Source organism: Chionomys nivalis, chromosome 3, assembly GCF_950005125.1.
Source record: "Chionomys nivalis chromosome 3, mChiNiv1.1, whole genome shotgun sequence".
Taxonomy (NCBI): Eukaryota; Metazoa; Chordata; class Mammalia; order Rodentia; family Cricetidae; genus Chionomys; species Chionomys nivalis.
In genome coordinates, this window is record NC_080088.1 from 7,531,831 (window position 1) to 7,591,443 (window position 59,613).

Below are 59,613 nucleotides of genomic sequence, written 5' to 3' on the forward strand. Positions count from 1 at the left end.
ATTTTAAAACTCTTTTAAAAAATCATTCAACAAAGGAATAAAGTTTAAACATCCTTTGCTTCCAAACTTTGTATCTTAAATTACCCAAGGAAAACTCTATTGTTACTTTTCTTTCAAAGTCTGGTGGTTGGACCTTTAACTTGAGTACAGAAGAGAAGAAAAAGCCTAAGACTCATAGGTCTAGCTGGAGAGACTAGAACTGTAAGTGTCTGACTGTGAGCGAGAGACCTAAAACCCTCATTGTTCTGGAAACAGGCAGGAAGCGCGTAAAGGCTTGGCAGTCTTTCCTGTCGCTCATCTCTAAACAAGGTGATCAGTATCTCACTTTCTACTTTGGCAACCTCACCCAGGAATCTGGCCAGCGGTTTGAGGGAAGTTCTCCTGGGGTCAGTTCCATAGACCTGGCTCATGACAGGATGCGGGAGGGTTTCACAGCAATCGCTATTACAATCCCTCAACCTAGAAGGAGGGCAAGGTTTTGTCAGGATCTTCAGTGCCTGTGAGAACTGTCTTGTTGTTGGTGCTCTGAATCCACAGGTTCATCATCTGTAGATTCAACCAGCCTCAGATAGGAAACAGTCATCAAAAATTTTGACATCAATACTGAACATGTATTCTCTAAATAACACAGCAAAATGACATTAATATAGCATTTGTATTGCAATTTAGTATACTTTTAAGTATACAGGAGACTATAGATACATGTTATATGCAAATACTGTCGTTTTCTATAAATGGCTTATGTAAAAAGTCTGCAGACTGTGAAGCAGGGCATTAGAACTACCACTGGCTATCATGGGGCATCTGAATATGTACTAACTCCCTGTTTCAGGCTCTGAAAGGGTGTGTGTCAGGAGGTGTGAGTGTTCAGGGGCTCTGACACGGGGCTTGTGAACCCCATTCTAAACAAGTGTGCTTAACCCTCATCAGATTCATTGGTAAGTTCTGAGGCTAGCTCACACCTAGGCTAGACTTACTGGTGACGTTACAGAAGCTTGAGGGAAACCTCATTTAATTTTGCCCAATACATATGGCTTTTAAGATGATGCAAAGCCCAACACAGAGGACAGTGACCTCAAATGCTTACCTTCTCACACCCACACAGAAACTCACCATGGCCTCCCGTCGTGGCTGAGCCGCAGGATGAAATTCTTGTTAAAGGACATGGTGCACTTTGATTTTTGTGTGTTCATTTTGTTTTTAGGGACTGGGTATGTAGTCCTGCTTGTCCTGGGACTCACTATGTAGACCAGACTCTCCTTTAACTCCCAGAGATCTGACTGCCTCTGTTTCACGAGAGCTGGGGTTGAAGACATGTGCCACCATGCACGGAAGGATTTGTTGTTGCTGTGTTGCCCTGGCTGGTTTGCTCTTCCTTGCCTCAGCCTCTGGAGTCACTGAGAGAGCAGGTATGTGAACCCCTGACTGGCCTGCTTACTGATTTGATGACATTCCACAGTTCTGGAATACCAAAAGCAAAAAGAAGCAAAGACCAAGTGGGTATACCTCTGGCTTAGCTGTGGCGGGAGATCACTGGGATGATACACTCACACCCTGTCCATCAGGTTCTTCGATAATGGAGAACAGGTGTCTGGAAGAGGAGCCGGGCTTTGTCACAGCAGGAGCCTGACGTCCACAGCACGTGTGGGTCGAATCCATGCCTAAGGACTGGTTCTTTCTGGAACCCCAGCAGGCTCTGCCCTTTGCCTGTTGAGCTGGAGGTCGCCTACACTTTCTGGTGTGTAGTCAGAGCGTTCTCACTGCCTTTTTCTTTCCTGTCTCTTTCTGGGATCTTTTCCCAGGACCCCAATGAGTATGGTCAGCTCCCTCTCTTTAGGTCCTTAACTGAATGCTACCTGCAAAGCCTGTCTTGCCATTGGCTATGGTGTGAATGGGAAATGCCCCCCCTCCCGACATGCTCATGTGTTTGAACATTTGGCCCCCGGCTGGTGTGCTGTTTGGAGACACTATAGAACATTCAGGAGAGGGGGCATAGCTGTGAACACAGGTCACTATTCTGTAAGCTTATATATCACCTGTACCGGGGATTGGGACAGAGGCATCTTTAGGGACCGCTATTCAGTCTGCCTGTCATTGTGGTGGGAATAGGCGATCAGAAATTGAGTATTCTGGAACTGGTGAGATGACTCAGTGGTTAAAATTGCTTGCCACCAAGCCTAATAAACCGAGTTCAATGCTCAGGCCCTCGTGGTGGAAGAGAGAACCAGCTCTACCAAGTTGTTCTCTGACCTCCCCTCACTCACTGTTGCAGGCGGACACCCCATCCTCATACTCAAACCAACTAAAGGTAACTAAAAATAATGTGTTTTACTAGCAACTGTACTCCTGCAGTTCCCTTAAATAGCTCACATGTCTGAAGTGATAGATATGGAAACGGGCAATGAATTCCTTCAGTCCCCAGGTCAGCTCACCAATAGTTTCAGAACTCCCTCTTCCTACACTGGTTGTGACTATGAATTCAGTTGTTACAGAAACCTGTGCGGCAAAGAGGGGAACTTTGCACTGAGCCTGTTCTTGAGTCAAACAGTTAGGACAAGATGCAGCGAGCACACCAGTTACTTCTGACTTTGAAGTGGCCTCTGGGTACGTACGTCTCGACAGGACGTGGTGATAGAGTCCCGATACCACAGGGGTTTCGGCCCTGGGAAACTGCAGTGTGTGGACAGAGCTGAGTACCGTGGCTGTTACAATGCACTCGTACACAGCAGTGACAGTGCTTATGAACAGGTCTGATACATTTGGTTTGCTCTGTTTCTAACCCGTGTGGTGGGATTATCATCCGGCACCACACTCAAAGACATGGGACTCAGAACGACTGTCAGGCTGGCCCAGCCACATACACTGAGATGAATGTCAACAGTCATGAAGAGACTTTACATTGAGTTCGGTAATGACCCAAATTGTATCCTTGAAGCTAGTTTTGCTAAAATCTCAGTATCTGAGACATAAATTTTTACTTTTCTTTTTTCATACCGATAAGTGTATGAGGTGATAACAGATAGTTTACTTTTAAATTTCAAATTATGCAAAACGTTTAAATCAACTAACATGCTGATGGCATCACTGACGGGTGTTTGGGTCCTGCCCCACTGTGACCTCTGTAAGCTTCAGTGAAAGTATACACACACTCTTCACCCACAGAGTGGTGACATCACTGCTCTTGGAGCACTGGAAAAGCCACACAAATTCAGAGGCTCATCCCTTGTGCTGCTGTGGAATGGAAGAAGAACATTGAGAAAACAGCAGGAGGAGGTCCAAGTTCACTGAACTTTCTGCCTATGAGCTTTGAAATATTAAGCAACAAGGACCTCATTCCCCTCTAGTCCCCTCTCACACCGCGTATCTCTCACCTGCCCCTGCAGTGCATTCCTGGAACACACCCAAGAAAAGTCCTAAAAACTCAAGAGGCTTTCCAAGATCCTATACTAAAGCTCTTGCAGTGTCCCTGTGAGCATCTCGCCCACTGTGGTGTGAGTTTTTCCTGGGGAAACCCAGCAGGACATCAGTGACAGACAAAGGGCCATCTCACCTGAGGCCAGCTGGCTGGGCCAGTGAACCTGCTTGCTTGCTCACAGTCGTCATCACAAAGACACCAGCCTGGCTTCAAATGAGATAAAAGTTTATTCTGGAGCCAAATATGAGTGACCATGACCTGAAAACACAGATTTAGGTTACCCATAATTCCATATTCCAATATGGTAACAGTTTGATGATGCTTTATAGTAACAGAATAGAGATGTTTCCTAAAGTGCACTGTTCCTGGAAATGTGAAGGTCTGTGAAGACTGTGTGGTACCTTCTTTCTTCTTGCTTCCCATGATTAGAGTGGATTAATTAGTCTGGTATTGACCAATGCCCTCTAAACATTGCTTTGACATGTCCTTTGAGAGTGTAACCATCAGCACCCATTGGTGCTATATCTGTTCTGAGATTTGCACCTGTGCACAAATGTCCAAACCCCCTAGGTTACAGCACTGCCCTGTGTACAAATGTCCAAACCCCCTAGGTTACAGCACTGCCCTGTGTACAAATGTCCAACCCCCTGAGGTTACAGCACTGCCCTTACATCACAGCCCAGTGACATTTGAGGAGGAGTGTGCTCCTCCCCAAGTCATTCTGAGACTCAAGCTTTTCTTGGTAGTTTTGACATCTCCTAGGGCTCTTGAGTATTCCTCAGAATTTCTTCTCTGTTCCATTGGTTGGAAGTCAATCGCATAGCACCGTACCATTAAAGGAAACTTAGACACAAAGTCAAGTGTGCCAGGAGGGGAAGAAGAGCTGGGGCACTGTTGGGCAGAGGGCGTTTCTGATACACCCGTACCAAAAGGCAGATAAGTGGCGGGATGACAGATAGTGTCAGCAGACCCAAAACTTTCCATCAGAACGATGGAAACTACGTCCACTCTTGAGATCCGAGACTTTAAAGCAGGAGTGAGGTTTTAAAGCAGAGCACTACTGAGGCTTAGCTGAAGAACTCTCAGTAGCAACTAATATGAGACAAACTGGGTGACGGCAAAGACTTCTGAAGTAAGAAGATACGGACATCATTTGCTTCAGTCCAATTCCACAGAGACTTCTTCCCAGTCTAGGTCACACCCAGCATTTACAGCAGGCTTTTCCTTGACTCGAAGAGGACCGCCTTAAATTGGCTAAGTTACATTTATAAGAAGAAACTATGTCTGAGTGAGGAGAGCTTCTGGACCATGCACCCCAAACACACTTGGAATGTCATAACTAATGATGATGTGCTGAGTTCTGTAAACTTAGTGGACAGAGGACAGAAGCATGACTGGAGAAATGCGGTGATCCCCTTCGAATCATCGCAGCAATGAAAAATCAGAGGGACTGAAAAGCTGAATTCAGAAGTGTATTTAATTTGAAGTCAGAGGGGATTTTTATTTAAAAATGGAAAATTAACTAGGGAAATGACCCTGTAAAGAAAATGGATGCAGTGCAAGAGGTTGATAAGGGCTCCAGGAAGAAACAAACAGTTTCAGATTTACGCCTAAGCTGTTTTACTCAGGATAAAGGCAGAAAACAGGTAGGGCCCAGCACCCCAAGAAATGCATTTTAAAGCCAGTATTCGTGGAGCTAGAAAAGAAGTCTATTACAAATGTAGTACCCAAAGTGCCACTGCAAAAATATTAGGAGATTCTCTGGAGGTCATGCAATAAAGAGGATACTAAATATATTCCACAAAGTATATTAGTTTGTTTTCTATTACTATAAGGAAATATCTGAGGCTGAGAGGTTAATAAAGAAAAAGTTTCTTTACCTTACAGTTTTGAAGGCTAAAAACACAAACAGCACTGCGCCAGTAACTGGCATCCCCCACGGTAACCGGCATCCCCCGTGGTAATAGGCACCACATTGGAAGCATGTGGGAGAGATAAACTGTGGTGAGAAAGAAAACCAGAACTCAAAGGGGGATCAGTTGTTTTTCTAACAGCATTATCACCAGGACCAATCAGAATCCAACAAGATTGCATCGTTATCTGGGAGCAATGCCCTCAGTGCCTAATGATCTCCCAGTCAGCTGCACCTCTAAAAGGCCCCACTACCTCCACCACCAACACACTGGAGACCCACTGAGACATGAACTCTTGGCAACAAACCGCAGAATGGAGTGTGTCCCTACACCATTGGCACACACTTAATCAATGCTTGCTGAGAGCTTTAGGGGCAGCTGGTCGGTTTACACACGAGTTCTGAGGGCACACAGGGCCTAGTACCTTGCCCTTCTCTGGTGCTGCTCTTTGCAGCCTGCATTCTACCCCTCCCCCAAGTCTCTGCCTCCCCGTCCCTTCTCCTCCTCCTGGCCTCCAGGGTGGAGCGCCTGTCCCAGGGAGATGCTTTTCATCTCTATCTATTGGGAAAGTTGAGAGAAGTGGGGTGGGGCAAGGTCTCTTCAACTTATGACTTTGAAGGCTAAAATTACAAATTCCTCTCGAGTTTGCTCAGCTAGAAGGAAACCTGTCTCTGCCAAGACCCTCTTGTCTGTAGAAGGTATGAGCTTGTCTGAGAATCAAGACTTAAGCTTGAGTACCTACCGTTTTGACCAGCAAGATCAAGGTATGCTTAAAATGCTTCCATGACTCTTCAGACATGTAAGTCAGGTTTGGTTTTGCTCTGAACTGGCTTCCTGTGGCTGACATGGCTGAGCAGCACTTTTCCACCCAATCAGCAGAACCGGCTGAGCTAGATGCAAAGCCAAAGGGGAGCCCCTTTCGTCAGGGATGAGGTTCCTCTCCCACTAGAAAACACAGTAGACTGCCACAATCCCTAAGTGACTGTCTGTCCAGCGGATTGAGCATGTACGTAACTACACCTTGGTTTGAAGATGCCAAATAAGCTTCACTGAGGAGGTGACATTTGGGGAATGGACTATTTCTTCTTTTCTTTTTTAAAAAGAAGCATGCTATGCTTAATACCGCATCTACATACTCCCCATAAACCTAAGAGAAGTCACTTTAAATGGCTGTGTTTTCCTAATCTAATTATGTTCCTTTGATAAGACATGGTATGTATTAATTATACACAGTATACATTAATTAATTTATGGCATTCACACACACACATGCACGTGCACATTTTTACATGCCTCCCTTGTCTCTCTCTACTCCCTCTGACTCTGAGGAGGGGAATACTTCTAAAGTGATGAAAAAGGGGAAAAAAAACCATAATATTAGCATAGAATGACAAGAATCTCGAAAATCTCAGAAGAAAGAGGAGACAGAGACTGTGGTAGTAGGAGTGGCAGTGGGGAGGGAGCGCTCAGAGGTCCTATTGGGCTGGAACCCTCTGTCCCACCTTGACACGACATCTTTTTCTCAGTATTCCACCTCCTCTTGGCTCCACCATGGAGCAATTGTTCCTCTGCCACAGCAGGTCCCTCGTGTGCTACCACACAATACAGGCAAAGTAATGTAGCTGTGCCCCTTGTGTTTATAGCATGGGCGCAAATCAGTGAGCATGCAGCGAAGCTAGGGGATACACAGTCTACGTAACAAACATGCAGAGAGAAATCCATGGCAAACCGAAGGAGAAAAATGTCGAAATGGAATGGAGTGGCTAGCAGGCCATTTGCCCCAATCTGCACACCCTTAGTGAAGCTTCCAGCAACTGTCTCCTCATCCGGGCCTTTGGACTCCCTGGTTCAGCAGGCAAGGACTAGCTAAGTGCTCACCAGGCCCTGACCATGGTGAAGAGAGTCTCATCTCCTTGGAAACATCCGACATCCATCTTCCAGCAAACAACCATGCTCTTCCCTTCCTGTTCCTTCTCTTCCCTGCATGCCCTGCACAGTACCTGCACCCGATGGATGACAGCCACGTCCTCCCAGGCTGTGACTGATGCACAGACATACTCTCACCACCGCTGTCCCTGTCACTGTCTCTTTTAGGCAGGGATTTTCACAGTATTCCTAGTGTTGTGAACGTAGGGTTACTGGGACATTGAGTCCCAGAAACCTGATAGAATCTGGGACAACTGACTGTCTAAAATGGTCTTGTCGTTGATAAAGTCCCTCCTGTCCCTCACAAAGTGGGGTAGTCAGTCACCTACGTCTTCTGACGACGATTACCCAGGCGAGGCTCTTGTTCAGGGAGCACACTGGCTCCTCAAGTTTCTCAGAGAACTTTTACTCATACTTTTTAATAAACTCTTTAAAAATCTCCTATGCCTGCTTCAAATTAGCACAAGACACTACAGAAAGCTTGTCCAGTCCTCCAGTAAAGCCGGTCCATCTCTCCGCTGCATCTGTGTACCTGGCAGCCTGCGGAGAGACACCAGGTTAGAAGGGGAGAGAGCACTACACACCAGGAACTGCTTATTGGAGCCCAGTATAGGCATGGCCCCAAGGAAGGGATCTTCTTCAGAATACAGGAATCCTTCCTTAGCTGTGTGTGCACATTCTCAGACCCTGACGATACCTGATTGAACAAACAGCACTAAACCCTATGCACACTGTATTTTCCCTAAACAGACTCATGACAAAATCTAATTTATAAGTTAAGATCACAGTGGGATTAAGAAAAATTGTACCATATGTAAGAAAGTTGCACAAACATGCTCTCATCTACTGTTACACAGTGCTCACCATCTCCCCGATGATGGCTTCTCTCTGACGTAGCTGAATTTCCAGCATGTGATGGCAATTACGGAATAAAACATGGGTTTCTCAGATACTAACATGGTATTCACAATTGATGTGGGATACCCTTCGGTATGCTGTAAATATGTTTTATTCTTTGATTAAAAAAGAAGCTGATTTTGCCAATAGCCAGGCAGAATAGAGCCAAGAGGGAAATCCAAGCAAAGATAAAGGGAAAAAGAAGGTGGTGATGGAGGAAGGTCATTGGCTAATAAAGAAACTGCCTTGGCCCATTTGATTGGCCAGCCTTTAGGTGGGTGGAGTAAACAGAACAGAATGCTGGGAAGAAGGGAAGTGAGGTAAGATGTTTGGAGATAAAAAACTGCACCCATGTTCCCATATATTGTTTATAAATGTTCTTTTACTTTTAAAAGGGGAGATGATATAGTTATGAATAATTTGCATTGCTATAGATTTTAAGGCCAATTTTGTTACAGGTATATGTATTTCTGACCTTGATTAAGGTATTGTGATTGTGTAGTTCATTTAAAAATGTAATGTATATAGGTTGTTAATGGATAATTATCAATAATAGTCAAGCTTGTAGTCATGTTAGTTAGATTTTCTAGATGTACATAGATATATTTTAGATAGGCATTCTTCATATCTTTCAAAGATTATAAAATATGGCATTTTAAATGTTTTAATAACTTAGGGTTTTTCTGACAATGAGATGCGTCTGCTCCTGGCAGCACCAATCTACTTCAAGAGGAAGATGGGCATCGAAGAGGCACCTTATGGAGTTGGATAGCCATTTGGGCAAGAAACTGCTCTTGCCTGGACTATTGTATAAACTGGACACAGAGAACCCGCAGAGAGAGGACTACTAAACTTGCCTAAAGGTGAGATGATCTTTCGGGGTTCCTGATTCATGAAAGAGTCTGCGAGGCATTCTGCAGGATACAGCAGATAGTGACTGAACTGCCTTTGAAATTTCCTGTTTCATGGAAATGTCTCTGGATACCACGGGTCTGTAGGCCAAAGATGGATGCCCCAACGGTACAGAGAAACTTTGGGTGACTGTCCAGGCAGCAAGATGTCTCTGTCATTTCTAGAGTTTGGAAGTTGCTTATTTCTTGTTTGCTTAGGTAATATTGTATCTTTCTGGAGTCTTTTATAGAGTTAAAAAATAGTTAGTTATAGTTATAGTTTTCCTTAGTTATGATAAAAGATAAAATAGATGTAAATATTGTAACTGTAATTCTTGCTTGATAACTGTTTTGTTATATGTAATTTTGCTATGTTAAAGTAAAAGCCTTTCCTTTTTGTTTAAACAAAAAAAAGGGGAAATGATGGAGGAAGGTCATTGGCTAATAAAGAAACTGCCTTGGTCCATTTGATTGGCCAGCCTTTAGGTGGGTAGAGTAAACAGAACAGAATGCGGAGAGGAAGAGGAAGTGAGCTCAGATGCAGAGCAGCTCCTCTCAGAGCCAGACACGATGAAGCTCCGACCCAGGATGGACGTAGGCTAGAATCTTTCTGGTAAGCGCACCTTGGGGTGCTACACAGATTATTAGAAATGGGCTAAATTAATACATGAGAATTAGCCTAGAAGAGGCTGGATATAATGGGCCAGACAGTGTTTAAAAGAATACAGTTTGTGTGTTGTTATTTCGGGGCATAAGCTAGCCAAGCAGCCGGGAGCTGGGTGGCAGGAATGCAGCCCGCAGCTCCCTTCAACAAAGATGCCTCAGAAAGACGCCATGCCGCTCCTCTCTGAGCCAGACGCAATGCAGCCAGCCGCCAGGTCAGACATGCTGAATCTTTCCCGGTAAGCGCACCTAGTGGTGCTATGCAGATTATTAGAAATGGGCTAAATTATTACGTGAGAATTAACCTAGAAGAGGCTAGATATAATGGGTCAGGCAGTGTTTAAAAGAATACAGTTTGTGTGTTGTTATTTCGGGGCATAAGCTAGCCAGACAGCCAGGAGCCGGGCGGCAGGAACGCAGCCCGCAGCTCCTTCAACAAGGTGGAGTCTGGGCAATGTTAGCAGCTGCTGGAGAAGCAAGAAGTGAGGTAAGAAAGTCACGGGCCTCGTGGTAAAATATAGAATAACAGAAATGGGTTAATTTAAGTTGTAAGAGCTAGTTGATAATAAGCCTGAGCTAATAGACCAAACAGTTTGTAATTACTATTAAGCCCCAGGAGTGGTTATTGGGAACTAGCGGCCAGGAGAGAAACTTCTAGCTATACACAATAGTCTGATAACAGAGACAAGCCACTGCAGGGTACATTGTACTTCTATGACAGGCAAAGGGATGGTTCATGTTCTAGGTGGTACGGGGCAGGACTACATTCTTCGCATTCCTCAGAGCAACTCAAAGTTGGAAACTTCTGTCTTACAAGTGAAACTACAGATAGGAACCACTGTGCCCTTTCGGCTTCTTTTCCTCTTCATTTTGTGACATGGTCTGGAATTTCGGGTCACAAATGATAGATTTCAGAGGTGTGGGGACCTAACTTCCTCTAAATGACAAATTCACTCAGACTGATGCTTTCCAGATAGTTGTTAAGATAGATGCATTGAGGAATTGGGATTTTAAAGGTGCATTTATGGAGATTGGGAAGGTGGCATGTCAGGGATTGGGTGGAACCTTAGCACTAATGAAGGCCTTGGGTTCCTAAGAGAGGGTACATAAGTGAAAAAACAACAGACAATCACACACTTAACCTCTAACTTTTGGACAAAGCTCTGTTCCAGAACAGAACTAGGGGAGGTTCTTTTCTGGTCCCCTTTCATAGAACATGGCTCCTCTCGTCCCCCCTTTCACAGAGCACGTCTCCTCTGGTCCCCCTTTCACAGAGCACGTCTCCTCTGGTCCCCTTTCACAGAACACATCTCCTCTGGTCCCCCCTTTCACAGAACACATCTCCTCTGGTCCCCCCCTTTCACAGAGCATGTCTCCTCTGGTCCCCCACTCATTTACTCTGCTTTTGTTCAAGCATATTTGATCCTTCCACACCCTGACCCATCTCTATCACCTGCCCTCCCATTCTTTCTGCTCTTGCTCCAGAAATCAGAACTTTGATTACTGTCAATAAAATTGCTAAGCTACATTAAGGATAGCTTGGGAATCTAACAATCACTTCTAACAGTGCTCAAATTATAAAGACTTAATTTTAAAATGTAATTTTGGCCCTGAGTTCATCTAGTAGTTTAAGATGAGCAAGTTAAGATATCCTATATAAGACAGTTAAAACAAACTCATATTATACATTGTGGTAAAAGGAACCAAGCAACTAAAAAGTAAATTACTTGATGGAGGAAGGTCATTGGTTAAAAAATAAAGAAACTGCTTGGCCCTCATAGGTTAGAACATAGGTGGGTGGAATAAACAGAACAGAATGCTGGGAGGAAGAGGAAGTGAGCTCAGATGCAGGGCAGCTCCTCTCAGGGGCAGATGCGATGAAGCTCCGACCCAGGATGGACGTAGGCTAGAATCTTCCCGGTAAGCGCACCTTGGGGTGCTACACAGATTATTAGAAATGGGCTAGTCCAGGTGCAAGAGTTAGCCGAGAAGAGGCTAGATATAATGGGCCAAGCAGTGTTTAAAAGAATACAGTTTGTGTGTTGTTATTTCGGGGCATAAGCTAGCCAGGCGACCAGGAGCTGGGGCGGCAGGAACACAGCCCGCAGCTCCCCACAACAATTACTTCAACATTACACAAAGAAAAGTTTCTCTCATAGAGACCCAATTTACCATCAATGTACAATATTTTTAATACCCATGTCAGGAGGATAGAAAGATGGTTCAAAGCTTAAGACCAGGTTCTGTTCTTCCAGAGGTCACGAGTTCAGTCCCCAGCATCTGCGCTGGCTTGCTCACAGTCATCTGTAGCTCCAACTTCAGAGGAATTTTTCTAGCTGCCACAGGAACTCATAGACACACAGACAAATGAATGAGGACCAAAATTAAATTTTTTTTCTTTTTTTTCAAAATTAAAAATTTAAAGCTCATGCTAGTTATGATACAAATGTCTAAACTTAAACTAAAACAAAGTTGAAACATTACTGAATTCATGACACCATAGTGATAGAAGTAATTTCATTATAAAATCACAGATTAGTCACATTTATCTTACTTTTTTCCATCTTAACCTTAAGGTAACTCAACTTGAAATTTCTACATTTTCCTAATTGGCAGGGGAGTTGGTCAATCAGACTAATTAACATGGGCCCATAATATCAGCATTTAAATTAGGCCAAACAAAGCCTAAACTATGGATTTTAATAGAACTTGTCATGGCCTCATTACTGATGTAGATCAGAGGCAACATTTAAAGTGAGGAAAAGACAAGGAGTTGGGAAAAAGAGAAGGCAAGAAAGATGTAAGAAAAACAATAAATTATATATATTTAGCACCATTACTGAATATATTACAAATTGAATTTTGATGGAAACTTATAAATAATGTGTAAAAAAAGTGAAGTTAGAAATATATGTGCCCACAAATGCCTTCCATCTGGTAGCTGATTCTGGCTCAAGAGCCTTTCACATATGATTTATACAATTCTTCTGAGAAAGTGTGGGCCACGTGGCTTGGGGCTAGCAGTTTGTCACCTGCAGCACTGGTAAGAGTTTAGCTCTGGTTTTAAAGAAGGAGAAAGACACACATCTTCCTCACACACGCATGGCGTACTAGACACTGTGCTGGCATGCAGGTTCTGAAGCACACAATCTATGCATAATAATTGATATTATCCTTTATTTTAAGCTCTGTGCACAATCCTCAAAGAATGTTTTATTTGATTTTTGCCAAATTCTTGTATCTAACGGTTAGAAATGGTGAGAAAATAAGGTTCTCATATAGATGCAAAATTTACCTTAAATTTGTATCAATAAACCAAGATCTATACTGTAGTGATGAGGCGACCAGGCCTGCTTTTCGTCCCGCCCGGCTCCTACATGGCTAGCTTAACACCCGGAATAACAACACACGAATTGTATTCATTTAAACACTGCCTGGCCCATTAGTTCCAGTCCCTTATTGACTAACTATCACATATTAATCTAACCCATTTCTAATATCTGTATTGCCACTTGACTCTGGCTTACCAGCATGAGTCTAACCAGCGTCCATCTTGGAGAGGAGAGTCATGCCTGACTCTGCTTTCTTTCTCCCACAATTCTGTTCTATCTTCCCCACCTACCTATGTTCTGACCTATCAGGCCAAGCAGTTTTCTTTATTAATTAACCAATGAAAGCAACAGATAGATAGAAGACCCTCATATGTCATTTCCCCTTTTTCTGTTTAAACAAAAAAAGGAAGGCTTTAACTTTAACATAGCAAAATTACATATAACAAAACAGTTATCAAGCAAGAATTACAGTCACAATATTTATATCTATTTTATCTTTATCATAATAATGGAAAATTTTAACAATAACTAACCATTCTTCAACTCCATCAAAGACTCCAGAAGGATATAATATTACCTAGGCAAACAAGAAATAAGCAACTTCCAAACTCTAGAAATGACAGAGACATCTCAGTGACTATACAGTCACCCAAAGTTCTTTTTTTAAAGATTTATTTATTTATTAAGTATACAGTGGTCTGCCTGCACATATCCCTGCAGGCCAGAAGAGGGCACCATATCTCATTACAGATGGTTGTGAGCCACCATGTGGTTGCTGGGAATTGAACTCAGAACCTTTAGAAGTGCAGCCAGTGCTCTTAGCCTCTGAGCCATCTCTCCAGCCCACCCCACCCCCAAGTTGTACCGTTGGGGCATCCATCTTCAGCCTATAGGCCCATAGTTTCCAGCAGACATTTCCATGAAGCAGGAAAATTCAAAGACAGTTCAGTCACTTATTGTTGTGTCCTGCAGAATGTTTCGCAGACCCTTTCATGAGTCAGGAACCCCGAAAGACCATCTCACCTTTAGGCAAGTTCAGCAGTCCTCTCTGCAGGTTCTTTGTGTCCAGTTTATGCAACAGTCCAGGCAAGAGCAGTTTCTTGCCCAAATGGCTATCAAACTCCATAAGGAACATCTTCGATGCCCATCTTCCTCTTGAAGTAGATTGGTGCTGCCAGGAGCAGACATGTCTCATTGTCATGAAAAACCCTAATTAAAACATTTTAAATGCCATATTCCGTAGTCTTTGAAAGATATGAAGAATGCCTATTTAGCTGAAATATATCTCTATATATCTAGAAAAATCTAACATGACTACAAGCTTGACTATTATTGATGATTATCCATTAACAACCTATATTTCCTAATTATACATTACATTTTTAATTGAACTACGCAATCACAATACCTTAATCAAGATTAGAAATATGCATATACATAAAACAAAATTGACCTTAAACTTGTATCAATAAGTCAAGATTTAGCCGGGCGGTGGTGGCGCACGCCTTTAATCCCAGCACTCGGGAGGCAGAGGCAGGCAGATCTCTGTGAGTTTGAGGCCAGCCTGGTCTACAAGAGCTAATTCCAGGACAGGAACCAAAAGCTACGGAGAAACCCTCTCTCGAAAAATCCAAAAAAAAAAAAAAATCAAGATTTATACCAATGCAAATTATTCATCTCTATATCATATCCCCCTTTAAATGTAAAAGATCATTTATAAATAATATTTGGGAATATGGATGCAGTTTTTTCTCTCCAAACTGCTTTGTGCTGAATGGGAGTGCTATTATTTAGGTCTTTCATGGTATAACCTGTGTGCTAGGTTCCTCTCAGTCAGCAGTTGGTCAAAGTAATTTTTTGAGGGTGTTCACAGCAACCTTTCAGGAGGGCGTGGTCTATCATACCATATCGGGATAGAAGCAATCCACAGGGTCTCATCCTCTGTGAAAACAAAAACTTTTCCAAAGTATCATAACCTTAGATCCAAATTTTGAGGTCAAGGTATTTTCAAAATATTTGTAACATGAGGGCCGGGCTTGCTTGTTGGGGTTTCCCTCCTGCCCAGTACCCCACAGCCGGCAAGCCCCAAAGAAAATCACACAGAGATCTCCATAAGTTATAAAACTGATTGGCCCATTAGCTCAGGCTACTTATTAGCTCTTGTAGCTTATATTAACCCATTATTCTTATCTATGTTAGCCACATGGCTCGGCACAATTCTTCTTCTGTGATCTGGGAAGAACTGTGGAGGGAGCTTCCTGCTTCCCAGAATACTCCTGTTCTCATCGCCCTCCTTCTACTTCCTGTCTGGTTTTCCCGCCTATACTTCCTGCCTGGCCAATCAGCGTTTTATTAAAATACATGATTAACAATACAGATAATTCTCCCACACCACTCCCCCCCCCTTTTTTTTAAACAAAGGAAAATATCCATAGTCCATTTATTGGGAATGTGGGCATAGTTTTCCAAGCTACTTCCAGCTGGTTGGGGGCACTGATAATCTTATGGGGACCTAAAGAAAATTTAAAGTTATGATCAAGTCCTGATTGGAGAATCCTATGAGGCTTGATCATCTTAGGCAGCAGTCTTGAACCTGTTCTGGATGAAGAACTCAGACATCTGGGCCATCTGTTCCTGCAGGAGATTTCTCAGGTGGTCTTCCTTAATCAAACTGGATTTTTTTTTAACTCAGAATGAATCCACAGCCTCTCATTTTCTGTGGAAACAAAAGTGAAATCTCTTCTCCAAAGTAACATATCTTTTGACTACAGTTTTGAAGACAAAGTATTTTCAAAATACCTATCTTGGATTAATTCAGCAGCATTTATAAACAAATATCTTTTAGCAGCTGTTGCTCCTTCCTCAGCATTCAAACAATTCAAAGAGAGTATAATAGCATACAGTATCAAGATTCTCTGTGTATTTTCCATCTTTATGTGGCCTTACTTTAACCTGTATTTATTTTCTTTTTTGTTTTAACTTTTGGCTTTTTGAGACAGGTTCTCTGTGTATCTTTGTCCTGGAATTCCCTCTGTAGACCAGGCTATCCTTGAACTCACAGAGAACCATCTGTCTCTGCCTTCCCAGTGCTGGGATTAAAGGCGTGTGCTACCACACCTTGAAGTCACATAGGTCAATTTACCTCTGCTTTCCAAGTGTAGGGATTAAAGGTGTGTACCACCACACCCAACTACTCTCTTTCTTTTTTTACTTTAATAACTTTAACTTTTTTCAAGCCTGCATATATTTTTAAACACACTGTAAAACATTTAGTTTTTTTTCTTTGAATCTCTCTTTACTGTATATCTCTCTTTTTCTGACTACATGAGTCTTTAAGGAGAGGGTTAAAGCCGTGGCTTTGATGGTTGGATCCAGCCCATTCCTCAGCTTTCCAGCCTCATGGCGGAGGTACCGGCTCCATTTTTATTGCCACAACTCTATGGCGTTTCAAGGTCCTCACTAGCAAACAAGCTGCAGCATTCTGCTCACAGACCACACTCAGTCGAACTGCCTGCCTGAAAGAGTCAGAGTTTGCTCTGGCAGGACAGCCCAGAAAGCCGGCATTTTAAAACAGCGCAGCTTTTTTCCTGCTAGGACTGAAAACCGAAAAGCATGCAGTCAGCTTTTCATCAACACCGTTTAAGTGTTTTGTGGCAGGCCCTCTTAAGAGAGCTGCAGGGTTTTGCAGCTAAAGCTGAGTCAGGAAGCCTCTCTTAAATGAGAGCGCTTGCTTGCCTCTAGCAAGCAGAGCAGACCTGAGAAATTGCTGCCACCAAGAAAACATGCTTTACTCTATTCTTTCCTAAATATTCTCAGGCTTTCTGTGGATGCAGTTATCCATGTGGACGCCATTCGCAGTGATGAGGTGAGCAGGCCTGCTTTTCGTCCCACCTGGTTCCCTTTATTAATTAACCAATGAAAGCAACAGATAGATAGAAGATCACTATACCAATGCAAATCTCTACAGCATGAGACACTGGCCTGGATAAAGTACTGTCAATGCTCATTTTGTAGGACACATTCAGAAGAAGTACTTCAGGAGATGGGCACTCTGGAGTTACTGTTAACTGTCATGTGGAACAATGTTCTGTCTTCATTCCGGAAATCCTTAAACACTAACAATAAAGATACTTAATGGCCATTGGTACCTGTGTTAATTTTTTTTTAATGACAAAGGCACCCCTCTCTAGATCTTTAAAATCTAGATTGGGCCATTATTAATTGCTTAATGAAAAAATATCATTTCACTGAATTAGAATCAGTGGCTAAATTTTAATAGAGTTTAAAGCAAGTAATTTAGAATTGAGGGGGGAGTGGTGTTAGGGACTGAATTTAGGACCTCACACAGGCCAATTTCACACACTGCACCTAGGAATTTTTCAGTCTTCTTTGTTAGGGCTGCCTTGTGCTGTGAATGAAGGCACTTGTCTCTGCACAAGTTGCTTGCAACAGTTGTATATCTCAAAGCAGTTTTAGCTGAACAAAAGGTATAGCTGAAATACTATTAAGTGAGCAAACTTTTTTTTTATAAAAATTTTTTATAATTGAAGAGATAAAAAATAATATAAAAATCTAAAGACTGACTTATTTTGTAAGAATTTTTTGGTTCTAAGGTTGGTGTGTTTGTTGTTTGGGACAGAGTCTCGTGATTTAGTCCTAGTTCGGTTAGAATTTACTATCTGGAGTAGACTTGCCTGCTTCTGCTGGGGTTCTAAGTTTTTTTTTTTAATTTGATAATGTGGGAAGGTCATTTTTCAATCTGTTGTTTCATTGGTTAATCAATAAAGAAAACTGCTTGGTCTGATAGGTCAGAAAATTAGGTGGGTGGAGTAGACAGAACAGAATGCTGGGAAGAAGGGAAGTGAGCTCAGATGCCATGCCACTCCTCTCCAGGGCAGACACAATGAAGCTCCAGCCCAAGATGGATGTACACTAGAATCTTCCTGGTAAGACACCACCTTGTGGTGCCACACAGATTATTAGACATGGGTTAAAGCAAGATATGAGAGTTAGCCAGTAAGAGACTAGAGCTAATGGGCCAAGCAGTGTTTAAATGAATACAATCTGTGTGTTGTTATTACGGGTGTAAAGCTAGCCATGCAGGAGCCGGGCGGGATGAAAAGCAGGCCTGCCCGCAGCTCCTTCTACAATTTGATACATTCTAAATAAATTCACAAAACAAAATGAAATGTTAACAACAACCACAAAACAAAAAGGAACTTATTAATAAGGGTTCCAGGGCACCCACAGTCTATCCAAGTCACGGAGTCTGAGAGCAGGGACCCTGTCTCGGTACCTGATTTGCTACACTAGCTAGTCTTTCTGGATCCTGAGTTTCCATGGTGTATAGGGTTCTGGAGAGTCACAGAACTTACAGAATGAATGATTGTCTCAATCTCTCTCTTTCTACACACACACACACACACACACACACACACACACACAATTTATTGAAATGACTTACTGCTGCAGTCCAACAAAGGCTAGCTGTGAATGTAAAGTCCAGGAATCCAGCAGTTGCTCAGTCCTACAAGGCTGGATGTCTCAGCTGGTTTTCTGTATGCTGGAATCCAAAGAAGCAGGCTCCAGTGCCGTGAAGGAATGGATGTGCTGTCAAGGCGAGAGCAAGCAGGCAAAGAGCAAAGCTTCCTTCTTCCATGTCCTCACATAGACTTTCATCAGAGCTGTGGTCCATAGTAAAGATGTCTTCCTGCCTCGTGATCCTGATCAAAGGTATGAATCCTCTGACCTCAAAGGTCTGGACTAGAACTGGATTCACCCACTTCAAACCAAACAGACAATCTCTCAAGGCTGCCCTCGGTTTCTGGATTGTTGTTCATTCCAGAAATAGTCAAGCTGACAACCAAGAAGCATCACACATGGTAATTACAGATGTCCTATGGCTTCTGAGTTCACTGCAGTCCCCACCACTGACTGGGACTGCACATGGGATTTCACAGGGGAATCCTGGGGAAAACTGACGGGTCTGCTCCGGGCCAGTCAGGGCAATGTGGCCAGTCTTTCTGCCATCTGCATTATTTCTCTTTGGAGGGGGAAGCTCCCAGAGGTGAAGGGAATCAGTCTATTAACTATCTACATTAAGGGAGCCATTTTAGGGTTGACAAGAGACTTGGCTCTTGAGGTGATTCCAGGTGTCCACGGGGATGTCCCCAGCTAGGTCCTTGGGCAGCAGAGCAGAGGGTGCCTGAACTGTCCTTGCCCCACTATCACACTGATGTTTATCTCGAATATCACCATAGAATCTTCATCCGGCGACAGATGGAGATAGAAACAGAGACCCTCATCAGAGCAACGAACTGAGTCCCCAAGGTCCAGTTGAAGAGCAGAAGGAGGGAGAAGATGAGCAAGGAAGTCTGGACCACAAGGGGTTGGTCCACCCACTGAGACAGTGTGCCTGTTCTAATGGGAGCTCACCAAATCCAGCTGGACTGGGACTGAATGAGCATGTGATCAAACCAAACGCTCTGAATGTGGCTGACAATGGGAGCTGACTGAGAAGCCATTGATAAAGGCACTGGGACTTGTTTCTACTGCATGTACTGGCTGGCGTTTTGGGACCCTAATCTATTTGGATGCAAAGCTTCCTAGGCCTGGATGTGGGGGGGGGGGCCTTGGACTTCCCACAGGACAGGGAGGGAGGAGGGTGAGTGGGGGAGTGGTAAGGGAATGGGAGGAGGGGAGGAAGTGTAAATTTTTGAATGGAAAAAAAATCTAATAAAAAGAATAAAAACTGAAAAAAATAAAAAATCTTTTAAAAAAGAACTTGTTAATTTCAGTAGCTTATAACAAATACATTAGTAGGATGTCTTGGTATTAAAAATGTCTAAGATATAGTAATTATTTAATCAACATAAAGTAAAACATTGTCACCAGGCAAACAGAATGTGTGCCAGATGCCTACCAAGTCAGATGTTCTAGTTCCTATGAGGACAGCATTGAATGAGTGTAATTTCTTGTGGAGCTGGAGAGATGGTTTGGGGGTTAAGAGGACTTACTGCTTTTGTAGAGGACTAGAATTTGATTCTTAGCACCCATACTGGGTGGCTCACACTCCCCTGTAACTCCAGCTCCCGGAGATCTGATGCCCTCTACTAGACTCCAAATGCCCTCCACTAATGTGCACGACCCACCACATAGAGAGACATAGCTGAAAAATAATAAAAATAAGTCTTAAAAGTCTCCTATCCCCCCAAAACTTACATTTTAAATTAATAAAAAATGCTTTCAGTGAAGTAAGATCTGAAGACATTTAATTAAATACAATTGACTACATTTCTTTTTATTCTAGATTAGAATTATTAAGATTTCCACAGTTATACTTAAAAAAAAGAAAATCTTCTGGTTCATCAGTTTCTCGAATATTAGAGTTTACCTGTCAAATAAAAATAAAAACCACATAAAAGTATGGAAGGACTCATAGCTTTTGCTACATTTGTTTGCCAAGTAAGAGCATGAAAACACACACAGCAGCAGCAGCATTGATAGGAAAAAAGGAGATATAAATACACAATCTTATAGGACTATTTTGTTCACCAATGAACAATATGCTCCTTTACAGAAACAGGAGTATTTTTTAAGAGATTCAAAGATTTACATTTGGTAAAATCTGGTCTCCAACTCCAGGAGCTAAGATTGAGTCAGCCAGTCAAACTGACTTGACTATTTTGTCAGGATTTCTGAGTCAATTAATTTATGTGAAGTTGTGATTTAGAGGGGGAAACAACAAATCGACATTATTTTAAAGAAAACAGTTGATGTAGCAATTGTATAGTAGTTGTAAATGATGATTTAGTTATGTAGCGTTAATAAACACATTAGTTGACTGAATACTCAATGCACCCAGGGCTTTTTCAAATAATTCCTTTCTGGTGTTTGATCTAGCAGCCGGCAGGCAATTAATCCAATCAGCTACTTGGTTTTCAGAACTTACTGCCCACTAGGTCTGTAAAGACTGGTAGAGGGGACTTAGGCCGACTCAGGCAGCAAGGTGACACTCAGTGCTTAACTCTGCCCGTTTTACCACCTTAATAGGTAGAACAGCAAACTTACAAACATCTTCTTTAATATTTAAAACGGCAGGTGTTTTCCCTTCTATTCACATCCAATTGGCAGTTTTACGATATGTCTTTTTAAAGCTTCAGGATAATAGTGCAACACAGTCTGCGCTTTTCTTGAAGTTCCGGGGAATCAAACAGGCCCTTGCCAACGGTAGGCAAGTGTCCTCACCCATATCCTGTGTCTAGGCCTTACCTTTGCTGCCTTTATTTTACTGCAAATCTGTCTCAGGGTGCAGGTGTCTGGAGGCTGACCAGGCACAATTTGAACCTTGTTATTGAAAATGGGGGTTCAGTTTCACCAAGGATGCTGTGACCAGAACTTTACCAATGCTGCCAAGCCAGAACATGAGAACCCAGAGCAATCGGAGTGGAGTAGAAGTCATGTGATAACAATTTTTCCCGATCACTGAGGAAATGGGTTGGAAAGGACGCTTGTAACCGCACATCTGGGTCCTAAGAAGGCAGACCTCAAGTCTGTCCAGAGAACAGGAGAAGAGAACCAAACTATAGGAGACAGAAATTCCTGGTAGATGCAGGCGGGACCTTCTACCTCACTGTGGAACTTAAATCTCATTGAAAATTGGAGGGCATGGTATAGGCCAAAAGATACAGCCATGTTTGCTTGTACAAGTACAAACCATACAAGTTCTACACAGGGCAAGAAAGCTAGAATTAGCAAAAATAAAAAGTGCTGCCAGGAGCCGTAGCAAGTTCTAATCTGGGATAACCTTTAGATGTAACGACTTGTCAAAGCTCTCCAGGGTAGTGCTGCGTATTACAGGACGAGGAGGGAGATTTCTACTCTCAGAAATTTCAGTAACCGTGTGAACTAAATAGAGCCACAGAATGATGGGGAGGACGCTAGCATGCGCAGACACACGTGTCCCGCAGCACGTGAGACTCAGACAAGGAGACGAGGCTCTAGAACACAGTTGACTACAGAGAGAAATAGGAATAAAGGTTTGCGGGGAGATAGGTGTGATAAAATTTTTGTGGGGAGGAGGCAACAGTATGGTGAAGAATAGGCACCTTGCCACACAGGTAAGTCATGTTGGAGTAGCCATCTGAAGGACAGGTGACAGGTGACGGGAACCCATCTGCCACGGCACCCCTCAGCCTCTCCACTGCTGTCAGCATTTCCCAGTTGATAAGACTCCCAGGGAGGGGACTCATACAATTGTGGGAACTTTGGGGAACTCTATCTTCAGGCTGAAAGGGGAACTTCAGAGAAAGCCTCTCTTTGCATTTCTTTTAACGAGGACAGTGAGGTGATGTTTTTCAGACATACCTGGCTCTCTTTTAAAACACCCCACAACCCAAGCCCCACAGTTTGAGGTTTGGGATTTTTTTCTTTTCTTTTCTTGCTTCATTTTTCTTTTTTAAGACATGTTTTCAGCCCAGAAGTGCTGACACACGCCTTTAACCCCAGAACCTGGGAGGCAGAGACACGCAGATCTCTGAGAGTTGGAGGCCAACCTGATCTACAGAGCGAGTTCCAGGACAGACAGGGCGACACACACTCACATAATACTCTCAAAAACAAACAAACAAAAGACAGGTTTTCATGTATCTCAGGTTGGCCTTCAACTGGAGGATAAATGACTATGAATTTTTGATTTTCCTTCCTCCACTTCCCAGTACTTGGGATTACTTCCAAATAAGTATACATATTTTAATGATTTTGTTTTATTATGTATGTATGTTTGCCTTCATGCTTGTATGTGAACTATGTGTGTGCCTGTCACTCCAGGAGACCAGGAAGAGTTTAGAATCCCCAGAACTGGAGTTATTCACAGCTGTAAGGTGCCATGTTAACCAAACCCAGGTCTTCCACAAAAGCAGCAAAGAGCTCTCAACTGATGAGTTATCTCTTTGGCTCCTAGCGTGCATGTTTTAAACCAGTCTCCCCTAAACACAGATGGTGTGTAACCGAAGTGCTTTTAGCCTGCATGCAGGATGACATACACTGCTGGGCACCACATGCACGCAGAGACCAGAAGAAGGCATCAGAGTCCCTTGGGACTGGACTTAAAGGATTGTGCACGCTCCCGCGGGTGCTACCTAGGATTCGAACAGGCGAGAACTCCAGCGGGTTCTCAGCCTCTGTTGGGACCAATTGAGTCCTGGCCTTCAGCTGCTCTTCCCTGTCTAGAGCCTTCTAATTGAAGTTACTAGAAACTGTGCCTAGCCTAGAGGATCAGAGGATGGGATTTTCACCTGTTGGCCATTGACTGCAGTGTATTTAAGCCTACATGCTGCTATTAAAGAAGGGCTTTTGGTACCAGTGTCAGAAGGTCTGTGTGTCGGTCTGTCTCTGCGTGTGTATTCTCAACCTCCAGCCCCTTGCAGGAAGCTCACGAACTGGGTTCTAGCACTTAGAGCCCGTAGTGCGCAGCACGGCTCTAAACTGCAGAGACGCTTCTCTTGCCCTGTTTTATGGGTTCTGAAACCTGTAAATGAATCACAGACACTCCCACCAGGATGTCTGTGATTGAGGGAAGATAAGACTCAAGCTTGGTGGCAGAAAGGAAAGGTGTTAGCTCAACTTCGGGCCTCAAGGCTTCCATGGTTTGTATTTTTTCTCTGTGACAGTGGGGGGGGGAGTCAAATTTTCCTTCCATTTTGTCTTAGGGTTTTTATTGCTGTGGACACCATGACCATGGCAACTCTTATAAAGGAAAACATTTAATTGAGGTGGCTGGCTTACAGTTTCAGAGGTTCAGCCCATTACTATCACGGTGTCATACAGACAGTCATGGTGCTGGAGAGGAAGCTGGGAATCCTATGTCTTACAGGCAACGGGAAGTCAACTGAGACCCTGGTGGTATGTTGAGCATAGGGAATCTTAAAGCCTACCCATATGCTAGAGGACAGACTTCCTCCAAGGCCATACCCACTCAAAAAAAGCTCTACCTAATACTGCCACTCCCTATGAGATTATGGGGGTCAATTACATTCAAACTACCACACATTTGTTTCCAAAATTCACTATGCTTTTGAGAAAAAAAAAAAACAAACAGTTGTACTATTAATAGTTAACTTTTTTTTTTGAATCAACGTTGCTCGCTTGGGAATGGCTGTGGTAACAGGAAAGCAGGAAGGGGTATCATCTCTGGGGCTTTTGGGGGAGGGAGTTGTTGGTTTGTTTTCAAGACAGGTTTCCTCTGTGTAGCCCTGGTTGTCCTGGATCACGCTGTGTAGAAAGGCTGGCCTCGAACTCGGACATCTACTTGCTTCTGCATCCCGAGTGCCAAGATTAAAGGCATGTGCCACCACTGCCAGCCTCTCTCTCTCTCTCTCTTATTTCTTTTTCTTCGGTCCCCCTCCCCTTTCTTTTTTTCTTCGAGATAGGGTCTCTCTACCACTTTAACCTCTGGGATGAGACACTTGGGCACCTTTTTTTTTTTTATCTGTGGGGCTCGCCCCAGGGGGATTTTATACTATGTCTTTGGAAGTGTTACGTTGGCATAAACTGCAGAAACGGGAAGTATGAATAGATTTACTGATGATATAGTAGCATCACCTCTCGTTATTAGGAGGAACAGTAACCACGGGAACGCACTTTCCCCTCCCAAACCCAAGTTAGCTGGCTCCTCCCCTCTCTTCGCCCCGCCCGGGCCTCAGGCCTCTGTTTACCCTGCTCGTGCCGCGGGGGAGGTTTCCACAGGCGCAGGCTTCGCGTAAGCGCGGAAGACGCATTGCAGCAACATCCTGGGAGGCGACAGACTATACTCTCTCCTCTCATCTCGATGATCCTCTTTGTGACCTGTGGAACAACCCGGGAGCCGGCGGGTTCCGTGCCCACAGTCCTCCGGGCCGCCAGAGGGCAGTGCGGAGAAACCCCGCCCGGCTGGGCCGGGGCGCGAGGAGGACGCATGCGCACTCGGCGGTGCGTGGTTGCAGACGAGCGCCGCGCCGACCCGGCCGGAGTTGCGGCGAGTGCGCGTGCGCCGTCACGGTCTCTGCGCTCTCTCGTCCTCCCGGTCTGCGAGCGGGTGCGGAGGCGCGGTGCCGGGCGGCGGGATGTTCCGAAAGGCCCGGCGGGTGAACGTGCGCAAGCGGAACGACTCGGAGGAGGAGGAGCGGGAGCGCGATGAGGAGCAGGAGCCGCCGCCGTTGTTGCCGCCACCGGCCTCGGGCGAAGAGCCGGGCCCCGGCGGTGGCGAACGGGCCCCCACGGGGGAGTCGCTGCTCGGCCCGGGCCCGCCTCCGCCGCCCTCCGCTCACGCCCCGGGCCTCGGCGCTGAGACCGGGGGCGGCATCCCCGGCGGCGCGGAGCCCGGCAACGGGCTGAAGCAGCGCAAGAGGCCTCGTGAGAACAAAGAGGTGCCCAGGGCCAGCCTGCTGAGCTTCCAGGACGAGGAGGAAGGTAAGCCCCCGCCCGGCCCACGCGGGTCCCCGAGCCCGGGCTCGCCCTGCCGCCGCGGCGCCCCTTTTTCCGCCCCCGGCCTTCTGCTCGGCCTGGGGGCGCGTTCCCGCGCTGCCGCCAGCCGAGGCGACTCCGGCCAGTGCGTGCCCTCCTCCAGGCTGTCAGATCCGCTCAGCCACCGTGAGTGCAGGTGAAGAAGGCCCGGTGCTCCCCGGCCCGCCTCCTCTGTGCCTCGCGAGTTTCAGACTCCACGAGCCCCTCGCCGGGCTCCTGCCCCTAGTGCTCTGCAGGCCTCTGGACCTGCGGCTGGATGGCCCCTCGGTTTCGGCATCCTTGACCAAGAAGGTCGGGTTGTTGCAGACGTGGACCAAGCTGGGGCTGGGGACAGAGGTGGAGCTCCAGCCCTGGTTCCGAGTGACCTTGAGCCAATCAGTCCCACGTCGTTTGGTTTGTCTTGGTCTCTCGGTTGAAGTAAATGGGCGGAGCAGATGGCCGCGCTAGCTCCTGGCTCTTGGAGCAAGAAGAGAGATCAGGCCGCAGGGGGCTTACGTTTCTGAGTGTTAATTTTCCCTTCATCTCAATATGAAAATTATGAAAAATGAGATGAATTTCGAGTCTTGAGTCATGACTCTGAAATGCTTCCGTGTTTTTAGAAAGATGCATGCCTTGTCTTTGGCCTCCGGGCTGTTCTGTTTGAACCGGAGGTGCAGGCCGACTTTGATGGTAAATCGGCGATTTGGTGAAGTTTTTGTTATTGACTTGGATTTTCAAATAAAAAATGAGGAATAAATGACTCAAACCCAGTTTTGCAAAATGATGTACTTAGCATATTTTTAAGAGCTACTCAGACTCGGGAGACCCTTGTAATTTGGAGTATATTATTTCAGCTTCTTTGATGTAATATTTTAAGGAAACATTCTAAATTTTTTTCTGACTGGGATAGATGAAATAAGCCAAAAATTAACAGATTTTTGTGAAGTTCCTCGGGCTACCCATTAAAATTTTCAAATTTTCATTTAGTTTCTGGGACTGATACCAGTTTTTTTGGTTTTTTTTTTGAGATGGGGCCTCTATAGTTCTGGCTGCCCTGGAACTCACATTGTAGACCGGGCTGGCCTGTAACTTCGAGATCCCTCTGCCTCTGCCTCCCTAGCTCTGGGATTAAAGGCATGCACCACTAAGATTGGCAATATCAGTTTTTGAGGCTATGATAGATTGAAATAAATTTTAAATGCCTTAGTGATTTTTGCATGTGAAAATGTATTTGGGAGAACTCAAACGTGTGAAAACATGGGGAAAGGAAAATTTCTGAGTTTGTTTGCTTCAGACTTCATTTCATTTCTTTTTTTAAGAAAACGAAGAAGTTTTTAAAGTAAAGAAATCAAGTTACAGCAAAAAGATAGTTAAATTACTTAAGAAAGAGTACAAAGAAGATCTTGAAAAATCAAAGATCAAGACAGAACTCAGCACAGCAGTTGACAGTAAGTACTGAATAACTGTCTTTCCCACAGAGCTTTGCGGTCTGTATGGTGAGTGTGTTCTGCTGCCCAGTGTCTCCGTGAAGTTGCAGTGCTGTTCCGTCTTTGCTTTCGCACCCTTTGTTAACTAGGCTGTTGGCTCCTGTATCCTTGCTAGTGTAGAGGCTGCTGTATGGAGAAGAGAAAGATTGCTCGTTTCAGCCCTAGAGGCAGCCTTAGCGCTATTAAAAGTTCCTGTACTACTATTTTACAGAGACAGTCTTTGGATTCATTTGGTAGCATTTCCATTGTAGATGTAACTCTTAGAGGACTTCCCATAGGGTAACTTAATACCAGCTCTCAGCAGCCGTGTCTGACACAAGACCAGGTACATCTTCCTCTCTACACCCAGTTTGTTTGAATCTGCTTTCCCTTACCTCCCATTCTCTCTCGCTGGAGGCAGACATTCTACCAATAAGCCTGGTCCAAAGCTTAAAATGCTTCAAGCAGTTCTTTTGTATGATTGTGTGTAGTTATTATAATCTAAGTTACTCTTGTGCAGATGTTTCAGAGAAATCTTTATTCTGTAGAATTAAAGGAAGTGTTTCTTAGGTTTTCAGCTACAGGTATGCCATGAATAAGAGTGCTGTTGTATGTCAAATACACAGTGGAGTTGTGGAGATATTGTGTAGCATGTATGTAACATTACCCAGCAGAAGTGTTAGCAAAGTGAGTAGGCTAAAGAATGACCTCGGACTGTGTTTCTTGAAGGAGGACAGGGATCTGGGTAGTTGGTGACTAGGATTCCCCAGCTAGAAGACAGGATCCCAGTACCAGCAAGGATGAAGAGCAAGTCCATTTGACAAGCCATTTGGGAAGTGTGTAGTTTGGGGTCTGCGTGTGAAGGCCGCGTTATTGCCGGATGGCAAAGGGTGTGGAGCTCCAGAAGTTGGTAGCCACGATACAACTCTGGGTAGTGGTAGCCTGGAGAAGCTCAGCAGGCTTCGCACGAGGAGAGATGGAGGCCTGGGACAGTTGGGACTCAGTGGCCAGCTCTGACGCAGTCATAGTGCCACTAGTAAGCTGAGTGAGAGTGATACCTGGCTCTGGGCGATTGTCAGTGGGTTCAAAGTGGTTGCTGTTGCTGGGTGGCGGTGGTGGCACACACCTTTAATCCCAGCACTTAGGAGGCAGAGGCAGGGGGATCTCTTGAGTTTGAGGCCAACCTGGTCTATAGAATGAGTTCTAAGATAGCCAGGACTATACTGTAGAAGGTGCTGTGGGCCGCTTCCCGCCTCCCAGCTCCTGGCCATTGGCTAGCTTTACCCAAAATAATTACACGGAAACTGTATTCTTTTAAACACTGCCTGGCCCATTAGTTTTAGCCTCTTATTGACTAATTCTCACATCTTGCTTTAACCCATATTTAGTAATCTGTGTAGCACCACGAGGTGGTGGCTTACTGGGAAGGATCTTAACCTGCATCCATCTCGGAGAGGAGAACTATGGCGTCTGCCTCACTTCCCTTCTTCCCAGCATTCTGTTCTGTCTACTCCACCCACCTATGTTCTGACCTATCAAGCCAAGCAGTTTCTTTATTAGTTAACCAATGAAAGCAACACCTTGACAGATGACCCACCTATATCACTACGCAGAAAAACCTTGTCTTGGAAAACCAAAACCAAAAAACAAACAAAAATGTAGTGGTTGCTGTGGGTGTGGGAGGTGTGGAAACTGGCTTATTTGAGAACTATTCCTAGGGAAAATAGGTATACTTTCTGTATGCTTTTGCTGCTAGAAGAAGCACCCAAATTAAAGCTTTGTGCCAGAGAAAGTGAGAACTGTTGTAGATTATGTTCTGGTACAGGGAAGGCGGGTTGGGGGAGAGTATTTTTAGGAGAACTTACTATTCTCGCACTTGGAAACTGCTGCATGTTCCCCCATAGTTGTTGAGAGCCATCTTGTGTGGTGGAGTAGTGCTTAGAAGATCACAAAGGGGAAAATAAGGCCTGGTGGTGTGTGTACCACTACTGCTGGGCTCTGAATTGAAGCAGATACGAAGTTTTTAATGCCATGTTTTGTGATCTTTGGTCTTCTACCCTCTCCAAGTTCTGCTACTTACTCATTGGGGAATTTTGTGTTCTCTTTGGAGGTAGAGTCTGTGTTGGTATGTGTCATTGCTGTTCCTGAGATGACAGTCCTGGAAGCTTTTGTTCACTCATCATCTAGAACTCCTTGTTCCTCTAAGTACTTAGGTAGATAAAGATGAATTGAATTAACTTCAGGCAAAAGCAGCATCCCCCCCGCCCCAGCTTGCCTCAAACATACATAGGCAAGGGTAACCTGGAGTTTTGTTCCTCTGCTTCCCCTTTCAAATGTGGGCCGGAGTCCTAGGTATCAAACCTAGGGCTTCCTGCACACAAATAATAACTGAGCCCTACCCTCAGCTTCATAGGTGGAGGCCTAAACAGTGTTAATTTAGCATTGCTGGGGAGAGAGGATTGCTAAAAGGAAAGCATAGCCTCTAACAGAAGTGCTGTCTCTGTGCTTTGCCCGTGTAATGTTTTCAGTCACGATGTAGTACATACGAGCTTCATGGGATCTTGAAATGTACAGACGAATTTTAACTGTTGTTTGGAGATGGTATCTACTTTAACAAATTTTATTTGTTAAACTTTATTTGCCGTTTATTTTTCTGCTCTCCCTATCTGAATTTGTCCTTCATAGAACTCAGTGTATACACAGAAGTTTTTTTTTTTTTTTTTGGGTTTTTCGAGACAGGGTTTCCCTGTGGTTTTGGAGCCTGTCCTGGAACTAGCTCTTGTAGACCAGGCTGGTCTCGAACTCAGAGATCTGCCTGCCTCTGCCTCCCAAGTGCTGGGATTAAAGGCGTGCGCCACCACCACCCGGCCACATAAGTTTGAAGTGTAGTACTGCAAAAAAAAAAAAAAAAATACATAGGTGTATTTACTAAACTAGTTCTCCCCTCCCATATATATGCATACACAAAAGCTGTATACATACTATAAATATAGTAACTTTTAGCTGAGAACCAACTGGGGGTTGATGTACCCATTAGATGCCTGTTTTTAAAAAAAGAAAAGGGAGCCGGGCGGTGGTGGCGCACGCCTTTAATCCCAGCACTTGGGAGGCAGAGGCAGGCGGATCTCTGTGAGTTCGAGACCAGCCTGGTCTACAAGAGCTAGTTCCAGGATAGGCTCCAAAACCACAGAGAAACCCTGTCTCGAAAAACCAAAAAAAAAAAAAAAAAAAGAAAAGGGAAAACCCCTCAGGAAATAGCAAATGTTGATAATACAAAGAAATTGGAATATTTATGCGCTGTTGGTGAGGAAGGTAAACAACAAATATAGTTGATTTGATTTAAAAGTACTTGGTCAGAATTAATAGCTGAGATAGTTGCTGCCAGGAGCTAGACAGAGGAATATGAATAAAGTAGAAGATTCAGGAGCGCCACGTGTAACCCATGCTGAAAAGAAGCAAAACCAAGTTCCTGAAGCGGGATTTGTGTACCCATATTCATGGCATTCACAGCAGCAGCACATGGAACAGCAGTCCGTCCGCAGACAACTAGTGTGTGTGTAGACGGGCAGTGGGACACTGAAGCTTGGGAGGCAGAGTCTGACACAGACTATCATTGAATAAATCTGGGGACAGTCTACCAAAGCAGCTAATTGCCAATGGATGCAGTGTGATTTCAGTTACAGACGATAAAACAGTCAAAGATCAAGCCTGCCAGTGGTGGCACACTCCTTTAATCCCAGCACTGGGGAGGCAGAAACAGGCGGATCTCTGTGAGTTCGAGGCCAGTGTAGCCTATAAGAGCTAGCTAATTCCTGGACAACCAGGGCTCTTACACAGAGAAACCCATTCTCGAGCCCCCCACCCCCCCCCAAAAAAGTCAAAGACCACTGTTAGAAAGAAGGCTTCCAGGGACTAGACTATGCACCTAAACTGGTGTTGACACATAGGTGTGTGTTTTCAGTTTAACAGTGTGTGAAGGGTAATGGATATAAAATTATTAGTGATGGTTATACAGTGCTGTGAGTGTGCTTAATACTGAACTATACACTTTGAAAATTTTTTAAATTAAAATTATTTGGAATGTATGTGCAATGCATGCTACAAGGTGCATGTGGAAGTCAGAGGATAACTTTCAGGAAGTCAGCTCTCTCCTTCCATATGGGTAGGGAGGACGAACCTCAGCTCATCAGACTCGAGATCACCTGGATCTGCTGAGCCATCTTCATATGATATTTTCAAGTTAGGTGTTATTTACCACAGCAATAAATTGCCAAGGTGACACACAAACACTTACAATCTATAGAATCTTACATGATTTGAGTGCGTCAGATCTGATTTTAGTCAGAGAAGCCATTGGACTTGGAGGAGAAGGGAATAGACAAATCAGAGTTGAAGATGGCTCAGTGGATAAAGGGGCTTGTTGCCAAGCGTGGCCAGCATTAGTTCAGTCCCTAGAAACCCACAGTAGAAGGAGAAAATTGACTCCTGCTGGTTGTCCTTTGACCTCTATATGTAAACGGAAACATTTGCCCACACACATAAAAATTTGTTGTAATACGAGCGGCAGGGCTGCATCCCCGGCACCCGGCCGCCCGCATGGCTAGCTTATGCCCCGAAATAATTACACGGAAACTGTATTTTTTTAATCACTGCCTGGCCCATTAGTTCCAGCCTCTTATTGGCTAGCTCTTACATATTGTTCTAACCCATTTCTAATATTCTGTGTAGCCCCACGAGCTGGCTTACCAGGGAGGATCTTAACCTGCGTCTGTCTGGAGTGGGAGAATCATGGCGACTCCTGACTCGGCTTCTTTCTCCCAGCATTCTGTTCTGTCTACTCCGCCTACCTAATTTTCTGTCCTATCAAAGGGGCCAAGGCAGTTTCTTTATTACTTAACCAATGAAACAACAGATAGAAAGATGACCCACCTCCATCAAAAAATGAATATCAAAATAAATTTTTAATAAAAAGAAAATGATACTTCATCTAACTATGTGATTGAAGTCTTGGGTGTCAGGCTGCACTTAGCATGCTTTAAAAGGGCCCTTCCAAGTCCAGAAGAGCAAGCTTGTGGAGAGCATCTTTTTAGAGTAAAGTATTGCACTGCTCTTTAATCCGTACTCATTGCTCTTAGAGTGAGCATTATCAAGGTCAGTAGTTCAAGGTAAAAACACTGGGATTTTCTTGAATTTTGCCTGGAACAAGTGGTAGAGATTACGTTAGTTCTAAGTGTTAGAAACCAGGACAGTTTATCACAAAGATGATGCCCTTGTTGGAATGTAGTCTTAAATCAGCCTTCAGCTTAGGCTCTGTCTATACTCCACAGCTTCCTCCCTACTTTCCATGTCATTATTCTTAGTGTCATGTAGTTTCTACTTGTTTCTGTCTCAATTCTGGGCTTTCAGAACTATCAGGTTTTCTTTTTTTTTTTTTTTTTTTTTTTTTTTTGGTTTTTCTATACTTCGTGACATAGTCTTTAACGTTGAGTTGTGACAGTTGGGTCAGGTTTGTACAGTGTAAGTATAATTGTCGGAGTCTCTTCTAGATGAAAAATCATTTATAAAGTCACTCTTAACCATCAAAAACAGAAAACTGTCTTGAATGGGTGTCGTCGTGTTCAGGGAGGAACTGGTGTAGTGGAAAATGGAATGAAGTGTGAGCAGGCACTGGAGGGAAGGCTCAGCAGCTAAGAGCTCTGACTGCTCTTGCAGAGGCCCTGGGTTCAGTTTCTAGCACCTACATGGGGCGCCTTAAAACGGCTTATAACTTCATCTCCAGGGGATTCAGTGCCCTGGCCTCTGAGGGCACCTGCACCCGTGTGTACATCCCTACATTCACACACACACCTGCACCCGTGTGTACATCCACACACACACCTGCACCCGTGTGTACATCCACACACAACACACACACCCGCACCCGTGTGTACATCCACACACAACACACACCCGCACTCGTGTGTACATCCATCCACACACACAACACACACCTGCACCCTTGTGTACATCCACACACACACCTGCACATAAGAATAATAAAATTAAATTCTAAAACCATTACCAGTGAGTTTTAGAGAAAGATACTACAAATTTTGATAAATTTCTCAAAGAATTAACTAAAATTATATTGTATCCCTATCCCTGTTTTCTCTATATTGTATTACCCCTACCCACACGCCTATTGTGCTATTTTATATTCATGCCTGAAGTTTTTAAGTACTAGAAATAATGTAAGTTTTAGTGGATTTGAGCTCATGATTTAATAAAAAGTGCATTGATAGTTTATGAGCTTTTGTTTCCAATAAAATTCAATTGCTGTTTTTTAAAATTCAGATGACCAGCCTCTAGACAAAGCATGCCATGCTAAGGACACAAATGAAGAAGATGGAGTTGTCATGGGTGAGCATGGTGAAGATGAAATGGACATGGAGAGTGAGAAGGAGGAGGAGAAGCCCAAGGCTGGCGGCACCTTCTCAAATGCTTTATCGTCTTTGAACGCTCTCCGTCCAGGTGTGTGTTTAGTATCTCTTAGCTCAGCCTCAGGATAGCTGTGATAGGAGGAGAGTTAAGGAAATGTGTTTCTGATTAGAACACTTTTTAAAGGCAGGCTCTTTTTTTGTAAATGTAGAAACTAAAGAAAACTGAAGTTTTCCCAAGTTTATTATTACTTAAAACACACTTTAAAAATTTTGTGTATATGTGTGTATCTGTGTATGGATCTGTTCATGCTGAGTACGGACAGGTACCTGAGGAAGTGCCTAAGGAGGCTGGAGAGTGGTTGTTAGCCACCTGTTGTGGGGGACAGGAACCAAACTGGGCTTCTGGAGAGTAGCCATCTCTCCAGCCCCTCAAGGGAAACAAGTGAACTTAATAAATGCCATATGATCCTAAAACTTTTCTTTATCTCAGTTGGTTTCTTTCCCACCCCTCCATTAGATAAAGACTCTTTTTATAACTTCTACAAAACCCACAACTAATTGCTATTACTTTAATAAGTTGCAAAAAATTTGGAAATATAGAAAAAGACAAGATCTCCAGAGTAAATTGGGAGCATGGAGACCTTGGGGGAGGATTGAAGGAGGGAGGGGAGTGGAGAAAAATGTAGAGCTCAGTAAAAATCAATAAAAAAAACTTAAAAGGCCAAGAGAAGGTACAAAAGATTCTTTTATTACAATAAATTTTTGAAAAGAAGTCTTTTTCCCTCAAAGAAGTATGATTTCCCTTTATATCTAAATAAAAAAAAATCCAGGTTTAAAAAAATGGGGAAATAATTTGCAAATCTGTACACGAGCTAATCAGTTTTAAAATTAAAATTAGTGCTTCAAGTAGCCAAATGTAAATTGTGAAGAAATACCACCTGAGTTTATAATAAGATCCTCTGCTGGCCTGGGGAAACTGACTGAGCCCGTTCACCAGCTCACCAGTCGGACTGCATGTGGGCTTTAGGAAGAGACACCAGGAGGAGTGTTAGCCTTGGCGCTGACGCTGACAAGACTGTTGGGTTTACTCTTCCTACCCAGGTACTGCTGTGTTTTATGTTTCTTGACCTTTGTTTCCAGGAGAAATCCCAGATGCAGCTTTCATCCATGCTGCAAGGAAAAAGCGCCAGATGGCCCGGGAACTGGGGGATTTCACCCCTCATGATAATGAGCCTGGGAAAGGCCGCCTTGTCAGAGAGGATGAGAATGATGCCAGTGATGATGAAGATGATGATGAGAAACGCCGGATAGTTTTCTCTGTGAAAGAGAAGTCACAGAGACAGAAGATCGCCGAAGAAATAGGTAACTTGAGGAAATTGATAGCAAGCATGCTGCTTTGCCTTTAAACCTGGCCTGAGACTGTCACAGTTGCCTTTAACTGCCTTGCCTTAGAGGATTGTTCTTGCTCGAGCACAAGTATCTTCCATAGCTGATAACTTTTCAGCATTTCTTGGGTAACCAATATTGTCTTAAGTGCTTGTGCATAAATTTATATAATTTAAAAATTATATTTATATAAATATAAATTTATGTAAGTATTCTTAAGCTTTTGGTTTTGTGTTTCCCTTTGTAGAGTTGCTTTTGAGATTAAAAGAAATGAAGAAACCAGTGATTGTAAGCATAACATTAAATACTGCTTTCCCTTTAAAGAAAGTTGCTGTCATTGGAACACAGGCCAAGTGTCAAATAGATGAAAATGGGTGTGTCAGCACTTACGCTGAGTTCTTGTGAACAGGACAGGATCTTTTCCTTCTTGCTGTTGGATGTTGATCTCTCTTGTTACGGTTGCAGGCATTGAGGGAAGTGACGATGATGCTTTAGTAACTGGAGAACAAGACGAAGAACTCAGCCGGTGGGAGCAGGAGCAGATTAGAAAAGGAATTAATATTCCTCAGGTAAGCCGGGCGGTGGTGGCGCACGCCTTTAATCCCAGCACTCGGGAGGCAGAGGCAGGTGAATCTCTGTGAGTTCGAGACCAGCCTGGTCTACAAGAGCTAGTTCCAGGACAGGCTCCAAAACCACAGAGAAACCCTGTCTCGAAAAACCAAAAAAAAAAAAAAAAAAAAAATATTCCTCAGGTAAGAAAACCTAGATTTTTAAAAATGAAAAGAGAAGTAGATGGGAGGATTTTGTAACTGTCGTTAAAGTGCAAATGTCAGTGAGCCTCTGCCACTCATTTCACAGAGATCACAGAACTGGCGTGTCTTATGTATTCATAATGCCCTTAGAATAAACTGCTTTAAATTCTCCCTTTGTATTAAGAATGGTGGACAAATATCCCGTTTCTCCAATTGGTCCTCAGCAGCAGCATCTGAAAGCCCATTACAAAGGCAGTCTAGAGTCGGAAGGTGGGGGTTGGGCCTGGCACTCAGTTAAGTTGTGACAAAAGTTTGAGAATACTGCCTTGATCCAAATGTTGGGGTTTTTGTTGCTGTTGCTGCTGTTTTAATTCCAAAGACAGTTTTCCAGGTATGCAAACGAATGAGATGATCAAACATATCTTCCAAAGTAGTTCCAGTCACATGTTCTGTAGCAGCATGGGGAGAGTTGCATAATGTGAGTGCTTTTACTGGTAGTGTGGGGATTGTTGAGAGCAGAATATAGGGAAAGCCTTGGGCTAGTTGCAAGAGGCTTAGTTGTAAATTCTGATTGCCTGTTTATTTTCTGAGCACAGACAAGCCGCTTATCCTGATAAAATATTACCTGGATCATTCCATCTTTAAATTCTGGGAATCTATATTTCCGTAAATCATTAGAAATAAAACCAATGATTTTTATTAAGAACTAAGAATTTATACAACTCCATATTCATTTGATTTTGAAGAAGTCTTCATTTATTTTAATTTCTATTTGGGAACTGGGTATAACTTTTGCTTTTTGGTTTTTTTGGTTTTATTATAACACTACAGACATTTTATATTTTAAGTTTAGCTGTGAGTTTTCTCATTTTTTTTCAGGTTCAAGCAAGTCAGCCCACTGAAGTGAATATGTACTACCAGAACACTTACCAGACAATGCCTTACGGTGCATCCTATGGCATACCTTATAGTTATACAGCCTATGGATCGTCAGATGCCAAGTCTCAAAAATCAGATAACACAGTCCCTTTCAAAACTCCCAGTAATGAGATGGCTCCCGTTACTATTGATTTGGTAAAGAAACAGCTTAAAGACAGGTAGGGCAGATCAACTTTTTAAAAGACCTGTCCGCTTGCTTTCTGGTCCTTCAGGCAACTTGTAGTCTGGGGTAGCCGATGCAGAATGCCGGCAAAGAAGACTCACTGGCCCACCTTCAAAAGCTAAAAGAAGATGACTTCATGCTTTGCTCTGCTACCTTCTTGGATTACTCCTGTGGAAGCCTCAAAGTTATTAAAATGCCACTCCATGAGCTTGTCGAAGACAGTGCTGATTGCACCTCTTGGACTCTGAAAGAGTAGTGAAGAGATGGGGGGGAGACACAAAGCAGGATACTTTGGGTAGCCCTCCAAAGAACTATTTGAAGTCTGTAAACTGCCTTTTTAAATTTATTTTTTATTAATTTTTTTTTATAAGAAAAGCAGTACAGACGAAACCATTCCAAATATTTTTCTGTTCTAATAGTGGAACTAAAATGCATTATAATATTGCAAGAGTCCCGAAAACAGTGAGGTCTAGATGTAAATGTGTTATATTTATCCTTTTGTGTTCTTAAGGTTGGACTCCATGAAAGAATTACACAAAACCAATCGACAGCAGCATGAGAAACACCTGCAAAGCCGAGTGGACTCCACCAGGGCTATTGAGAGATTAGAAGGGTCTTCTGGGGGTATTGGTGAACGGTATAAATTTTTGCAAGAAATGCGAGGGTATGTCCAAGACTTGCTTGAGTGTTTCAGTGAAAAGGTAAGAATGCAAAATTACTAATCTCTTTGAATAAGGCAAAAATAGGGAGGCCTAGATAGCTTTTCTTAGAGCATCTTGTAATTCTCAGAATAATGTGCTCACTCAGGCTTAGAAGTGTTTCATTTTTACTCCATTGGTTAAGGGCAACACAGTGCCTTGTACCAATGTGTTAGATTATTGCTGGCCTGCCACGAATTGGTAGAATAAAAGGAATTCACCTAGCAGTTTTTTGTTTTTGGTTCAGGCCTAAGTTATTTTTATTTTTTTGGTGATTGTAAACATTTTGTAATTATTAGTAGTACATTACATGACAAGTCTTGTTTTGCTTTTTTAAACTAGATATTTTGGTGCTGTTTCTGTTAGTAATTTTCATCTAACCAAGCCAATGCTTCATTCATTCCAGAAGCCATTCATTATAAGTTTTTATTCATTGAACATTGCTCATTTCTTCTGGATTCATTGCTTTAGTATGACAATTGATGCAATCTTTTGAATACACTTAAGTAATGCATATGCTAACTTCCCAAGTAAGTTCCTGTTCGTTTGTGCGTTTGTTTTTGAGATAAGTGTACTCCACGCACATCGTGTAGGCGTGTGCAGTGATAATTTAGAGGTTTTAGAGGCGGGAGGAAGAGTGGTGGCGGCTCAGCGGGTGAAGGTCTCCCTATTCAAGCTCCCTGTGAACTGAAAGGAGGGAAGCGACTCCCTAGAGTCGTCCTCTTGCCTCCACACACACCGGCAAAGCATCCACATCTGTCATGCATGCATACACGATAATAAAATTAATGCAGAAAATAGGGGTCTGGCTTGATGGATTGGTTTATAAGCATTCATGTATTTCACCTTATCTTTGAAAAATATTAAATTCATGATCCTTAAATATTCTTTTTCAGAATCTCAGATAGGAAGGCACATTTTTCTTTATTGCTGATGAGATTTTCTCTAGGATCTCTAAGTGTAAAGTATAGTTGGATGATTTTGTAAAATGTTTGTTCCACTATACAATAAAACCAAGGGCTTTCAAAAGAGTAGTTAGACTTGTCTCTCTGATGGATCTTTCTGGTTCAGTTATGTGCGATCAGGTCTGGGATGGTAGCATTCATCGTGTCTTCTGTAGCACTTAGTACGGTTTGCTGCGGTTTTGGAGAAGCACCTGCAGTGTCATATTCCTTGTGGCAGGTCAGTTGTTTGGGGCCAGGCAGAAAGCACGGGCTCAGCTGTCTGCTGAGCAGGGATTGGGACAAGACTGGAAGTGGGACCTACATGCTAGAGCCAGCTAGAATAAGGACCATTGCCTGAAACAGTACTGTGTGTGGGAGTCGTCTCTGGGACCTGAAACAGTGCTGTGTGCCTGTGTGTGTGTGTGGGGGGGTGGTCTCTGGGACCTGCTGCTTTAACTGTCTTGACTTTTGCTTCAGAGAACTTACAGACTTAGGCACTCAATTGCAAGCATAATGCTAACATGTAAAGTTAGATTGTCATCCCTGGGTTAAGAAAATATGGTAGGACATAGTATCTGTTGCTGATTTATTAGTGTGTTTCCTCTCCTTGATTGCCATGGTTGCCATGTTCCTGGAGAAGTTTACTTAGGTAGTACTAGGTGGCCATAGACTCACTTTGATATTTTTGTACCAGATCTGAAGCCTTGCATAGTGAATATATTTTCAGTAAAAGGAGCAGGTATTCCCGTATTTCAGAGACACCTACTTCCCTTCATTTTCACTTCTTCATATGCATGTGGCCAGCTGTGTGTGCTTCTGAGTGAATTCTGCCATCAGTTGTCATCCTTAGAGTATTTGAAAATTCAAATTTAAAAGTAGGGATAATTGGCTAGATATGAATGTGTGTTTAGTTATGTTGTATAAATATTCTTTCAGAATAAGTTAAGCATTTCTTTTTTTCCTCTTTATTAAAGTCAGAGTGATTTTTAAGCTTATCTGTAAATCATTCTAACGTCCATGCTTTAGTTTCCCCTCCAGTCATCTTGCTGTGTTTTTCTCCTTAAATTTGCTCCTATATATAGTAATAATGATAGCTTTTATTTTGGAGAGGATAAAGAAATTGTGCAAACTCTTAAGATAAGTCGATATTGTAAACTCTTTACGATGCCAGCGCAGGCTTGAGCTCTCCCAGTGGGGATGTCTTTAGTCCGGCATGCTTGTGAAAAGGAGGTTGTGTGAGTATAAATGAGAAGTCACACTGGTACAGCAGTGATTGGGACATAAAGTTTTAGGTTAGATAGTGACTTTAAACCACAGAACACTCATTGCTGATTTGGGGCCATTGCTGCCTCTAGTGTGGCAGATTAGAGAACAAAGTGCCTCCATCAGTTTGACCTCTCTGAACATTTGCCGCTTTCACAACAGGATCGTGCAAGAGTATAAAACTGCTGTATACAGACATGTTTGTATCCCACCCGCCTTTTTTATTTTCCATGTACAGTCTGTTTGGTTCATGTAGTGGGAGCTGCGGTGGGCTGCGTTCGGGCCACCCTGGCTCCCGCATGGCTTCCCGCCACCCAGCTAGCTTATGCCCCGAAATAACAACACACAAACTGTATTCTTTTAAACACTGCTTGGCCCATTAGCTCTAGCCCTTGCTGGCTAATTCTCATATCCCGATCAACCCATCTATAATAATCTGTGTAGCACCAGTCTTACCGGGAAAGATTCAGCATGTCTGACCTGGCGGCTGGCTGCATCACGTCTGCATCTGAGCTCACTTCCTCTTCCTCCCAGCATTCTGTTCTGTTTACTCCACCCACCTATGTTCTAACCTATGAGGGCCAAGCAGTTTCTTTATTATTTAACCAATGACCTTCCTCCATCAAGTTCAGGAAGATGCTTGCTGCCAGTGTTCCCAAACTCTAAATACAGTGTTTTTTAATTGTACCAACCACCAGGAAACTAGAGTTTCTGGTTTGTTTGGTATGTGTGGTAGCCTTTAGTGTTTTGTGAAAGTTTCATAGCATTTGGTTGTTTTTTAAAGTATTTATAAAGAAAGATGTTCTGGTTTTTTAAATTTTAGATACTATGTTCTGTAAGTCTGTATCCATTTTGTATTAAGTAAATTAGCTAGGTGTATTAGGCTGGAAAATTCTGTTGACTTTGAAAGCTGGTAATTTGTGAAGATTTATTACAAAATAAAGAAAACTTAAACATTTGCTACAAGAGAGACATTTCAGAGTTTGATTTCAGACTGGTTAGTTATAGCTAGAAATTTTATTTACCTCTTTAGGATATTCAGTAGAGCTGCACACTAGTGTGACGTTATAGTGTCCTTGGTGTATGTAAGTAAATGGTGCAGCAACCTAGAGCTTGACAGCTCGACAGACTTGTTACCTACCATAGGTAGAGCTGTTGTAGCAGGTTTTGGCACAACACAACAATCCTTTAAGCCAGAAAGTTTACCAAATGTGGTATGTGCCTATAATTGCAGCATTCAGGAAGATAAAACAGGAGGGTGCTTGGGCCCATATTGAGTTCTAAACCAGCTGAAGCTACACAGAGAGACTTCATCTTCAAAAATAAAAATAGAAAAAGAAACCTACAAAATTGCTATCTATGTAGTTCATGTTGCTGGAAAACTAAAATGTAAACTTAGAAGACTCCTAAAACACACGTTATCTCTGAAGATGAAGCGCCCAAAGCTTTTCCTTATTCTATTAACAGAAACGGTCCATTTCTTGAGTCCCTTTGCTGTGGTGACCAGGCACTGGACGTGTAGTTGTAAGCAGCGGTGCTCACTCAGCGCTGCGCTGGTCTTGGTGGGACTCAGGCTTGTTTTGTCCATAGAGTACTTTTTCAGAAACCGGAAATAGCATGGAGCCCTCAGACGAGCAGCAGCCGAGGAGTTTGGTGTTACGGAGTGTGTTGTGTTTTTACAGGTACCACTGATCAATGAACTTGAATCAGCAATACATCAGCTGTACAAACAGCGAGCTTCCCGCCTTGTCCAAAGACGACAAGATGATATTAAAGATGAATCTTCGGAGTTTTCAAGCCATTCAAGTCAGTCCATCTTGAAGGTTTTTATTTTTCATTAAACAACCTTGTTTACTTAGTGCAGCCTAATTGAAAATTAGACCGTTTTCTTTTAAAGAGTTTCCTTGTCCATCAGTTAGGTAGATCAAAGGTTGTAACGCATGGACTTGGATTTTGTTTAAGAATCCGTATGACCTAACCAAGGAGCTGAACAATGTTCTAATACTCTCTCGGTCTATTCTTTCCTGGATGTTCTTTTCAGTCACCTGTAGAGCATAGCAAATACATGATCAGTATTTATCTTAAACCACTGTCTCTTTGCCCTAATGAACAGCCCACCCCACCTCTAATTTCATTCTGCTCTTGACACTGATACAAATGCTGGTTTTGATCACAGTAAGATGCTGAATTTAGGGACTTGGGAGTTGTGGGAGGAGGGATGAGGAGGCTGTGTTGTGCGGCACAGGATAGCTTTAGGAGTAGAGGAGTTTGGTGCTGGCCCTCTGGGTAAAGCAAATACTTCTATATTTCTTTTTAAATGTGCTTTGTTTCTAGTTTCCTACATATACGTATTGTGTATTTTCCTATTTTAGTTAGCTAATGTCTACAGTTCTTGAAGTTTTTGGAAAATGTAGAAATTTAATTGCATTATGTATGACATGAATTATGAAAAACCCCAATTAATTGAAAACTTTTAAAAATTCCTGTAGGTGAGATTCTTTAGCCAGAAGCCCTGGAAAACCTTTTAGTTCCGTTTTCCTCATTGCCCTCCATATTCTTGGGTGGTCTGCTGGAACCTTCCTAGTGTGGGGTTCTCGTGGTTTCTTTGGGCTAGCAGTCTCTGTGTATCACAGTTACTTGGCGTGCTCATTTAAAATGCAGATCTTCTGGTCCCGTCCCTGGAGATTCCTCTAGGCTCTTCCTGTCCAGGAATCTGCATGTTAAACAGCTGCTCTGAATGATTCATAAAGGAGCCTAGTGCTGTTTTTAGAACAGTACACAGCCCATTCTCTCAGTCAGGCACTGGCTCCATGAGGAGCATCCTCCTGTGTGTCTGATGGGTGTTGGAGAGGCATAGAGAGAAGCTCTAGTGGTTCTCAGATCTGACCCATGCAGATTCAGCTGCGGCCCATTTGAATGGCTTTGGCCTGGTTTTGCTGTAAAAGTTTTAATTACATCATTGACATTGGGCACCTAAATGACTAATGCGTCCCTCCCAGATTACTTTTGATCCAGAGAGCCAGATTTCGGGGGCAGATTACAGGTAACCATTGTACATCTAAAGGAAATAATTTCCTCTAACTTTATAGCGTGAGCTATATATCATGTATACTATCCTTGCTATTTATAATCTATTCTTAATACTATGAGGCTGTATAGTTACCTGGAATTTGAAGTGAGTTCTCTGATTCATGCTAATTAGACTGAAAAATGGAAAGTATTACAAGGCAATGGAAAAGTAAATCACTTTTTGAGGGATATAATTAACAGAGATTTAAGGAAAATTACTTGAGATATTACGGAATCAATTCATTGCCCTTTTTAAAAAGAACAGTATCAGTTTTATCTCTTTAGATTATAAGATCTTATCTGCTGTTACTTTATATAGTTTTGACAAAAATGAAGGAAGCCAAATCTTGAGTCTTTGGTTTCTCACCTAACCTGTAAGCTCTAGAGAGTATACCCTAATGTCAGCTATTTTGAAGGAAGAATAAAAAACTCAGTTTGGAAAAGTCAACTGTTATAAATAGTGAGCTCTAGAATAGTTTGGAGATTTTATACAGAGCAGAATTTAGGGCTTGTTTTTCTGTTGCTCATTTCAATAGCAAAAATCTCCGTGAACAATCTGCATGAGCTTTAGATGATGCCATTCATTGCGTGTGTGTCTGTCTGCCCACCAACCCCTTGTTCTGTTTTGCTCTTCAATAACTATTCGTATTTTCCAGAATTTAAGTAGAAGTGAGGGAATTGCAGAAGACATTTTCCTTTCACCTCATACTCTTAAGCAAGTTTGTCGAGCCACTGACAACTCATTGTAGGGGTGATCTAGTGGACACTCCTCTTAATTCTCACACAGTGCACAGGGTTTCCACTTTTGCTTTTCTTTTGTAAAAAAGATTTGTTACTGTGTTTTAAATTATGTGGATTTGTGCCGGTTCCCTTGGAGGTCAGAAACCGAACCCTACAGCTAAAGTTAGCAGGCTGTTGTAAGCTCCCCGATGTGGGTACTGAAACCCAAACTTGGGTCCTCTGCAAGAGCAATGTGCACTCTTGATTGCTGAGCCATCTTTTCCTCTCCACTCTTGTGTTCTGTGTGAATGGGCACTACCGCCAGAAAGGCCAATACTAGTAATGGATCAGAGACTGAGGAAACAGACGTACTGTTTCAATAGGGAACCTCAAAGCTAATGTATAGCTTCTGGGAGATAATGTATAGGGTGTCCCTCTTTTTAGATGTGGTGCTGGGGGTTGAATAGTCTTGCTACCTGCAGGCAAGCTGTCTACCAGCGGACCTGTGTCCTTGGCCTAGGTAACAAAGGGTGGATGCTGTGAAGGAAGCAACTGCCACTGTTTTGAAACTGGGATGAGGACCTGGGACATAAATGTCCCAGGAGAGGGTTGGAAGCTAAAGGTGTAGGACGCTGCCATGGAGTTCTCAGGGGCTGGCCTGTTACTGCGAGGAATTACAAAGTGGCAAGGATTGCATGGTGTGAAAGGAGCACTAAGTGCGGCGTGTGCCTGCTCGAGTGCCAGTCTACGAGCAGTGTTAGCGAATGTCCATGGGCTAAGACAGCATAGGGTATTAAACCCTTGACTACGAAACTCTTTCGTCTTTCTACATGTTTCTCTGCTGCCATTGTCATCATTCAGCATTTTTCTTAAAAATAACATTTTTTCTTTGCATGGAGAGTGTAATTTTTTGTTTGTTCATTGTAATAGGATAAGGTAGTCCTTTCATTTAGACAGAACTAGTGAGTTAGCCCAGCAATCATTGTGCTCTTAGAAATCATTGTTTTAATTCTTCTACTTTTTCTCATGGAAACTCAATAATTCCAAGATTTGTTCTATACTAAAAACCTATCTGGTTCTATATTTAAAACCTATCTAGTCATTGCAGAATCTTGCTGTTGGGATTAGCAAGCAGTCTTATCATAATGGCTTGATCTGTGCGAATTCTTTCCTCATGATTGTTGAAGGAAGACTGTTAATTTTAGCTATTTGCTGTTTTACAGATAAAGCTTTGATGGCACCAAATCTTGATTCCTTTGGACGTGATCGGGCACTGTATCAAGAACATGCAAAACGTCGGATTGCAGAGCGGGAGGCCAGGAGGTGATTTTGAAAGTACTTGCTGTGTGTTGTTAGGAAAGCTGGAATTGTTTTTATTTTTTTGTTTTTTTGGGTTTTTTTGTTTTGTTTTGTTTTCGAGACAGGGTTTCTCTGTGGTTTTGGAGCCTGTCCTGGAACTAGCTCTTGTAGACCAGGATGGTCTCGAACTCACAGAGATCCGCCTGCCTCTGCCTCCTAAGTGCTGGAATTGTTTTTAATCTCATTCAGAAATCAATGTTTGTTATCTAGGACTCGCCGTAGGCAAGCCAGAGAGCAAAGCGGTAAGATGGCAGATCACCTTGAAGGCCTTTCCAGTGACGATGAGGAGACGTCCACAGACATTACGAATTTCAACCTGGAGAAAGGTTAGACTCATCAAATTGTTCTCTACTTGGTTGTGCTTTAATTTTTTTTTTCTTTTTACTGAAATTAAAAAAAAAAAAAAAAACTTAGTTTTGTGTCTGTCTGCTTTCCACCGTGAGCTTGTGGAGGCCAGGGCAACTTGAAAGAATTGGTTCTCTCCTTCACCGTGTGAGTCTCCAGGGATTGGACTCAGGACACCAGGCTTGGTGACCCCCTGAACCATTGTGATAGCCCTTGTGGGTTTTAATCATTAAATGAACAAAATTTTTGTGTCTTTTATAATAAGTGAGGTGCTGTTTTACATCCGTTTAACAGTGTTGGGAGATTTAATTAATATTTGTATATAAACCATGTGTTGGAGCCGGTGGTCCAGCCTAGTGAAGCTGTCTGCTTTGAAAGTTAAAGCTGGAGAATGATGTGTTATTTCAACCAAGAGTAGAAGTTGGTACAGCTGTATGCTAGGCAGGCATTTCTGGAGTGTTCCCTAAGTAAATTCTCTTTCCCACCATTGGCTGTAGTCATTTGGAATTATAGTGACTGTGCTATTAGAGGACCTTATTAACTGTGACCACCCCCCAACCCCCCCATTGAAGTAGAACTTAAAGTCTCACACTTGCGAGGCAAACAGTCTTATCACTGAGCTGTAGTCTCAGCCTTTAAAAATATTTTGGGAGACAGTCTTTCTAAGTTACCCTGACTGGTCTTGAACTTGTGATCCTTTTGCCTCGGCTTCCTAGTGTTACTAGGCTCAGTTTCTGTGAGTTGTGGTTTTTGAAACAGAGCCTCATAACCCAGGTTAGCTTTAGCTCATTTTGTGCCCATGCTGAGTTTCTGCTTGTTACCTAGTCAAGAATGTTATTGGTCTTCCTGCCTCCGCTTCCTAAATGCTGGGATTGCAGGCGTGCATCAGCACAGCTAACTTGACGTGTGAAACATTTGAAAGGGTGATGATGCTCAGCATTGGTCCATCATCCAGATTGAAGATGTTGGCATTTGATTGGTTTGCTATTTCTGCATGTCCTTGTATGTCATTGCTTTTTTGGAAATGGCTCAGTATAAACATGAGATTCTTTCCACAAAGAATTGGAAACAAGTTTCAATTCTGTCTGTATTCGGGTTCCGAGGATTGCCCCCAGGTAGCAGGGTTTGGGAACAAGCTCTGTACTGTTAATCTCCCTCAACAGTGAAGACAGTACACTTCTGTGTGCTGTGAACACTTAAGTGGTATCCTGCTGCTTTCTGACTTTATTATTATTATTATTCTAGATCGCATCTTGAAAGAATCCAGCAAAGTTTTTGAAGATGTCCTTGAGAGTTTCTATTCAATTGACTGCATTAAAGCACAGTTTGAAGCATGGCGTTCAAAATACTACACGTCCTATAAGGATGCTTACATTGGTCTCTGTTTGCCAAAATTGTTCAACCCTCTCATCAGACTGCAGCTCCTCACCTGGACTCCTCTTGAGGTGGGTGGTTTCTAACACTCTCGAAAAGCAATGTAACCTAGGATTTGGGTTACTTTTGCCTAAAAAGCTAGAGAGGGAAATAGAGCATACTCTGTAATCAGTTAAGATAGACTGTATCTGGGCTGGAGAGATGGCTCAGTGGTTAAGAGTACTGCCTGCTCTTCCAAAGGTCCTGAGTTCAATTCCCGGCAACCACTTGGTGGCTCACAACCATCTGTAATAAGGTCTGGTGCCCTCTTCTGGCCTGCAGACATACATACAGACAGAATATAGTATACATAATAAATAAATAAATATTTTAAAAAAAAAAGATAGACTGTATCTGAGGTTAATCTGTTTTTAAATAAAGTCTTTTTAATCACTCTTCCAGAAACTTTTTTTGTGATGTCAGTTTATATAAAATTTTATTCTTAGCAAAAATTAACACTGGGTTATGAGCATGAAGAGAGAGAAGTTAGTCTTTTTATTCTAGGAGAACTTGGACCCTGTTGGGAAAGTACAATAGGAGAGTTGTAAAATGAGGACTTGAGCTGAGTGGTTATAAAGAATGCAAAGGGTGAAAGGCACTCCTCGGTGTGAAGATGGAGTCGGGAGAGCCTGTTGTCCTGCCCTGAGGGAGACGAGGTTATGACTGGGTCTTTCTAAGTTACTGACACGGTAACTTCAAAATAAGGAAAGGGGCCTTTCAGTGAAGCCTCTTAACAACTTAAAGGAATGTGAGTTCCAGAAACTGCATGCTTAGTTCCTGGAAAGTGCCCGATCTAGTGGAACTTGATCCCGTGCATGTGGTTTCAGTAGAGCGCAGAGGCTTAAGGCTGTGTGGATCGGAAGGATTTTTTATTTTTAGCTACTTCATGTAGCCACGACTTTTAGCATTCTTGGACTTCTTGAACACCTTTTGCTGTCCCAACATCTCAGAACTGCTGTGTCCCATGTAGGACCAGCCCTGCTGCCTGAACTAGCAGTTTGCTCCATCTGCGTCTTTTCTTTCATGATCATGGTCCTGTGCCCTTCGGCCTAATCTGGAAATGGTATTTTGAATATTTTTTGTATGTTTTACTTGCTTGTTACAGCTGAAGGGTAACTCCAACGTGGCTGAAAGTAGAAGTAGACATTGTTTTAAATGTTTGAAAAAACTTTTTTTAATATGTTTTAGGCAAAATGCTGTGACTTTGAATATATGCTGTGGTTTGAGTCTCTTCTATTCTATGGCTGTGAAGAACGAGAACAAGAGAAGGATGATGTTGATGTTGCTCTGTTGCCCACCATTGTGGAGAAGGTGATTCTTCCCAAGCTGACAGGTAGATATCAGGAGGACCTTGTTGTACTGGGTTTCATCATAGACATTACACAGTCGATGTTAGGTGTCAGTTAGCTGACTGGCCCAGGGATTTTTAAAGATAGAAATTCTTAGACCAGGTTTGAAGGCCACTGTGAGAGCAATAGTTGCAGTAGGTTGGTTCCCGAGACTCAAGATTGCTTGATGCCGAAGTGAATATTTTGGGAGAGTCATACACATTTGTTTTGTTCATTTTCTTGGAAAGTGAGAAATCGCCGTTACAGAGACCTGTTTAACTGTCGAGAGGTTTGCTGGTAGAGCTGTTTTAAAATTTTTTTAACAAAATTAAAAATAAAAATTAAAACAAAATTAAAAATAAAGTTGGAGTTTAATTAGAAATTTTGGTTGTCTGGGATACAAGAGAACACAAAAGCAAATGAATGCATTTATGACCAAAGGACTGTCTGACAATAAAGTAGGCTGCAGTTTTAACATCATGTCTCCCTTCCAACAGTGATAGCCGAGAACATGTGGGATCCTTTTTCTACAACACAGACTTCAAGAATGGTTGGAATCACACTAAAACTAATAAATGGCTATCCTTCGGTAGTCAATGCAGAAAATAAAAACACACAGGTACTTTACTTCCTATGCTTGGGAAGTTTTCTTCTTCTTTTGAAAATGGACCAGAGTTTAAGAGAATGAATGGTTATTCGGAATCAAGCAGGAATCTGGATTCTCCCAGTTGGGTAATCCGGGCTGTTAAAGCCTGGAATATATACTATTAAGCTGCTAGTTTTCAGTTGTACAAATCTCTCTGAAGAAAGATACAGTTAGTCTATCACCAGCACAGCCCACTTCCAGTCCCACTGGTCAGGCATCCCTGTAAAAACAAAGTAAAACCACTAGATTAGTCCATGATTGATGATTGAAAAATAAATCGTATAAATAAAATGTCCAGATACTCTTACAGTTAACCCCCATATGTAAACTTTCTTTCACTGAGCTGGCTGGAAAAGACTTTCATCCTTGTTGAATTTTGACTAACCTCATTTTGAAAACGATCTATGCTGATTTTAAATCTTTATATAGATTTGAGTTTAAAAGTTTGTAAATAGCTTTATTGATTAGTAATTGTTGAGGTTATCTGGTAGAGTTGTAAGTATTAAAATTATTTAACATAATTCAAATATAATTCTTTTAACTATAGGTATACCTTAAAGCACTTTTATTGAGGATGAGAAGAACTTTAGATGATGATGTATTTATGCCCTTATATCCCAAAAAGTAAGTAATTCATCCGAACATTAAGCATAACATTCCATGTTTCCTTTCAGAGTGTAAGCTTCCAGAAAAGTAAATGTAGCTTGAAATACAAACTTTACTTGTGTAAAGACTATAGGGATTGTGTAGAGACTGGAGGGATTGATCTTCTGAACAGAATAAAGCAAATAATGCTCTTTGTTCTTTCTTAGTATCTCAAAATTCAGTTTTGTGGTTTGGGTTCTGCTTAGACTCTTCCTCTCTTTTTTTAAAATCTTTCCTATCCTCTCCCATTTCTCTCTACCCTCTCCTCTCTATTCATCTCCTTTTCCCTCTCTATCCTTCTCTCTCGCTACCCCTGAACCTCTCTCCTCTCTATCCCTCCTATCTCTGTTCATCTCTCCTTTCTCTTTCTATTCCTGTCCCTTTCTTTCTCCCTCTTTATACTCCTGCTATGTGTTTCTTCTGGGATGAATGCTAAAGAAACTCTGTCCTGATCCTCACCCGAGCTGCACACTTCTGGGTTCTGATCTTGTTTATTTGTAGACATTCTTGTTGATAGGAATGAAACAGCACTTACTTATACAATATTTGATTGTGTTTTATTTCTCTTTTAGTGTCTTAGAAAATAAAAATTCTGGGCCTTACTTATTTTTTCAACGACAATTTTGGTCTTCTGTCAAGGTATGTATATATTCATAGACCATCTAAAATTTATAATTTTTTGGACTTTATGTAGCATATTTTGAAAGACTTTTTGTTTATTAACTGTAGGCTTATACTGGTGTGGTATTACGCACACAACTTTATCTTATAACCAAATATTATTCTAAAAGTTTATTTCAGTTTAATGTTTTCACAGGAAAATTTGAAAGTGAGGCCCAGGCTGTCCCACAGGTGCTTAACTAAGCTTCAGCACTGAACACAGAAGGACGTGTTCAGCAGCTAGAGCACCAGCTCCCTCTTGGGCTTCCGGAGACAGCACTGGCCAAGACAAACGCCTTTCTAGCGTGCTGTACACTCGGCAGGTGGATAGCAGACAGATTATACCAGCTGTGGTGGTATAGATAGATGAGGGTCCCCGAGGGAGCTCAGATGGGCAACTCTAGCATTGTGGTAGTAGATCCTGTGTCTCTCCAGGAAGCGACCCTGAGATTATAGTACAAGAGGATTAAGTAGAATCCAAGTTAAAAGAGTGGGCTTTGATTAGGATTGAAACAAGTACCGGACGGTGGGATGAGGGAGCAGTAGAGTCGTGTATCCTGGAGATCATAAGAAGCCATCAGATTCTGTCTCTCTGTTTTCCCTTGGGCTAATGCACATATTTGGCTTTCAGTACACAATTTTCTGAGTTTTCATAAAATATAGTTGTCATCACTAACACGATGAAAGACATCTTCATAAACTTCCCCTTCCTGTTTGTGTTCTGTGGTTTTCTTTGCAAGAATGTATTATCAAAGGAAGTCTAAGGTAGGGACTGAGTTTGACTCTCCTTGAGTGTTTGAGATTCACTGGCAATCTGTGTTATCAGTAGTTTGCTGCTTTTTACTGCTGGGTGGTGTTCTGTAAGGTGCCAGGTGTAAGAGTTGAGCTCTTGTTTCTGTTTAGTTCGTTTCCTAATGAGGAGGAATTGCGATGGTTTCCAGTTGGAGTAGTTAGGGGTAGAGCGGAAAAAGCAGGAGAGGCTGTTTGTGTTCACTCCGACAGCACGTGCAGAGGTTCTGTTCACTTTTTCTTCTGCATTTTCTACATTGCTTAGTGGTGTTGAGCCTGATTTCATGTACTTAGCTTGCCTTTGGTGTGTTCTTAGGTATTTTACTCATGTTTTAAGTTGACTGTTTCCTTATTGAACTTAGAGTTCTGTGTTCTGGAAGGAACATAGGGTGATGATTTTAAACTTTTGTCTCTGCTTTGTCTTTTAACTTTTCATTCAAGTATTCCAAATTTGGAAGTTCTGGTGGGTTTTTGTTGTTGCTGAATTGGGGGCTCCTGTAGCCCAGGGCTATTTCCGACTTGGTGTGACAACCTTGAACTCCTGTCCTCTCACCTTAGTGCTGGAGTTGAGACTGCACCACTTGTGATGATGCTGTGCACTGGGCCTGGACCAGGTGTGTGCCAGCTGAGCACATCCTCAGCACCACAAGTTCTGATTTGTCTCCTTCTACTGTTAGGGTTGTTTTAGAAGTCATACTTAACCATGAACTTCTCCTGAACCTGAGATTTCAGTTTGGGTTTTACATAGCTGTGTCCTCTCTTTCCATTTTTAGTTTAGGGGCTGGAGAGATGGCTCAGTGGTTAAGAGCACAAAGGACCCAGACACAGTGGTTCAAGGGGATAGAACACCCTTCTCTGTTCTCCTTGGGCATTGCACAGATGTGCAAACGTGCATGCAGGAAGAACATCCATACATGTAAAATTTGTATTTAGATGTAAGGCCTGGATTAGATCTTTGTTCCAGGCTGTGTGTTGTGAAGATAATCCTCTCTCTGTTGAGTTGTTTTACCTTAGTTGAAAGTTGGTTGAGTGTAGGTGTCAGTTGTGGGTTTTAGTATGGAAAGGACAAACACATGACCACCTTTAAGATGACTTGCTGTATAGATCTTATGTGTTGAAGTAGGTTGAGGATGGTGATAATGAAAATTAGAACTCTTTTTACTATCTGTTTATTATGCCACATCCTTTATATTGAAACCTCAGAATGTCTGTCAAGTAGACACCATCACTGTCAGGGAGGCACAGTCTGAACTGCAGTGCCATTCCATTGGTAAGACAAGATGTGAATCTCATTCAAGACAGCCTGTCTGAATAGTCCGTCCAAATAGGGTTCTGCAAGAGAATTAATTCTGAATACCCTCAAGCCTCCATTTTTTGTAATGAGTTTTCTCTTAAACAGGACTGTTTTTTTGTTTGTTTTTTTCCTTAAGAAAATTGAATGGAGATACTGGGGTCCTTTCTGTAGGTTTGTTTCTGTTATGGAGCTCTGCCTGAGCAAAGGTAACTAGTATGCTTGCTGTGACCACTGGAGGAACTGTGGGGTGCAGAAAGGGGGTGATAGCTTAGATTTGTGCAGTTAGAGAGGCAGACAGGTTGGATGAAGGTGGAGTCAAATTACTTGATGAAGAGGCCAAGAATGAGCAGTGTGTGCTTCTGGCCTGAATGGTGGAACATAATGCCACCGTTTACAAGACTGAGACATACTGGGAAACTAGACCTTATGATGGATGGGCTGAGGCCTCCGCGTCATGACAGTGTCCTTCATTTTAGACATAAGTGTCCAGAGAGTGTGCCTATGCAGACTGGGAGATTTGTCAGCAGTGCCGAGCTAGAGTCGGAGATGACGTCCTGCTAAGGGCCTGGGTACTGGTTGGTCTGGGCAGTAGCATTGCCTGAGAGTACTTTCTACACTGACAGGAAATGTTCTCTGTGTGTTGACCAGTATGGCATCCAGTAGCTACACACTGACGTTCATGTTTTAGCTAAAATTTGAAATTCAAGAATTCTTTTACTGTAGGAAATATTTAGGTACTTCAGAAGTGTTTATTAATACTTTGTCAAGGCATCCATCCATCTTACTTCATCTGGTATTTTACTATGTAAGTAATTTACTTTGTACTTTATAATAATTGCTTGATATTACCTCTCAATTTCTTCTTTTTTTAAATAGTTATTGGGAAATTTCCTTCAGTGGTATGGCATTTTCTCAAACAAAACTCTTCAGGAGTTGTCAATAGATGGCTTGTTAAATAGATACATTCTCATGGCTTTTCAGAATTCAGAATATGGAGATGACAGCATCAAAAAAGCCCAAAATGTAAGTTGGATAACACATATTGTATTTTTAAAGCATGTACGTCAAAGCGAATTCACTTTTCTTTGTTTGAAGAATAAGATTTTTGTAAAACTTAGGTTGACAATTGGACTTGCTATAAAGTTAGCATTTAAACTACCCAGGTAGTCCCAAATATGTTACATATTTTTTTAACCCAAAAAAGATAATTGATCTTAAGAGGCCAAGAGATGATATATTAAAAGTATATCTATCTATATATGTGGCTTTGTGAGTGTTTTGTAGATATCAATTAAATTTTTATTTTAGAAGTAATTTTCTTCATGGTTGATGGCTTTGAGCAGTTTAGAATAACTGCTTTTTTTGCTCTCGCTTAAATAATTTTAATAATTGGGTTTTCTTTCTACTTACACAATTTGGTGGTTTTAAAATATATATTTGTAATAACCATTAACAGTTAATCACTAAATCAATATAAATTTATTAGTAGCAGTAATTTTTTTAACCTCTTACTAAATCCCAGTACTGACAGGTAGCCTCAATACTTTGAAAAATACTTGTGTATGTTTCCTGTAAAGCTAAATGTTACTCCTCATGTAGACATTTTACTGTTGACCAATCTTAGTGACCTATTCCAGTGTGCCTTTCAATTAAGTAAGACAGCTTCACTGGAAGAAGAAATACCCAGCTTATCATTAAGAAGTCTTTAAGTCAGGAAGACAGCTTCATTCTCTTTGACCTTTACGACCTTGACATCTCTGAAAGCCAGTCATTTGTAGTGTGCTTTTGGTGTAGTTTGTCTAAGCTCTCCATTAGTTTCAGGCTCTGCATCTCTGGTAGAGGTTGTTCCCTATTCCCTGAATGTGGTTATCTCTTAGAAGTAGACTTCTGCAACCATGCCACGTGTCCCCACTCCTTTTTTCTGTTAAACTTTCTTTTTATTTATTCTTTGTATCTTTCACATCATGCTTCCTGATCCCACCCATCTCCCCCCTAATGAAACAAAATTTAATAGTTAAAAGGGGGGGGTGGGGGAGAAGGGGAAAATCTCATCATGGAAGCTGCAGTGTGATACAGTGAGTCACGCAGTAAACCCCTTTTCACATGGGGAGGGTGCGTGTCGGTCCTGCAGACCAGGGCTACAGGATCTCCGTGACACAGGGCAGCAGTGGGATGTCCCAGTGAGCGTCCAGTGTCGATGGTGTAGCAGGGACCAGGGCCTCGAACCAGCCCATTGATTCTTTGTGATGCATAGGTCCCCTCTTTTAAGAGAGTGCGTTCTTTCTGGAATGAGATGTTTGGCTCACTTTATATCTGCTGTATCCCTGTATGTCATATCTTTAGTAACCCTTGGTTCTTAATGGCTAGCCTCTTTACCTGTTTGGATAACAGCTGCCCAGAGTAGACTGTTTTCTTGAGGAAATCAGTCCCATATTTCTTAAGCCTTGGCACTAAGGCCAGAATGTCACAATTCCTTGTTCACTTGGTTAAGGCTCTGCTGTGTATCGTATCTCTGGTGTAGATAGTCTTAATCTTACTTTGGGTAACTGGGTTCCTACAACCAACATGGATACTGCTCACTGAAGTTTTCCTGAAGGAAGAGACTATAGTAGTACCATATCTATCTATACATGTGTTTTTACATGGAAAACATAGTTTGCTTAAAGTCACATTGATAACTGAAAAAATATAGGCAACCAGTTATCAATTTTATGTCTGTTTAAATAGTTCGCAAACTATCTTGTTTTGAGTGTCTGGTGCATTGTAAGAAATCAGATGTTGGTTTAGTTAATGTAAGAGGTCAGATTTTTAAAGAGCTACCTTATGTAACAGTAAGGATTAACCTTTATTTAGTTTAGGTTTTGGACATTTTCATTCTGTTTTAACTATTTTATTTGCATCTTCTACATAGGTAATCAACTGTTTCCCTAAGCAGTGGTTTGTGAATCTGAAAGGAGAAAGAACCATTTCTCAGTTAGAAAATTTTTGCCGATATCTTGTACATTTAGCAGATACAATTTACAGGAATAGTATTGGGTGCTCTGATGTGGAAAAAAGAAATGCAAGGTAATTTATTTTTTTCAATTAATGAAATGAACCAAATTTCTTTTATAGTCACATTTAATGTTAAATAATCAAGAGTAGTGATTTTAACTTGTTTCTTAATTTATTGTTTAAACAATTTCAATACAATATATATATATGATATACTCTGATCATATTCTCTTAAATTATATATGTACTATTACAAACCTACCAAAATACACAACTTCTGGTTTGTACAATTTTTGTCTTCTTTTTTTTTTTCAGTACATTAAATTTGGAAGCTTACAGTAAGAGTCATGCTTGAGGCAGTAGATAAACTTGGATTTTTGTCTCCTGTGAAGAAGAGAATAGATTGAGAGTTTTAGGATGTAGTGATCCTTAGCCATTGAGGTCTCGTTATGTGGACATAAAGCCTGGGAAGAGTGACCACTGAGTGTGGACTGTGTTAAAATTGAGTGTTTAGAGCCTGATGCTCTCTTGGTCCATATTATGGACTAAAGATCGTTTCATGATTGTTTTGGGAATAGCTTATGTCTAATTTTCATGAAAAATTTCTCGGACACAGGTGTGAACCTCAGCTTGTTAGGAGGCTGATGCCGGCTTCAGAGTGAGCTCAGGGCTAGCCTGAGCATTTTGTAAGCATTGGTACAACTGGGGCTCGTTAGACATGTGTTCTGTTTTCTCTGTGCCCTGGAGGGAGTAACCCTGGGGGGGGGGGCAGTTTGGAGACGTGCACTTGAGCATCCTTTTAAGAATTGGATGTTAATATCTGAGTTTCTCATAAGGGAAACAGGCTTTATTGACTGAATTTTAAAGGAGTTGAAGTTTGGCTTTTCATCGGCTGATGATGAGGAGAAATGGTTTTCTGTTTAAGCTGTATTCTACAAGAGCTGGGACTCTGGTTAGGAAGCAGAGAGACAGGCAGATCTCCAAAGGGGCTTGTGATTATAACTGCTTTTCTTCCTAGATATTGATGAAAATCATTTATCAAAACAAAATTATTTTCTGTTTAGAATGAATTTCCTGTCTCTGGGCCAGTTACTTAAACATAAGGGTTTGTTTTTGTTTTGTTTTGGTTTTTTGTTTTTGTTTTTCAAGACAGGATTTCTCTGTGGCTTTGGAGCCTGTCCTGGAACTAGCTCTTGTAGACCAGGCTGGTCTTGAACTTACAGAGACCAGCCTGCCTCTGCCTCCCAAGTGCTGGGATTAAAAGTGTGCGCCACCACTGCCTGTCAGTAAGTTTTATTTGGATTAATAACAGATTTAAAAATGTTTTTCTATTTGTTTTGAGAGTGGTATACACACTGCCGTGAAGCATGCACGGAAGGCAGAGGCCAGCTTCTAGGATTTGGCTCTTTGGCTCTTTCCTTCCACAGTGTAGATTGGAGATGGACTCTGCATTAGGTTTGGTGGGAAGCATCTTTATAGTAAGCAGTCTTGCCAGCCCTACAGATGTTTTAAAACATGCTGTAGCTTGCTTGTCTTATTCGTAATTTAAAATGTATACCTGGAAAGGTTGTTTTGCAGATTGTTTAAGGTAGATGTAAAATAAAGAACAGATTTTTATCTCAATATAATGTAATTTTTAAAATTTTTTTTCTCTTTTAGAGAAAACATAAAACAGATAGTAAAACTTCTTGCAAGTGTTCGGGCTTTGGATCATGCTGTGTCTGTTGCGAGTGACCACAATGTGAAAGAACTTAAGTCTCTGATTGAAGGAAAATAGATCAATGAGACTGAAAAGTGTTTGCTTTGCCCATTCCCAGTGTATAAATTTTGTATATATGTAAAGTTTCTTAAACTGTAAAATACTGATTCTTGTTTAAATACAAAAACATTATATTACTACTGTGTCCTTAAATGTGATTTCTTCAGAATGAAAGGAATTCAGATTATTTCTAGGAGTCTTTGAGTGTTTTCCTTACTGCCTGTCATACTTTGTTTATGGGAGTATTTTGTATCATCATTAAATTAACTTCATTTAAGTGTCCTCTATAAATGACGTGTGTGCAATGTAAATTGTGTAATTATGCATACATATATATGTATATATTTATACTGCCATGGGTTTTCATGCTGGAAATATGGTGTTTGGTGTTTTTCTACAGAGGAAGCTTTTTAACAACAGAACCTTACCCAGTAGTGGTCATCTTAGGGAACTACTGCACTGCTTCAACAGAAGGGCTGGCAGGTGATGACCCTTCACCCTCACTTTAGTTAGCATCATTGTCACTTGTAGTTGTACTGCCTTAAAATGAGAGCTGAGTTACGGACGTTGTCGTTGAGTGTGAACTTCTGTGAATTGGCCTTGGAGGCAAATGTAGGTTTAATATGAGCTCTAGGTGAGATATGCAAGAGTTTGGGGTGGGAGGGACCTCAGTTTAGTTTCTGACAATAAGCCCCCAAGCTAAGTGCATGGTTTAGGCTGGCTGTCCTTTTTCATTCATGGGTTTACTCCCTATCCAGTTTACAGACACAGATATAGTCTGTCATATTTTAAATCCCACATATGTGAGTTATATATGCAATAAAGAATATGCCTTGCTGATTATAGACACACCCAGGCAATTTACTATCGGTGGTCTTCTGTAATGTTTATACCACATTGTAAATACTCAGAGAAACTTGTTTTAAAGTTAATGCTTTCTGATTCTGTGGTTTTTAAAAGAGGAACTTTTTGGAAATTAAGGACTATTGTTTGATAATTATACGTGTAATTAAGCTTTAGCCAAGCATTAAATTAATTTTTAAATACATCCTTCGTTGTATTTTGCTGATGACTAAGTTTAGAGTATTCCAGATGATTCATACAGTGAGACCGTTCACAGTCTAGTGCCTACTCTTAAAGCCAGATAATTCCACAGGGCAGTGTTGTGCCCTCCTTCCTCCGTCAGTTTGCTTGCAGGAGCATGTCCTAACTCCACATGGTCATTCTGGGGGAATTTTTGTTATGCTTTGTGGGCTCCTAAATGGAATTAAAGTCTAAAAAACTCATTCTCAATGTCAGTGGATTAAAACAAACACAAATAGGTATTTGATCCTTAACTATGTTTCCAAGCCTATCACATAAATCATTTCTGTATGTTTTTAATAACTCTTAGACTTCCTATCCTAGCTTTTAGTTACAGCTTTTAACACTATCCCAAGACTCTGGAATGTAGCACAGAACTGTGTTTAAAACTTGATCTTTATGTTTCAACAGCTTAGCGAGTAATGAACACTAAAAAGGAATTCTCAGTTGCTGTATCATTGTCACATACTAAAGTATAAACAATTATTTTTGAATGCTGAAGGCCCGAAATTGGAAATAAGTGTCACCAGGACTCTTGTGTCCTATCAAGGTTCTTACTCTTGGCTTGTCATAATTATCCAGTCTGCCATTTGTCTTCATGTCATGAGTATCTGACTCCCCTCTGTCTCCTTTGTAAGGGTACTTGCCATTTCATATAGGTTTCCTGCATATACGTGGTAATCTATTGGACATCTGAAACCACCTCAAGACTACTTTGCCAAGTCTACCTCCTATTTGCTGACTTCAAGTATCAGGGTGTGAATATTTTGAGATGGTTTGTCACAAGCCTCACTCACTATTCACTTTCTAAGCCAAGAAGGCAGTGGCTTCTCTGCAAACCTTCAGACCAAGTCTATACCACTGAAGTATTTTAAGTTAGCCTCTTAAAGACCACAGTTGACTAAAATGTACAGCTAATTGGAAATGCTGTAACAAAGTAATAAATAGGAAGAGGACAATAAGGACTTTAAAAGTCACTGGTATGTTTTTCAAGTCCTGGACTTAAGTTATGATTAAAAATTTATTTTGACGGGACTTGGGTAAGCTTTGACTTAAGACTAGAAATGTATCCTGTTTCCTCTAGTTTTATTTGAAGAAAGAAATTGGAACCTAGAAGTTCGAATCTCCACTTCCTTAGTTCAAAAATAAACCAAGAACAGTCAGAAGGCTTCCATTAGAAAGAACCAGGGTTTATGGTATAGTCTCAGATTCTTGAGTGAAGAGATTGATTATAGCTCCACTTAGCTATGATTTCAGGTGTCATAAAATGGTACATTCCTAGGGCTGGGGATGCCCTCTGTAGAATGCCTGCCTGGTATGCATGAAGTACTGGGTTCAGTCCTTGTTACCACATAAACCAGGCATGGTGGCACACCGGCCTCGACTTTGACTCCTGGTCTCAGCAAAGGTACCTGCAAGGTAGAGCTCCATAGGTAGTTACGTCATATTCAGGCGTCACGTTCACCCCTTCCATTTCTTTAAAGGATTGTCCCCAACTGAAATGGACACGTCTTGAAAGGAAAATGACTAACACAGTCCACTGCAGCATTTCAATTATCACTGAAAGCTTGTGGTTACTGTAACCACAACAAAAAGCAAAAGTTTTTCTAAGGGGACTACTAAGTAAAAAGATCTCAGAACTAAATCCAAGTGTGTTTCTCCTTGAGTAGAGTGGCTTGTGTTTTTAGTATTTGAAACCAGGGTTGAATTTGTCTTCGATAAGATGGAGAAATGTTGAGTCACATGATAGAGCCTGTTAGAGGAACTGATTTTGTGCAACGCATCATATTGTGGTTTTAGGGGAAAAACAGCAAAAAGGGGAAGAGGCTAGAAAAAAGCAAAGGCAAGCAGAAACATGAATGCTGGGTTCCTCGGGTTGTCAATTCTTTCCTAAAGCCCTATTAACTACATCTTTCCTCCATTCTTGTCTCTGAAATAGAAGAATAAAATAATTCTGCCGAAC

The 59,613-nt window shown here is 42.1% G+C and overlaps 1 protein-coding gene across 1 annotated transcript; it reads left to right on the forward strand.

Moving 5' to 3' along the window:
• The first annotated feature begins 25,031 nt into the window (after positions 1-25,031).
• On the forward strand, positions 25,032-57,703 carry Paxbp1 (PAX3 and PAX7 binding protein 1). Its single transcript, XM_057763851.1, has 18 exons — positions 25,032-25,483; positions 26,836-26,964; positions 33,316-33,492; positions 34,542-34,763; positions 35,253-35,356; positions 36,419-36,636; positions 37,153-37,342; positions 41,229-41,352; positions 44,559-44,658; positions 44,905-45,020; positions 46,285-46,484; positions 47,641-47,785; positions 48,278-48,399; positions 48,974-49,050; positions 49,644-49,710; positions 52,691-52,837; positions 54,726-54,880; positions 56,468-57,703. Exons 1-18 carry the CDS (start codon positions 25,138-25,140, stop codon positions 56,583-56,585), a joined length of 2,757 nt encoding a protein of 918 aa, XP_057619834.1. The 5' UTR covers positions 25,032-25,137; the 3' UTR covers positions 56,586-57,703.
• Positions 57,704-59,613: the final 1,910 nt, after the last annotated feature.

Bases quoted from the DNA above. Each gene is read 5' to 3' on its own strand.
- Paxbp1 (XM_057763851.1), top strand. From the start codon at position 25,138: ATGTTCCGAAAGGCCCGGCGGGTGAACGTGCGCAAGCGGAACGACTCG. The intron at 36,637-37,152 runs GTAGGGCAGATC...TGTGTTCTTAAG, and splicing joins AAGAAACAGCTTAAAGACAG to GTTGGACTCCATGAAAGAAT. The intron at 48,400-48,973 runs GTACTTTACTTC...TTTTAACTATAG, and splicing joins CAGAAAATAAAAACACACAG to GTATACCTTAAAGCACTTTT.